This window comes from Ambystoma mexicanum, chromosome 8 (genome assembly GCF_040938575.1).
Source record: "Ambystoma mexicanum isolate Mex_15411 chromosome 8, UKY_AmexF1_1, whole genome shotgun sequence".
NCBI classification, from domain to species: Eukaryota; Metazoa; Chordata; class Amphibia; order Caudata; family Ambystomatidae; genus Ambystoma; species Ambystoma mexicanum.
The window spans coordinates 1,169,418,241-1,169,490,329 of record NC_090929.1 but is presented as its reverse complement, the minus strand read 5'-3'; positions in this window follow the sequence as shown (position 1 = coordinate 1,169,490,329).

Genomic DNA, 72,089 nt, shown 5'->3' with positions numbered 1-72,089 from the left:
TGTCTGAGCTGTTACAATTTTTGCTACTTAACGACTGCCCTTGTGGCCACACATACCTTGAATGTTAATTATGCATTTTGACATATAAGAGATATATTACTAAACATCTGACCTGGACAATAAAAGTATGACTACATGGGTCCAGGTGCCTAACCTATTCACTGAATTTTGTTGTCACATTCATCAATCATTCCTTTAGATCTCATACAACAATTATATATTGTTTGTTATCGTGAGGGGAATATATTGCCACACATGGGATCAGGGGTCTGGGGTGAGCTGGGGTGGTACATTGATGAGGGGCATGCAATCGTTACATGAAAAGGCTTTGGGGTAAGGGGCTTATTGCCCATATTTCTTTAGCCAGAGTCTGGGGGTGCAAGGCGAGATTATAGTGACATCATGTGTCAAAGGGCTGAGGAGAGGGTGGATACATGGTGCGGGCTCAGCGGAAGGGCTGAAGGGTGAGAGGTTACATTTGTAGTATCAGGGCATCAGTGAGAAAAGTGCTTTTCGCCATCAGCCCAACATGAGGGGAGAGTGGTGGGGGCTGAGTGCGTGGAGCTGCAAGGCAGGGACAGGAGGCCCTGAGGCCTGTTAGATTTGGTCCCGTTCGATTTGTGGCATTATATGTGAATCATTAGGATGAGGTAAAACCAGGTTATTGTCATTGTATGTACAACAAATAAAAAGAGAGTTCTTTTTACATTACAAGTTCTGTCATTGTAGTTATCATGCTGCAAAAATGGCTCTATTCACATTAGCCTCTGGGCTTTGCTGGTTATAATTTACACATGAGAAACTCATACACTTTCGAGCAGGGTTAAAAATACACATAGTATTGAAAATACCATTGGGCACTCCGGTCATATCCTTCACATCAGATCAAACGAGTTACTTAACACATCATACATACATGAGTGTGGGTATTTGTTACAGAACAATATATAACCAACAATATAGGTCCCAAACATATGGGGCATGACTTTGGGTTTTGTGCAATCTGGTAAATATCATTTTGTTTTGTTTCATAGAGTCAGCCCCTTAGTACCCAACCACAGAAGGGGATATACAGCCTTTACAGGGGGGTTAGCAGTGTGGGTGAAACAGGGTGGCACACAGGCATGGGGTATGTATCTGTTACTTCAAAAGAGGAGCGAGGTTGAGCGGTTATTCACAGCATATGTCATAAATGTAGAGTATGCATGGGACGGTACATATTTGTGGACATGAAGTGTTTCTTTCAGACCCAAGTTTTTGCCCGGTCATTCACAGGTCAGTGATGGATGGAGGAAAGCGAAAGATACAGTGTCTTGCTTTTAACTTATTTGCGCCTAGTCTCCAGTGAAAACGGGACTGCTGCAGGGACACAGAGGGGAGGAGGGTGAGGGAAATAATGGGCCCACTGTGTGCGATCTTAAAGGGAGAGCAGGCTGCTTTTGCTCATGAGGCCTGTTTTATCATGTACAAAATGGAGTCCGAGTGTGGTACCAAATGGTGTTTGTAATTAGCCTTCTGGTTGAGATTTGCATTCATATGGGTCCTCCTGGGTCTATCCGGCATCCCTGGCCACAGGCGCATGGGTAGCCATTGGGCGAATCATAATGTGCATGCGGGTTGGAATGGAGGGGAGGTAGCCTAAAAGACCTGTCCTCCCATACAATGTGCTGAGGGTTAAAACTAGAAAATAAAGAGACTTGAAAGGTTATACGGGGTGGGCTTAACCTAATAGCACCAGCATGAACTATACACAAAAGCCAAATACATCAAAATAGGTTGGGCTAGCTGGAGAAAGCAACAGGGTTGATAACAGGTTCTAAGATCTCAAACAAAGATGCAAGCATGGGGTAGATGCATTTAAATGAAGATTCCGCAAAGGACTATAGGACAGGATACTTAATAATGATCACAACATGTCAATCGGCCTCAGAGAAACATGCACCAATTACCTCTTAGATGATATCTCTAAACAAAGTATGGAATCATATTCAAATAAGCACCTAGAGGAGTCAGGATTGGTAAAAACAAATGGAACGGCCCATCTGTGGTCGCACGGCCGTGAACCCTTAAAATAGTTTAGCATGGAGAGTAACCCTATCTAGCCCAAGTAATTAGCCCAAACATGTATTGAGTGAATTCCAGAGTACGCCCATCGAACATTGTGTATATATATTTAAAGAATTGTGTAGCCTAGTTGGGAAGTGCTGGAGCAGCTAATGTGGTCTTAGAGTATAAAGTACCTCAATGCACATCCGACAGGTGTGTAGTTCACACACCTATAGGATGTATAGAACAAGGTCCACTGTAGAATAAGATGGCATGGAGAGGAGCTCCTCGAGGGGGCTCCCAAACAATATTCCCTCAGTAGTGTAAACAAAGGTTCTTTAATCTTTTACAGCCATAGTGGGGTGTTCCTACAAAGGAGCATCAAAGGTCTATTATTCAAAGGTCCAGTATTCGACCTAGAACTCGGTTCAGAAAGTGGATATCTAGAGCACTCGCCTATTCTTTAGATTTTGTAGCCAGTCTACCAATAGGTGGTCAAAAGTACCACAGATAGGAGTCAATCACAGGTAGGTTTCCCAACACATTAAAGGTCGAATTCATGTTTTCTTTGTCTATAAATGAAATCTGTGGTATATGAATGGAAGTTCTAATTAGAGTATGTCACGGTGGATAGAAGAGCAATCTAGACAACAAAGGTAGTATGCAGTCATGGCCGAGAAGGTAAAGGGGAACATCTTTCTACGGTTCGAAAACAGTGAGACATATAGAAGTGGATCATATCTCTAGGAAATATGGCTGTTATTAATTAAAGGGACCATTCATTTAATAGTCATCAAATATATAAGCTTACCTCTAAGGATGAATAGAGATACCGGTAACAACTATACTGAGAGGTAATGCTAAAGACATTAGAAATAGAATGGCCGGTCGAGTGAGGAGACACGTGATCCCTTATATATGATGAGTTCACACGTTACGTACTGTCAGCAACTAGAACGTTGCAAAGGTACGGTGTCCTAAATCATTAAGGTTGCAAGATCAAAGAATGGAGTCTGTGCTATGGCCATTCAAAAAGTATATTTCCAGAGCATAGAAAAATGTATCTCCAATACAGCTGGATTAGAAAAAGTATGAACTCTGTGTCTATACTACAGAGTAATTCTAAAAGGTAACCTTGATGTAGAACAAGAAATGGAGCAATTGGTACAGTTGTTGGCTTCCAAACATATCCATATGACAACAACATTCCGTTTGTCAACATCCACTTTGACAAACTTGCAGAACTTAAAAGAGTTGACCACACAATAGCAGGTGTCTTTCTTCTCAAAGACATGTATATACACAAAGAACAATTCTCTGTATCTCTTGCATATGCTGAGTTACATAGCAGGTTCACATCTGCATACACTCAATGGACTATTCCTGGTTAGGTTTGGTGCAAACAACATCAACGCTGACATTCCTTGCATCCTAGAATACAACATGCTATGTGCACTGCACACCCCCATCTAGATATGTACCTTGCACCTAAAAAAAGAAAACCTTTAAAAAGAAAACTTATACAAACAGAACCTATAACAGATCTCACAACAATACTGGTAAAGACAAAACAACCAACTGTTTCTCCATCAAATAATACGACCACGAAACTGTCTAGAACAAACTCAACAACTCGTTTATCAGAAGACCAAGAGATACATATCTGCAGGCCCATCAAATGATGCAGAGACACAACTCTCTGGTCAAATTTAAATTCAGCAACACAACTGGAGTAAATTGCTATGCAAATGTAACAGTCAATTTTCTTTTCCAATGGCCACTAATTGTTCAAAACATTTACTTAAACTGCTCGGACCAGTTGTGTTTGCAAATGCTCATCCTTCATAGAAATGCCATAAACAACCCTGACAACATTTACAGTGTCTCAGTTATAAGGCAAGAATTAAACTACTGTGCAGGAATGGTATAATTTACCATAAACACACAGGAAGATAATTTACCATAAACACACAGGAATATCCACAAGAATTCTGAATGTACTTATTACAAGTACTGGAAACCAAGAACATCCCTATAAATTAAATCTTCCAGATTTCATTCACGTGGAAACATACATCCAGTCTCTGCAACCATGTTTCACAAGAGCACATCCCTAATGAACGAGTTGTATATGTATCCATACCAAATTGTGAGTCCATTCCATTTCACCAGCTTCAGAATGCAAATCAGAGCATATTATGACCTTTTTGCAATTCAATCATTCCAGCATACAATTAAACTCACATAACCAATATGTCATAATAATTCTTCTAGGGTACCATGCGTGGTACTGTGAGAAACCAGAGGGTGTTTCACAACCTAGTCCCCAGGGATCCCATACTCAGGTGGCCAGGGAAAGGCAATAGCTTCTGTATCCCGACCCTGGGGTGGACAGGTGGGTGAGGATCACCTGGGTTTTGGGTTCCTTGGGGAGTGGGGGAGAAGCACCTAATGATGCCTTTATGCCTGCTTATTTTATGGGAAACTACAGCTGCCATAATTCCTCCCACTTCACATTGACACCACTATTGAGCCAAGGGCGAAGAGGAATGAGGCCAGAAAGATGACCTTTACTGACTTGCAATTGCTCTGTCCCTGTAATGAGGCCAGGAAGAGTCAGGCACGTAATCCTAACCGTAGACACCTGCCACTTGTCAACACTCCCTGTCAGGATAAAAGGTGGCATGCACAGGCACCTTCTGAGCGAGGGTGGGTATGAGAAGGAGCAGCTCTTTCAGGGCTGTTGCGAGCCAGGCTATGGAAGGCAAAGGGTCTGATCAGCAGTTGCGAAGGAGAGAGAGCCAAGTGAGAATTCCACCCTTTCAGTAAGCCGTAACGATTCCAAGATTGAAACCGAGTGAGCGGAAGAGAAAAACCTTCATGGTGCTTCAAAGTGGCCTGCAACCCTCCAGGGTGAAAGACAGAGTTGGGAAGGAGCAGATGAGGCGTTGCTAATGTCTTGGACTTCTGCATAAATGTGTTAATGAAAGAAGACCAATTAACACGACCAGTAAGTTTTAAAGGCAACACAAGCCCGGTTTGTGTTAAAAGCAGAATTAACTGTAACCCAAATGTTGAAGGCTATGTGTGTGCCGATAACATGCTTAATGGAAAGGAAAATTGCTGAATTGTAAAAGAAAAGTATACAAAGTAACAGAGTGCTCCTGCGAGGCGGAATCACACATTCAAAAGTCTCTGTGAAATGTTTTGAGTGGAATTGTATTAATTGGGAACCAAAGGTAAGAAAGTAACAGAAATCTCGAAAGAGAGGTGTATAAGTGAACTCAGAATATGCCAAGAGAGCAATGTATGTGAACTTTGAAAGAGGCCAAGAGGGCAAAGCAAAGAGAAAGAAATACCAAGAAGTATTAGTGTTGCATATGAACTTTGAAAGATGCCAAGAGGGCAGAGTACAGAGAATAAGAAACTAAGAATACCAAGAAGTATTGGTGTTGCATTTGCACTTGGAAGAGGTCAAGAGGGCAAAGTAAAGAGAATAAGAAACTACAGTACCAAGAGGCATTGGTGTTGCAAGATGATGAAGATTATTGCTTGTTGAATTGTTTAAAGAGAGGTTTAAGTGGCAGGCCTAAACCTTTAGTCCGCTATATCAAAATCAGGTTCAGATACGAAAGAATTCGATTTTTTTAAAAATCAATCCTGAAGAAGAAGTAGTATCCATCGTTTTCCTCTCAGTCAGTAGAAGAATCAGACATACCTTAATACCCCATATAAATATGTCTTCTGTTGAAGACTCATTAGCCCAATTAGTAGCCCATCGGTGACAAGCAGAAAACGGCCTTCAGTCAGGTTTGGTACAGTTGATTGCAATTCATGCCAAACCTCTGCTGCCTCAAGGTATTATTCAACCATACCTAGAAGGTGAGGACTTGGGAAATTTTGTTCTCAACTTTGAATGATTGGCAGTACAGTTTGGGTGGGATAATTTAAAAATCTATTACCTAGGACCATTACCTAAAGGTGAATTGCGAACATTGTATCAATTACTTAATCTCCAAGGGGACACTACTTTGTATATATTAAGGAAGGCCTCCTGCAAACAGTAGGGCAATTTAGTCATTTTTATAGACAGAAATTAAGAAACATCAGAATGAATCCCCGAGAAACTCCCTCAGAGTCAACATATCAGACAATAGTAAAATGAAAGCACTAATCCACACTAATTGCACCACATGGTGTTCAACCCATTATAAGGAACTAATGATCTTTTAGGAAACTTTGATTATGCATCATTTACCTTGCAAATCAATGCCAGGAACAAGAAGCAGCGATCACCTTTGGCCCGTGTATCAACAAAAGACCATGCAAGTATTGTTAATAAGGCTCGATCATGTGGTAGTGTGAAAGGTCGGTTTTGGAGAGGAGTACGTAGGAACCTTTCCTTTACATGCCATACTCCGAGAACAGACAGGGAAATGAATAGTCTTAATCCATGTTTGTTAGGTCTCATTGGGATAGAAGAAGGCATTTTAGGAATCCCACAGATTTGTCAGTTTCTAAATTCTCACCCTTGGCCTTATGATGTTAATCCTTGATTAAAGCCCAACTAGGACACTGCTCAATGGTTCCTAATGAATTTCAAACGCCTAACTGTGTATCTGATGGATTTTCATTCTGTTCAACCCATGTCTCTAGTTCCATTAGGAAAAATATCTGCAATAATGTTAACAGACATCTGATACAAAGATGGGTCTATACCATTTTGGAGATTCTCAACTAAGATGGGTCTATAACATTTTGGAGATTCTCAACTACCTTTTCTGAAAATTAGATTATGGATGATGTTAACATGAGTGTGGTACAATTCTATTACTTAAAGTTACGAAAAACCTACATAGAAAAGGAGCCCACAAAATAGCATTTCTTTTATAAATAACTCCAAGTAAACTATCAGGGCCCACCACCTTCAGGGACTGCAGTTGTTTGATGTATGATGTCAATATTTCCACAGTTATTTCCTATGCTAATATCGATAGGGGACCACTGATATGAATATTAGTAACACATGTTAAAGTTTAAATTACCATGAAACTTTGAAAAGTATTCATATCAGGTATCATTTGCGATGGTTATAGGTCAAAAGTTCGAATCAAAAGGTTTGAATTACAATTGGTTCGAATCAATAGGACCGAAAACAAAGGTTCGAAAAAATATATATTTTTTTTAAATATTTTTTTTGGAGGGGAGGGGAGGGGAGGGGGTCCCCCCAACCCCTGTTTTTGTGGTAAAAACCACTTTTTTTACCTATACGGAAACCACCAAAAAATATATATATTTAAAAAAAAAGTTAGAAACTTTGGTTTTCGATCCTATTGACTCTCACCATTTGCATTCAAACCTTTTGTAATCGATCCTTTAACTGGACACCATTTGCGATATTATCTTGCAAATGTTTCATTATTTATAGATCCCATGAAAGCTTTTCAGGACGTTTATTTGACCTCTGCAATGTGCTTCCTTAATCAGTACTGCATTAGACATCTGGGATCTAGTTGTATTCATTTCCTTTAGGCACTGTAATAAGTTCCCATTAGCAAACTTACATTCCTTATGAAAAAAGTGTTACCTGTACACTTATTATGCTGCAGTATATAAAGACAGGTCATCATATCTTCAACTATCTCATTGAGGGTCACAAAAACACTTATAGTTGAACTAGGAAGCACATCAAGTGAAAAGCAACAATTAATTCTGCCCTTCTCCTCAGTAATTACATGTTCTAAATATATATTTCCATTCTGTAGACCATGTCAGCATGTTTCTAGTATTGCTAGAAGATACAAACCGAGTTTGCAGAGCAACATAACTTTTATGTTTTGTTGTAACTAGTAATCAAAGAGAAGAAGGTATGAGGTGCCTTTCATCTTAATACATTACCACCTCTTAACTTTACTCTAGCCCTCCAATCACTGATCACAAAATCAAGTAGTAGTACCTTAAGTAACTCTGTCTGCTGAAAAGTGACCATTTAGAACAGACATCTTATCTCTATTTGAAATGTTTTTGCCCTTGCTTATAAACATAAGAAGATTTATTAGCACCCTTGGTGGGTGCAGGTGCGGGAGCCAATCAAGTTGCTCCAAACCCAGGCTGAATCAACTGATGCAAGCCTGGGCTCCGAGTAACCTGAGTGCTCTCCACACCCACTCTCCACAAGCACTGCAAATTTCCCTCCTTCCCTCGCCAATCCACACTATCCCCCCACCTCCATTGAACACTCCTTACCTCAGGGGCACCTCTACCCAGACCGCACGACTTCCTGTTTCTGGTCCATGGAAATGGAAGAGGGGCTCAGAGCAGAGCCCCACCTTCCGTTTCCATGGCAACCTAGCATTGGCAGCCACCTTCTCAAGTGATGCCATAGCACTGGTCCAGTCCTTTTTAGATAATAGAACAATGAGAGTTTTCTCCACACTGACATCGGCCGACCCGATCCAAACCACATGCAGCGTTCCCCAAGGCTCTTGCATTTCGCCAACCATGTATACCATATTTACCAAGCCCTTATTTGACAAATTGGACAGACTAGGTGTCACCTACACGAATTATGCGGATGATACCGAGATCATCATTCATCTTTCGGGCAATTTTGTTGCAGATACGGCCTTGGTAAATGAGATATATCTCCTCATTCAGCCATGAATGGCACCCCATGGCCTCTGCGTGAACAACGATAAAACAGAGATCCTGATCCTTGGGTCCGTGGCCAAACTAAAAAAAACGTAACCCTAACTACTCTTCATTCAACATAGATGGCAATATAATTAAAGTAGCTAATGAGGTGAAAACGCTAGGATTCTACCTCAACTCCTCCTTAACCCTAAGGAAACAGGTAAACTCCACGGCATCATCCACGGCTTACACTTGCAAGCTTATCAGGGCATGTAGACCATTTCTAACAAAAGCTAGCTGCATCATCCTTGACCATGCACTAATACTGTCAAAACTGCATTACTGCCATGCCCTATACCTAGGAGCCAATAAATCTATCACTGACAAAATTCAAATGCTACAGAACAATGCCCTCAGAACTGCCCTGAACATACTTAACAGAGAACACGTATCTAACATGAGAAGCGATCACCATTGGCTAAAGATTAGCGATAGAATTCGACTCAAAACAGTATCTCTAACATTCAAGTGCCTCAACAACGCTGCTCCCCCATATCTATCTGAGAGAATGGTTAGGAGAACTTCGACCCGCTGGCCAGAGCGGCCAACTCCCACTGCCTAGAGATACCTACATTCAAGCTTAAAATATCTGGTGGAAGTAGCTTCCCAATTAAAGCCGCCCAATCTTGGCATGCACTACCACTCAACCTTAGAACTGACCAGTCCTATTCCAGCTTCAGGCGTAATACCCTTACCTGGTTACGCTGCAATGATGCACACTACCTTAACCTATGTTACTGTGTACTTCCCCCACCCACCTGAATGTATCTTTTTGTATTTGACCTTGGTACCGGTGGAGGGTCGGAATCCCCACTAAAACTCCAACCGTGGGAGGAGATCTGTGCAACCACGATTGGCATGGAATCCATTGAAGGCGTCGGAGGGATGGAAAGGGGAGCTCCGACATCAGGCGATGAAGGTAGGTGCCTCAAACAAGACATGCCATAGTCACTGCAGTCCATTCATGTGTAGCACAAGGTTGCCCTACAGTGTAAATGCAACACATTTCAACACTGCCCATAGCCACATGCGAGCACCACCCTGTATACTCTGCTGGCACCCGCATACCTGCATCCACATTCCACACTAAAAGGAGACAACCTGCATGGCCCTGCCTGAAATCTGCCTCATCTACTGACCAGAATAATGTCAATCATTGTCATTCCAAAGTCCGCAGACCCATCAATAACGCCCTCCCTCCTTTGCTCCACCACAGGCACAGATTCACACCCCGAGGACCAGGACACCCCTGCGACGAAGAGAGCCAAGAAGGCCATCAATACCGTCCCCGCACCCTCAACCTCAGCTGCAGTGAGGCAGACCCCACAACAAGCAGGACCCACTGCGAGCATACCGGACGTCCCACCGGCAAGCACCCCTGTAGGCAGCAGGCCAGCAGCAGCTGCTCCACCTCTACCGACATTGCCTGCCACAGAAGGCACCGGGTCAGCGGCCAGCAGCAACATCGGTGAGACAGCTGCAATAGCTGCATGTTCAGACTCAGACATGGAGCACGAGGTCAGAAGCCCCACTGACCTACTACATTCCCCCTGTTTCTCAGACGCCAGCCCCCATGAGGATCACACACAGGGGCACACAGAGGTAGAGGAGTGGCCTTCCACCCCATGCCCAGTCCTCACTCCACAGGAGGGGAGCAGCCCCTCCATCACAACACCAGCACTGGCCATGGGCCAGCAGGGGCAGCAGTCCCTCCAGGACATCACAGAACGGCAGCAACAACTGTCCACGATGCTGACTGAGCATGCCGCGTAATGTGTGGGGCTAGGGCAACCATTGTACAGGCCACGGAGACCCTAAGGGCCGAAGTAGCGCAGAGCACTGCCACCCTGAGGGATGCCATGCAGGCCATGTCCAGGGACATCTGTTCTGAACTTGCCGGCTTGCGTCGTGCGCTCACTGAGCTCACCCACACCCTACAGGACGTGCATGCACGGGGGCAGGCAGGGACATCCTCCACTGCCAGTTCTGCACAGAGCAGCCCCGTGCGACGTTCCGGACGTAACCTGCGCTCCACAGCCAGGGGTGCCCCGGGGGCTGGGAGAGGGGGCTTGTAACAGCCTGTGGCCACTGTCACAGGCATCTGTTGACACCTACATGGGGTGTGTTGGGGTGTGCAGGGGGGAGGTGGGAGGGGGTGTGTTGGGGTGTGCAGGGGGGAGGTGGGAGGGGGTGTGTTGGGGTGTGCAGGGGGGAGGTGGGAGGGGGTGTGTTGGGGTGTGCAGGGGGGAGGTGGGAGGTGGTGTGTCACGACGTTTCATAGTTTGAATACACTTTTTTCTTTCCGAAAAATAAATGTGTTGACATTTTCATTGCGTATGTGTGCTTTATTGGTGTACAGTCCACAGTGTGCATGTCCCAGAGCCACACAGTGCCCCAAGTGCAGTCACCATGTGATACACACCAGCCGTGTGTGCTAGAAGCAGTGGTCGATGATACTTTGGCGCATTGCACGCCCCTCCTGTGCATCGCCTCCTCCATGGGGTGCCGCCCCATCTGCACCCTCCTCATCCTCATCGTCAGGTGGTTGCAGTTCTGCGTCAGGGGGAAGGGGCACATTCCGTCTGACGCACATATTGTGTAGCATGACACATGCCATGACGATCTTTGCCACCTTCTCATGGCCATACAGGAGTGCCCCACCAGACCTGCTGAGGCTTCGGAACCGTGCCTTCAATAGGCCGAATGTCTGCTCTATGACCACACGAGTACGTGTATGTGCATGGTTGAAGCCCTCCTCGTGCTGGTTCTGCGGGTTCCGGACTGGTGTAAGGAGCCACCTCTTCAGGGGATAGCCTGCATCACCTGTATGTAGGCGAGAATGTATGTGTCAGTCATGTTGTCTGATCAAGAACATGATGTTCCACCATGGCTTGCATCCAACTGTTACTTTGGCTCACTTCTACATGCACTAATTGATTCACACAATGCAACCAGTATATGCTCATGGCTCCCATGGCCTGTTTTGCATGCCATCACCCAATGTATGCAGAGGGGTTGTGTGCATTGTGAGTGCCCATCCTCTGGCTCCGTTCTCTGTGTTACTCACAGCCAGGTGGCGTATGCATCCCCCCCCCTTTCAGCCAGGTGGAGTATGCATCATCCCCCCCCTTTCAGCCAGGAGGAGTATGCATCATCCCCCCCTTTCAGCCAGGTGGAGTATGCATCATCCCCCCCCTTTCATCCAGGTGGAGTATGCATCACCCCCCCCCTTTAAGCCAGGTGGATTATGCATCGGTACGTCATTCACCTGCCCACTTCCATGACATTGGACTCACCGAGTAGCCAGGATCTTGGCCCTGCATGTGGCTCCATGTAGCGTGGTATTGTGGAGTTCCTCAGGACCATAGAATCATGGGTTGATCCGGGGAATCGGGCACAACAATGTGTGATGATCTTGTTGGAGTCACAGACAATTTGCACGTTGATTGAGTGGAACTGTTTCCGGTTGCGGTACGGTACCTCCATGGCACGTGGAACCACCAATTCCACATGGGTGCAGTCGATGGCACCAATGCAACCGGGTATGCCGGCTAGTGCATGGAAACCCACTTTGGTGTTTGCAATCTCCTGGCAATCTCCTGGCCAGTCCGTGGTAATGAGATGTGGTCATCTGTGTGCTTGAGGAGGGCATCGAGCACTTGGATGAGTGTTCGTGAGAATAATGGTTGTGAAATGCCATGCAGGTGCCCCACTGTGTGCTGGTAGGTGCCTGTGGCCAGGAAGTGGAGTACAGACACTACCTTCAGTAGGGGGGGGATGGCGGTTGGAGTTTCTATCATGCTGACGATGTCGTTGTGTGTCATGTCTACGATGGCGGTGATGGTGTCCCGGTCCAAACGGTACAGGGTGTGGATCTGCTCAGCAGTGAGGTTGAATGGATTGGCTCTGATGCGTGGGATTGGGGGCTGCCTGCGTGGTGGCACTGGCTGTGCTGGTGGTGCTTGCTGGGCCTGCCTTGCCCTCCTTCTCCTCCTGCGTCTCCTCTGTGCTGCCTGTTGTTGTTGTTGCTGTTGTAGCACATGCATTGCTATCAGGTCCTCCAGCCCCAACATTGCTAGTCGTATTGGTATCATTGTGGAGTGTGACTGGGTGTGGGAAGGGGTGGGGTGTGCTCTTTTTGTACTTCCTGAGTCTGTATTGCCTTCACCTGTGCTGTTTCTGTGCACCTGTGGCAGCTGCATTCACTTAACATGGCCCTTTACGGTTGGTTCGCGATGGCGTTATTAGCACCATGGCGGTAAGGTACTTAACGGGCTGGGTGATGGCGTTAGGTGCATGTCCGCTTGGGTCGGCATTTGCGTACCTTTCCGCCATGGCGCTAAGTACGGTGTGGGCGGTCGCGTGCGCGCACCCTTAGCGCAGTTAGCGGCAGCGTTAACTACGATGCCGCTAATGGCATCGTAGTTAACGGTCACGGGTCATGATCGGACCTGGCGGAAAACGATTGCGGTAACCATTTACCGCCATCGTTTTTCACTTAGCGCCAGGGTCGTAATGAGGCCCAAAGAACAGCACTCATCAAAATACATTGTCACTGGAAATGTAATCACTGGACGGCCACAGTGATGGAAAAGTCACATCTTCAAGTGGAGCAGCTGTAAATCCTGCTGTTACCTCACATTTTCCAGTGAATTGATAATTTGCACTCGTGAAAAACACTCACATTCATTAGATTCAAAGAGACTGTGACTACTGAGGAAATCTGGAAATCAGGAATTAATGGCCCTGTTGGAAAAAAAGGTGACTATATTTTGGCAGGGGGCAATGAGTGGCTCTGTCGCCCAATGTGAGTATGGGCATTGTATCTCTGTCACTTCTTTTGTGAACAACCCTAAGTAGTAGATTACCTACTTAGGGTTGTTAAAAGAAAAGTGAGTGTAATTATGGTTATCGGTCACCCAATCTACAAAACACCCGTAGCTGGATTCCCAATGAGTGGAAAGAGAAGCTTTAAGCAGCACCCATACCATCATGGCGCAATATGACTGTGGTTTCAACAACTTTACCAAATAACCCCCAAATATCAATGTTCCCTCTGAAACTGAGGTGGACAAGACCAACTCCGAAAAAAACTTGTGTTCTTGCTCATCGACCACTCTCTATTCCTTAGAGCCACATAAAGGTGCATCAAAGTGCAACCGAGTGAATGACAAATAATAGAATGAAAGATGAAGTTGAGTATTTACTTCCTGTATAAGCACCTGACTAGCAAACAATAAATAAATAAATGGGTCATTTGTTCATTCAGAGTGAGTCGTTTTATCTCATTTAAATGGACTTCAAACCAGAGTCTGTACTAGCTGTACAAATGTGTGTAGCAGAGTCTGATATGATTTTGAAAGTGAGAATCCCCCAAAATACAGTGATAACTCCCCAACGAGTCAATAATGGACACACCCCAGGAGGAAATGAGACCAAGACCAATTGTGGGTGAAGATAAAAAGTAAAGTTTATCCAAAACCAAATAGGGCAAGCAGAGAACTCTGCAAACTCTGAGAGCACTCTGCCAGACAATAGAGAAACATTCATATTTATTAAAAAATCACGTCATAGATGATGTGAACTATATGGGGCACATAAGTTGTGGGGATTGGACAGTGCAAACTAGACATTATGTATTCTTTAGGGATGCTGCTCCAGAATTGGCAGAGGTCCACGTGGTGCCAGCTCGGGGTGCACAGGTTAGCTGGGCTCTTCTGGGTGGAGCACAGGGTCAGATGTTGTCTGAGCTGTTACAATTTTTGCTACTTAACGACTGCCCTTGTGGCCACACATACCTTGAATGTTAATTATGCATTTTGACATATAAGAGATATATTACTAAACATCTGACCTGGACAATAAAAGTATGACTACATGGGTCCAGGTGCCTAACCTATTCACTGAATTTTGTTGTCACATTCATCAATCATTCCTTTAGATCTCATACAACAATTATATATTGTTTGTTATCGTGAGGGGAATATATTGCCACACATGGGATCAGGGGTCTGGGGTGAGCTGGGGTGGTACATTGATGAGGGGCATGCAATCGTTACATGAAAAGGCTTTGGGGTAAGGGGCTTATTGCCCATATTTCTTTAGCCAGAGTCTGGGGGTGCAAGGCGAGATTATAGTGACATCATGTGTCAAAGGGCTGAGGAGAGGGTGGATACATGGTGCGGGCTCAGCGGAAGGGCTGAAGGGTGAGAGGTTACATTTGTAGTATCAGGGCATCAGTGAGAAAAGTGCTTTTCGCCATCAGCCCAACATGAGGGGAGAGTGGTGGGGGCTGAGTGCGTGGAGCTGCAAGGCAGGGACAGGAGGCCCTGAGGCCTGTTAGATTTGGTCCCGTTCGATTTGTGGCATTATATGTGAATCATTAGGATGAGGTAAAACCAGGTTATTGTCATTGTATGTACAACAAATAAAAAGAGAGTTCTTTTTACATTACAAGTTCTGTCATTGTAGTTATCATGCTGCAAAAATGGCTCTATTCACATTAGCCTCTGGGCTTTGCTGGTTATAATTTACACATGAGAAACTCATACACTTTCGAGCAGGGTTAAAAATACACATAGTATTGAAAATACCATTGGGCACTCCGGTCATATCCTTCACATCAGATCAAACGAGTTACTTAACACATCATACATACATGAGTGTGGGTATTTGTTACAGAACAATATATAACCAACAATATAGGTCCCAAACATATGGGGCATGACTTTGGGTTTTGTGCAATCTGGTAAATATCATTTTGTTTTGTTTCATAGAGTCAGCCCCTTAGTACCCAACCACAGAAGGGGATATACAGCCTTTACAGGGGGGTTAGCAGTGTGGGTGAAACAGGGTGGCACACAGGCATGGGGTATGTATCTGTTACTTCAAAAGAGGAGCGAGGTTGAGCGGTTATTCACAGCATATGTCATAAATGTAGAGTATGCATGGGACGGTACATATTTGTGGACATGAAGTGTTTCTTTCAGACCCAAGTTTTTGCCCGGTCATTCACAGGTCAGTGATGGATGGAGGAAAGCGAAAGATACAGTGTCTTGCTTTTAACTTATTTGCGCCTAGTCTCCAGTGAAAACGGGACTGCTGCAGGGACACAGAGGGGAGGAGGGTGAGGGAAATAATGGGCCCACTGTGTGCGATCTTAAAGGGAGAGCAGGCTGCTTTTGCTCATGAGGCCTGTTTTATCATGTACAAAATGGAGTCCGAGTGTGGTACCAAATGGTGTTTGTAATTAGCCTTCTGGTTGAGATTTGCATTCATATGGGTCCTCCTGGGTCTATCCGGCATCCCTGGCCACAGGCGCATGGGTAGCCATTGGGCGAATCATAATGTGCATGCGGGTTGGAATGGAGGGGAGGTAGCCTAAAAGACCTGTCCTCCCATACAATGTGCTGAGGGTTAAAAATAGAAAATAAAGAGACTTGAAAGGTTATACGGGGTGGGCTTAACCTAATAGCACCAGCATGAACTATACACAAAAGCCAAATACATCAAAATAGGTTGGGCTAGCTGGAGAAAGCAACAGGGTTGATAACAGGTTCTAAGATCTCAAACAAAGATGCAAGCATGGGGTAGATGCATTTAAATGAAGATTCCGCAAAGGACTATAGGACAGGATACTTAATAATGATCACAACATGTCAATCGGCCTCAGAGAAACATGCACCAATTACCTCTTAGATGATATCTCTAAACAAAGTATGGAATCATATTCAAATAAGCACCTAGAGGAGTCAGGATTGGTAAAAACAAATGGAACGGCCCATCTGTGGTCGCACGGCCGTGAACCCTTAAAATAGTTTAGCATGGAGAGTAACCCTATCTAGCCCAAGTAATTAGCCCAAACATGTATTGAGTGAATTCCAGAGTACGCCCATCGAACATTGTGTATATATATTTAAAGAATTGTGTAGCCTAGTTGGGAAGTGCTGGAGCAGCTAATGTGGTCTTAGAGTATAAAGTACCTCAATGCACATCCGACAGGTGTGTAGTTCACACACCTATAGGATGTATAGAACAAGGTCCACTGTAGAATAAGATGGCATGGAGAGGAGCTCCTCGAGGGGGCTCCCAAACAATATTCCCTCAGTAGTGTAAACAAAGGTTCTTTAATCTTTTACAGCCATAGTGGGGTGTTCCTACAAAGGAGCATCAAAGGTCTATTATTCAAAGGTCCAGTATTCGACCTAGAACTCGGTTCAGAAAGTGGATATCTAGAGCACTCGCCTATTCTTTAGATTTTGTAGCCAGTCTACCAATAGGTGGTCAAAAGTACCACAGATAGGAGTCAATCACAGGTAGGTTTCCCAACACATTAAAGGTCGAATTCATGTTTTCTTTGTCTATAAATGAAATCTGTGGTATATGAATGGAAGTTCTAATTAGAGTATGTCACGGTGGATAGAAGAGCAATCTAGACAACAAAGGTAGTATGCAGTCATGGCCGAGAAGGTAAAGGGGAACATCTTTCTACGGTTCGAAAACAGTGAGACATATAGAAGTGGATCATATCTCTAGGAAATATGGCTGTTATTAATTAAAGGGACCATTCATTTAATAGTCATCAAATATATAAGCTTACCTCTAAGGATGAATAGAGATACCGGTAACAACTATACTGAGAGGTAATGCTAAAGACATTAGAAATAGAATGGCCGGTCGAGTGAGGAGACACGTGATCCCTTATATATGATGAGTTCACACGTTACGTACTGTCAGCAACTAGAACGTTGCAAAGGTACGGTGTCCTAAATCATTAAGGTTGCAAGATCAAAGAATGGAGTCTGTGCTATGGCCATTCAAAAAGTATATTTCCAGAGCATAGAAAAATGTATCTCCAATACAGCTGGATTAGAAAAAGTATGAACTCTGTGTCTATACTACAGAGTAATTCTAAAAGGTAACCTTGATGTAGAACAAGAAATGGAGCAATTGGTACAGTTGTTGGCTTCCAAACATATCCATATGACAACAACATTCCGTTTGTCAACATCCACTTTGACAAACTTGCAGAACTTAAAAGAGTTGACCACACAATAGCAGGTGTCTTTCTTCTCAAAGACATGTATATACACAAAGAACAATTCTCTGTATCTCTTGCATATGCTGAGTTACATAGCAGGTTCACATCTGCATACACTCAATGGACTATTCCTGGTTAGGTTTGGTGCAAACAACATCAACGCTGACATTCCTTGCATCCTAGAATACAACATGCTATGTGCACTGCACACCCCCATCTAGATATGTACCTTGCACCTAAAAAAAGAAAACCTTTAAAAAGAAAACTTATACAAACAGAACCTATAACAGATCTCACAACAATACTGGTAAAGACAAAACAACCAACTGTTTCTCCATCAAATAATACGACCACGAAACTGTCTAGAACAAACTCAACAACTCGTTTATCAGAAGACCAAGAGATACATATCTGCAGGCCCATCAAATGATGCAGAGACACAACTCTCTGGTCAAATTTAAATTCAGCAACACAACTGGAGTAAATTGCTATGCAAATGTAACAGTCAATTTTCTTTTCCAATGGCCACTAATTGTTCAAAACATTTACTTAAACTGCTCGGACCAGTTGTGTTTGCAAATGCTCATCCTTCATAGAAATGCCATAAACAACCCTGACAACATTTACAGTGTCTCAGTTATAAGGCAAGAATTAAACTACTGTGCAGGAATGGTATAATTTACCATAAACACACAGGAAGATAATTTACCATAAACACACAGGAATATCCACAAGAATTCTGAATGTACTTATTACAAGTACTGGAAACCAAGAACATCCCTATAAATTAAATCTTCCAGATTTCATTCACGTGGAAACATACATCCAGTCTCTGCAACCATGTTTCACAAGAGCACATCCCTAATGAACGAGTTGTATATGTATCCATACCAAATTGTGAGTCCATTCCATTTCACCAGCTTCAGAATGCAAATCAGAGCATATTATGACCTTTTTGCAATTCAATCATTCCAGCATACAATTAAACTCACATAACCAATATGTCATAATAATTCTTCTAGGGTACCATGCGTGGTACTGTGAGAAACCAGAGGGTGTTTCACAACCTAGTCCCCAGGGATCCCATACTCAGGTGGCCAGGGAAAGGCAATAGCTTCTGTATCCCGACCCTGGGGTGGACAGGTGGGTGAGGATCACCTGGGTTTTGGGTTCCTTGGGGAGTGGGGGAGAAGCACCTAATGATGCCTTTATGCCTGCTTATTTTATGGGAAACTACAGCTGCCATAATTCCTCCCACTTCACATTGACACCACTATTGAGCCAAGGGCGAAGAGGAATGAGGCCAGAAAGATGACCTTTACTGACTTGCAATTGCTCTGTCCCTGTAATGAGGCCAGGAAGAGTCAGGCACGTAATCCTAACCGTAGACACCTGCCACTTGTCAACACTCCCTGTCAGGATAAAAGGTGGCATGCACAGGCACCTTCTGAGCGAGGGTGGGTATGAGAAGGAGCAGCTCTTTCAGGGCTGTTGCGAGCCAGGCTATGGAAGGCAAAGGGTCTGATCAGCAGTTGCGAAGGAGAGAGAGCCAAGTGAGAATTCCACCCTTTCAGTAAGCCGTAACGATTCCAAGATTGAAACCGAGTGAGCGGAAGAGAAAAACCTTCATGGTGCTTCAAAGTGGCCTGCAACCCTCCAGGGTGAAAGACAGAGTTGGGAAGGAGCAGATGAGGCGTTGCTAATGTCTTGGACTTCTGCATAAATGTGTTAATGAAAGAAGACCAATTAACACGACCAGTAAGTTTTAAAGGCAACACAAGCCCGGTTTGTGTTAAAAGCAGAATTAACTGTAACCCAAATGTTGAAGGCTATGTGTGTGCCGATAACATGCTTAATGGAAAGGAAAATTGCTGAATTGTAAAAGAAAAGTATACAAAGTAACAGAGTGCTCCTGCGAGGCGGAATCACACATTCAAAAGTCTCTGTGAAATGTTTTGAGTGGAATTGTATTAATTGGGAACCAAAGGTAAGAAAGTAACAGAAATCTCGAAAGAGAGGTGTATAAGTGAACTCAGAATATGCCAAGAGAGCAATGTATGTGAACTTTGAAAGAGGCCAAGAGGGCAAAGCAAAGAGAAAGAAATACCAAGAAGTATTAGTGTTGCATATGAACTTTGAAAGATGCCAAGAGGGCAGAGTACAGAGAATAAGAAACTAAGAATACCAAGAAGTATTGGTGTTGCATTTGCACTTGGAAGAGGTCAAGAGGGCAAAGTAAAGAGAATAAGAAACTACAGTACCAAGAGGCATTGGTGTTGCAAGATGATGAAGATTATTGCTTGTTGAATTGTTTAAAGAGAGGTTTAAGTGGCAGGCCTAAACCTTTAGTCCGCTATATCAAAATCAGGTTCAGATACGAAAGAATTCGATTTTTTTAAAAATCAATCCTGAAGAAGTAGTATCCATCGTTTTCCTCTCAGTCAGTAGAAGAATCAGACATACCTTAATACCCCATATAAATATGTCTTCTGTTGAAGACTCATTAGCCCAATTAGTAGCCCATCGGTGACAAGCAGAAAACGGCCTTCAGTCAGGTTTGGTACAGTTGATTGCAATTCATGCCAAACCTCTGCTGCCTCAAGGTATTATTCAACCATACCTAGAAGGTGAGGACTTGGGAAATTTTGTTCTCAACTTTGAATGATTGGCAGTACAGTTTGGGTGGGATAATTTAAAAATCTATTACCTAGGACCATTACCTAAAGGTGAATTGCGAACATTGTATCAATTACTTAATCTCCAAGGGGACACTACTTTGTATATATTAAGGAAGGCCTCCTGCAAACAGTAGGGCAATTTAGTCATTTTTATAGACAGAAATTAAGAAACATCAGAATGAATCCCCGAGAAACTCCCTCAGAGTCAACATATCAGACAATAGTAAAATGAAAGCACTAATCCACACTAATTGCACCACATGGTGTTCAACCCATTATAAGGAACTAATGATCTTTTAGGAAACTTTGATTATGCATCATTTACCTTGCAAATCAATGCCAGGAACAAGAAGCAGCGATCACCTTTGGCCCGTGTATCAACAAAAGACCATGCAAGTATTGTTAATAAGGCTCGATCATGTGGTAGTGTGAAAGGTCGGTTTTGGAGAGGAGTACGTAGGAACCTTTCCTTTACATGCCATACTCCGAGAACAGACAGGGAAATGAATAGTCTTAATCCATGTTTGTTAGGTCTCATTGGGATAGAAGAAGGCATTTTAGGAATCCCACAGATTTGTCAGTTTCTAAATTCTCACCCTTGGCTTTATGATGTTAATCCTTGATTAAAGCCCAACTAGGACACTGCTCAATGGTTCCTAATGAATTTCAAACGCCTAACTGTGTATCTGATGGATTTTCATTCTGTTCAACCCATGTCTCTAGTTCCATTAGGAAAAATATCTGCAATAATGTTAACAGACATCTGATACAAAGATGGGTCTATACCATTTTGGAGATTCTCAACTAAGATGGGTCTATAACATTTTGGAGATTCTCAACTACCTTTTCTGAAAATTAGATTATGGATGATGTTAACATGAGTGTGGTACAATTCTATTACTTAAAGTTACGAAAAACCTACATAGAAAAGGAGCCCACAAAATAGCATTTCTTTTATAAATAACTCCAAGTAAACTATCAGGGCCCACCACCTTCAGGGACTGCAGTTGTTTGATGTATGATGTCAATATTTCCACAGTTATTTCCTATGCTAATATCGATAGGGGACCACTGATATGAATATTAGTAACACATGTTAAAGTTTAAATTACCATGAAACTTTGAAAAGTATTCATATCAGGTATCATTTGCGATGGTTATAGGTCAAAAGTTCGAATCAAAAGGTTTGAATTACAATTGGTTCGAATCAATAGGACCGAAAACAAAGGTTCGAAAAAATATATATTTTTTTTAAATATTTTTTTTGGAGGGGAGGGGAGGGGAGGGGGTCCCCCCAACCCCTGTTTTTGTGGTAAAAAACACTTTTTTTACCTATACGGAAACCACCAAAAAATATATATATTTAAAAAAAAAGTTAGAAACTTTGGTTTTCGATCCTATTGACTCTCACCATTTGCATTCAAACCTTTTGTAATCGATCCTTTAACTGGACACCATTTGCGATATTATCTTGCAAATGTTTCATTATTTATAGATCCCATGAAAGCTTTTCAGGACGTTTATTTGACCTCTGCAATGTGCTTCCTTAATCAGTACTGCATTAGACATCTGGGATCTAGTTGTATTCATTTCCTTTAGGCACTGTAATAAGTTCCCATTAGCAAACTTACATTCCTTATGAAAAAAGTGTTACCTGTACACTTATTATGCTGCAGTATATAAAGACAGGTCATCATATCTTCAACTATCTCATTGAGGGTCACAAAAACACTTATAGTTGAACTAGGAAGCACATCAAGTGAAAAGCAACAATTAATTCTGCCCTTCTCCTCAGTAATTACATGTTCTAAATATATATTTCCATTCTGTAGACCATGTCAGCATGTTTCTAGTATTGCTAGAAGATACAAACCGAGTTTGCAGAGCAACATAACTTTTATGTTTTGTTGTAACTAGTAATCAAAGAGAAGAAGGTATGAGGTGCCTTTCATCTTAATACATTACCACCTCTTAACTTTACTCTAGCCCTCCAATCACTGATCACAAAATCAAGTAGTAGTACCTTAAGTAACTCTGTCTGCTGAAAAGTGACCATTTAGAACAGACATCTTATCTCTATTTGAAATGTTTTTGCCCTTGCTTATAAACATAAGAAGATTTATTAGCACCCTTGGTGGGTGCAGGTGCGGGAGCCAATCAAGTTGCTCCAAACCCAGGCTGAATCAACTGATGCAAGCCTGGGCTCCGAGTAACCTGAGTGCTCTCCACACCCACTCTCCACAAGCACTGCAAATTTCCCTCCTTCCCTCGCCAATCCACACTATCCCCCCACCTCCATTGAACACTCCTTACCTCAGGGGCACCTCTACCCAGACCGCACGACTTCCTGTTTCTGGTCCATGGAAATGGAAGAGGGGCTCAGAGCAGAGCCCCACCTTCCGTTTCCATGGCAACCTAGCATTGGCAGCCACCTTCTCAAGTGATGCCATAGCACTGGTCCAGTCCTTTTTAGATAATAGAACAATGAGAGTTTTCTCCACACTGACATCGGCCGACCCGATCCAAACCACATGCAGCGTTCCCCAAGGCTCTTGCATTTCGCCAACCATGTATACCATATTTACCAAGCCCTTATTTGACAAATTGGACAGACTAGGTGTCACCTACACGAATTATGCGGATGATACCGAGATCATCATTCATCTTTCGGGCAATTTTGTTGCAGATACGGCCTTGGTAAATGAGATATATCTCCTCATTCAGGCATGAATGGCACCCCATGGCCTCTGCGTGAACAACGATAAAACAGAGATCCTGATCCTTGGGTCCGTGGCCAAACTAAAAAAAACGTAACCCTAACTACTCTTCATTCAACATAGATGGCAATATAATTAAAGTAGCTAATGAGGTGAAAACGCTAGGATTCTACCTCAACTCCTCCTTAACCCTAAGGAAACAGGTAAACTCCACGGCATCATCCACGGCTTACACTTGCAAGCTTATCAGGGCATGTAGACCATTTCTAACAAAAGCTAGCTGCATCATCCTTGACAATGCACTAATACTGTCAAAACTGCATTACTGCCATGCCCTATACCTAGGAGCCAATAAATCTATCACTGACAAAATTCAAATGCTACAGAACAATGCCCTCAGAACTGCCCTGAACATACTTAACAGAGAACACGTATCTAACATGAGAAGCGATCACCATTGGCTAAAGATTAGCGATAGAATTCGACTCAAAACAGTATCTCTAACATTCAAGTGCCTCAACAACGCTGCTCCCCCATATCTATCTGAGAGAATGGTTAGGAGAACTTCGACCCGCTGGCCAGAGCGGCCAACTCCCACTGCCTAGAGATACCTACATTCAAGCTTAAAATATCTGGTGGAAGTAGCTTCCCAATTAAAGCCGCTCAATCTTGGCATGCACTACCACTCAACCTTAGAACTGACCAGTCCTATTCCAGCTTCAGGCGTAATACCCTTACCTGGTTACGCTGCAATGATGCACACTACCTTAACCTATGTTACTGTGTACTTCCCCCACCCACCTGAATGTATCTTTTTGTATTTGACCTTGGTACCGGTGGAGGGTCGGAATCCCCACTAAAACTCCAACCGTGGGAGGAGATCTGTGCAACCACGATTGGCATGGAATCCATTGAAGGCGTCGGAGGGATGGAAAGGGGAGCTCCGACATCAGGCGATGAAGGTAGGTGCCTCAAACAAGACATGCCATAGTCACTGCAGTCCATTCATGTGTAGCACAAGGTTGCCCTACAGTGTAAATGCAACACATTTCAACACTGCCCATAGCCACATGCGAGCACCACCCTGTATACTCTGCTGGCACCCGCATACCTGCATCCACATTCCACACTAAAAGGAGACAACCTGCATGGCCCTGCCTGAAATCTGCCTCATCTACTGACCAGAATAATGTCAATCATTGTCATTCCAAAGTCCGCAGACCCATCAATAACGCCCTCCCTCCTTTGCTCCACCACAGGCACAGATTCACACCCCGAGGACCAGGACACCCCTGCGACGAAGAGAGCCAAGAAGGCCATCAATACCGTCCCCGCACCCTCAACCTCAGCTGCAGTGAGGCAGACCCCACAACAAGCAGGACCCACTGCGAGCATACCGGACGTCCCACCGGCAAGCACCCCTGTAGGCAGCAGGCCAGCAGCAGCTGCTCCACCTCTACCGACATTGCCTGCCACAGAAGGCACCGGGTCAGCGGCCAGCAGCAACATCGGTGAGACAGCTGCAATAGCTGCATGTTCAGACTCAGACATGGAGCACGAGGTCAGAAGCCCCACTGACCTACTACATTCCCCCTGTTTCTCAGACGCCAGCCCCCATGAGGATCACACACAGGGGCACACAGAGGTAGAGGAGTGGCCTTCCACCCCATGCCCAGTCCTCACTCCACAGGAGGGGAGCAGCCCCTCCATCACAACACCAGCACTGGCCATGGGCCAGCAGGGGCAGCAGTCCCTCCAGGACATCACAGAACGGCAGCAACAACTGTCCACGATGCTGACTGAGCATGCCGCGTAATGTGTGGGGCTAGGGCAACCATTGTACAGGCCACGGAGACCCTAAGGGCCGAAGTAGCGCAGAGCACTGCCACCCTGAGGGATGCCATGCAGGCCATGTCCAGGGACATCTGTTCTGAACTTGCCGGCTTGCGTCGTGCGCTCACTGAGCTCACCCACACCCTACAGGACGTGCATGCACGGGGGCAGGCAGGGACATCCTCCACTGCCAGTTCTGCACAGAGCAGCCCCGTGCGACGTTCCGGACGTAACCTGCGCTCCACAGCCAGGGGTGCCCCGGGGGCTGGGAGAGGGGGCTTGTAACAGCCTGTGGCCACTGTCACAGGCATCTGTTGACACCTACATGGGGTGTGTTGGGGTGTGCAGGGGGGAGGTGGGAGGGGGTGTGTTGGGGTGTGCAGGGGGGAGGTGGGAGGGGGTGTGTTGGGGTGTGCAGGGGGGAGGTGGGAGGGGGTGTGTTGGGGTGTGCAGGGGGGAGGTGGGAGGTGGTGTGTCACGACGTTTCATAGTTTGAATACACTTTTTTCTTTCCGAAAAATAAATGTGTTGACATTTTCATTGCGTATGTGTGCTTTATTGGTGTACAGTCCACAGTGTGCATGTCCCAGAGCCACACAGTGCCCCAAGTGCAGTCACCATGTGATACACACCAGCCGTGTGTGCTAGAAGCAGTGGTCGATGATACTTTGGCGCATTGCACGCCCCTCCTGTGCATCGCCTCCTCCATGGGGTGCCGCCCCATCTGCACCCTCCTCATCCTCATCGTCAGGTGGTTGCAGTTCTGCGTCAGGGGGAAGGGGCACATTCCGTCTGACGCACATATTGTGTAGCATGACACATGCCATGACGATCTTTGCCACCTTCTCATGGCCATACAGGAGTGCCCCACCAGACCTGCTGAGGCTTCGGAACCGTGCCTTCAATAGGCCGAATGTCTGCTCTATGACCACACGAGTACGTGTATGTGCATGGTTGAAGCCCTCCTCGTGCTGGTTCTGCGGGTTCCGGACTGGTGTAAGGAGCCACCTCTTCAGGGGATAGCCTGCATCACCTGTATGTAGGCGAGAATGTATGTGTCAGTCATGTTGTCTGATCAAGAACATGATGTTCCACCATGGCTTGCATCCAACTGTTACTTTGGCTCACTTCTACATGCACTAATTGATTCACACAATGCAACCAGTATATGCTCATGGCTCCCATGGCCTGTTTTGCATGCCATCACCCAATGTATGCAGAGGGGTTGTGTGCATTGTGAGTGCCCATCCTCTGGCTCCGTTCTCTGTGTTACTCACAGCCAGGTGGCGTATGCATCCCCCCCCCTTTCAGCCAGGTGGAGTATGCATCATCCCCCCCCCTTTCAGCCAGGAGGAGTATGCATCATCCCCCCCTTTCAGCCAGGTGGAGTATGCATCATCCCCCCCCTTTCAGCCAGGTGGAGTATGCATCACCCCCCCCCTTTAAGCCAGGTGGATTATGCATCGGTACGTCATTCACCTGCCCACTTCCATGACATTGGACTCACCGAGTAGCCAGGATCTTGGCCCTGCATGTCGCTCCATGTAGCGTGGTATTGTGGAGTTCCTCAGGACCATAGAATCATGGGTTGATCCGGGGAATCGGGCACAACAATGTGTGATGATCTTGTTGGAGTCACAGACAATTTGCACGTTGATTGAGTGGAACTGTTTCCGGTTGCGGTACGGTACCTCCATGGCACGTGGAACCACCAATTCCACATGGGTGCAGTCGATGGCACCAATGCAACCGGGTATGCCGGCTAGTGCATGGAAACCCACTTTGGTGTTTGCAATCTCCTGGCAATCTCCTGGCCAGTCCGTGGTAATGAGATGTGGTCATCTGTGTGCTTGAGGAGGGCATCGAGCACTTGGATGAGTGTTCGTGAGAATAATGGTTGTGAAATGCCATGCAGGTGCCCCACTGTGTGCTGGTAGGTGCCTGTGGCCAGGAAGTGGAGTACAGACACTACCTTCAGTAGGGGGGGGATGGCGGTTGGAGTTTCTATCATGCTGACGATGTCGTTGTGTGTCATGTCTACGATGGCGGTGATGGTGTCCCGGTCCAAACGGTACAGGGTGTGGATCTGCTCAGCAGTGAGGTTGAATGGATTGGCTCTGATGCGTGGGATTGGGGGCTGACTGCGTGGTGGCACTGGCTGTGCTGGTGGTGCTTGCTGGGCCTGCCTTGCCCTCCTTCTCCTCCTGCGTCTCCTCTGTGCTGCCTGTTGTTGTTGTTGCTGTTGTAGCACATGCATTGCTATCAGGTCCTCCAGCCCCAACATTGCTAGTCGTATTGGTATCATTGTGGAGTGTGACTGGGTGTGGGAAGGGGTGGGGTGTGCTCTTTTTGTACTTCCTGAGTCTGTATTGCCTTCACCTGTGCTGTTTCTGTGCACCTGTGGCAGCTGCATTCACTTAACATGGCCCTTTACGGTTGGTTCGCGATGGCGTTATTAGCACCATGGCGGTAAGGTACTTAACGGGCTGGGTGATGGCGTTAGGTGCATGTCCGCTTGGGTCGGCATTTGCGTACCTTTCCGCCATGGCGCTAAGTACGGTGTGGGCGGTCGCATGCGCGCACCCTTAGCGCAGTTAGCGGCAGCGTCAACTACGATGCCGCTAATGGCATCGTAGTTAACGGTCACGGGTCATGATCGGACCTGGCGGAAAACGATTGCGGTAACCATTTACCGCCATCGTTTTTCACTTAGCGCCAGGGTCGTAATGAGGCCCAAAGAACAGCACTCATCAAAATACATTGTCACTGGAAATGTAATCACTGGACGGCCACAGTGATGGAAAAGTCACATCTTCAAGTGGAGCAGCTGTAAATCCTGCTGTTACCTCACATTTTCCAGTGAATTGATAATTTGCACTCGTGAAAAACACTCACATTCATTAGATTCAAAGAGACTGTGACTACTGAGGAAATCTGGAAATCAGGAATTAATGGCCCTGTTGGAAAAAAAGGTGACTATATTTTGGCAGGGGGCAATGAGTGGCTCTGTCGCCCAATGTGAGTATGGGCATTGTATCTCTGTCACTTCTTTTGTGAACAACCCTAAGTAGTAGATTACCTACTTAGGGTTGTTAAAAGAAAAGTGAGTGTAATTATGGTTATCGGTCACCCAATCTACAAAACACCCGTAGCTGGATTCCCAATGAGTGGAAAGAGAAGCTTTAAGCAGCACCCATACCATCATGGCGCAATATGACTGTGGTTTCAACAACTTTACCAAATAACCCCCAAATATCAATGTTCCCTCTGAAACTGAGGTGGACAAGACCAACTCCGAAAAAAACTTGTGTTCTTGCTCATCGACCACTCTCTATTCCTTAGAGCCACATAAAGGTGCATCAAAGTGCAACCGAGTGAATGACAAATAATAGAATGAAAGATGAAGTTGAGTATTTACTTCCTGTATAAGCACCTGACTAGCAAACAATAAATAAATAAATGGGTCATTTGTTCATTCAGAGTGAGTCGTTTTATCTCATTTAAATGGACTTCAAACCAGAGTCTGTACTAGCTGTACAAATGTGTGTAGCAGAGTCTGATATGATTTTGAAAGTGAGAATCCCCCAAAATACAGTGATAACTCCCCAACGAGTCAATAATGGACACACCCCAGGAGGAAATGAGACCAAGACCAATTGTGGGTGAAGATAAAAAGTAAAGTTTATCCAAAACCAAATAGGGCAAGCAGAGAACTCTGCAAACTCTGAGAGCACTCTGCCAGACAATAGAGAAACATTCATATTTATTAAAAAATCACGTCATAGATGATGTGAACTATATGGGGCACATAAGTTGTGGGGATTGGACAGTGCAAACTAGACATTATGTATTCTTTAGGGATGCTGCTCCAGAATTGGCAGAGGTCCACGTGGTGCCAGCTCGGGGTGCACAGGTTAGCTGGGCTCTTCTGGGTGGAGCACAGGGTCAGATGTTGTCTGAGCTGTTACAATTTTTGCTACTTAACGACTGCCCTTGTGGCCACACATACCTTGAATGTTAATTATGCATTTTGACATATAAGAGATATATTACTAAACATCTGACCTGGACAATAAAAGTATGACTACATGGGTCCAGGTGCCTAACCTATTCACTGAATTTTGTTGTCACATTCATCAATCATTCCTTTAGATCTCATACAACAATTATATATTGTTTGTTATCGTGAGGGGAATATATTGCCACACATGGGATCAGGGGTCTGGGGTGAGCTGGGGTGGTACATTGATGAGGGGCATGCAATCGTTACATGAAAAGGCTTTGGGGTAAGGGGCTTATTGCCCATATTTCTTTAGCCAGAGTCTGGGGGTGCAAGGCGAGATTATAGTGACATCATGTGTCAAAGGGCTGAGGAGAGGGTGGATACATGGTGCGGGCTCAGCGGAAGGGCTGAAGGGTGAGAGGTTACATTTGTAGTATCAGGGCATCAGTGAGAAAAGTGCTTTTCGCCATCAGCCCAACATGAGGGGAGAGTGGTGGGGGCTGAGTGCGTGGAGCTGCAAGGCAGGGACAGGAGGCCCTGAGGCCTGTTAGATTTGGTCCCGTTCGATTTGTGGCATTATATGTGAATCATTAGGATGAGGTAAAACCAGGTTATTGTCATTGTATGTACAACAAATAAAAAGAGAGTTCTGTTTACATTACAAGTTCTGTCATTGTAGTTATCATGCTGCAAAAATGGCTCTATTCACATTAGCCTCTGGGCTTTGCTGGTTATAATTTACACATGAGAAACTCATACACTTTCGAGCAGGGTTAAAAATACACATAGTATTGAAAATACCATTGGGCACTCCGGTCATATCCTTCACATCAGATCAAACGAGTTACTTAACACATCATACATACATGAGTGTGGGTATTTGTTACAGAACAATATATAACCAACAATATAGGTCCCAAACATATGGGGCATGACTTTGGGTTTTGTGCAATCTGGTAAATATCATTTTGTTTTGTTTCATAGAGTCAGCCCCTTAGTACCCAACCACAGAAGGGGATATACAGCCTTTACAGGGGGGTTAGCAGTGTGGGTGAAACAGGGTGGCACACAGGCATGGGGTATGTATCTGTTACTTCAAAAGAGGAGCGAGGTTGAGCGGTTATTCACAGCATATGTCATAAATGTAGAGTATGCATGGGACGGTACATATTTGTGGACATGAAGTGTTTCTTTCAGACCCAAGTTTTTGCCCGGTCATTCACAGGTCAGTGATGGATGGAGGAAAGCGAAAGATACAGTGTCTTGCTTTTAACTTATTTGCGCCTAGTCTCCAGTGAAAACGGGACTGCTGCAGGGACACAGAGGGGAGGAGGGTGAGGGAAATAATGGGCCCACTGTGTGCGATCTTAAAGGGAGAGCAGGCTGCTTTTGCTCATGAGGCCTGTTTTATCATGTACAAAATGGAGTCCGAGTGTGGTACCAAATGGTGTTTGTAATTAGCCTTCTGGTTGAGATTTGCATTCATATGGGTCCTCCTGGGTCTATCCGGCATCCCTGGCCACAGGCGCATGGGTAGCCATTGGGCGAATCATAATGTGCATGCGGGTTGGAATGGAGGGGATGTAGCCTAAAAGACCTGTCCTCCCATACAATGTGCTGAGGGTTAAAACTAGAAAATAAAGAGACTTGAAAGGTTATACGGGGTGGGCTTAACCTAATAGCACCAGCATGAACTATACACAAAAGCCAAATACATCAAAATAGGTTGGGCTAGCTGGAGAAAGCAACAGGGTTGATAACAGGTTCTAAGATCTCAAACAAAGATGCAAGCATGGGGTAGATGCATTTAAATGAAGATTCCGCAAAGGACTATAGGACAGGATACTGCAGTTCTGGGTCTGCTTCTCTGGCACAGATGGTACGTTGCTGAATGGTTGCTCTAGGAGCACAGCATGGTCACTCTCAGTGTTCACTGGGAGTGGTTAGAGAACAGATTTTCCTTCTGTCTTGGACGGCTTATTCACCTCCAGCTGGCTTTTTACAGTGCATCTGACCAAGAGGAAGTCCAGGTGAAAATGTTCAGGTCTTGAAGGATCCTTGAGGAACTGAGTGAATTCTGCTGAAAGAGTGCAAGACTTCTTCTTTTAAAGGAGCAAGTCCTTAGGTGATTGGTCGAAAGCTAGCCTGCTCTAGAGGACCAATCCCTGCTCTTGGCTGGAGTGAAATGTGCCCTCTTTATCTTACACCCAAAGTGCCTTGATCCAGAGGAAGTGGAGGAGACAGGAAAGGGAATACAAGACTGTGAGAAACAGATGGTGAAAGGGTTCTTCCAGTGTCCAGTTATCCTGCCTATCCTACGCCCGCTCTCTTCCCTCCTATTGACAGCAAAGACCATTGGATATGCAGCTACTGCACCTAAATGGGTGTGCACCTTTGATACCTGGCACAAAAAGAGAATTCCCAAAGAGAATCAAAGACAGGCTGGGTCCTCTGGCTTTCTGTCCTGCCGTGTAGCAGTATCGGCCCGTCTGACCCGAATAAACATTCCCTACCACAGCAGAGCTCACTACCAAGAGCTGGGACATTCAATTGGTATGTAGCCGCCATGATCATACATATTGCCATGCACCATGCCTAAACTAAGGCAAAGCTTATACTTAGAGATTACCCTGCCACCATGGGGCACACATATATTTTATCCATATGGATAATGAAGTGAATCCGTGGGCGTGCAATCGAGGCACAGAGGAAGATGCATTGAGGGTATTTCTACAGTATATCCCAGTGACATGAGAAAGAGCCTGCAACTCCAGAATAAGATCAATTTAAAAACAAGTAAGTATAATATTGTGATGTACACATATTATTTAACTATATCTACTAATCCACACAAATATTTTTAAAACACTAATTTGCTTGCAAAATTTGTGTTTTCAAGACCTTGATAGCCCTTTCATCGAGATTGCATTGTTATACAGCATATTACAATAATTTTTTGATCCTATTTTCTTCATCAACATTTAGGTATATATTTATTTGGTTCATCAGGGTAGTTAAAAGTGGAGAATATGTGTTTATTAGACGATCTGTACAGTGTTGCAACAAGAAGAAAATTTCACTGTCAGAAGAGTTGGAGCTGGTTTTCTCATCTGCCATTAGACTAACCCATAAAAAAGAAAAAAAACAGTGTAAGTTGCTTTGCAGGAGTGTGGTACATGTTTACTTATTTGTCAGTCCAATTCTGCAGGAAACTCATGCAAAGATTGTTATAATGGTTTCTGTTCTTGTTAGCTATGGTTTTCTGAATTAAAGCCTTCCTAAATTACTCATTCAAAGTAATTAGTTTGCGTTTCTCTGTCTTATGGAGAAAAAGTAGTAATTACTGCCGAGTTATAGAGCAATGTAAGTCTTATAACTGGGTTAGCAGAAGTGAGTAATCAGCATATAGAATAAAATCAGTTAGAGCAGAACACAACATTAGCATCGACATTGCAGAACGCTGTTCACCGGGGCAGTAACTTAACATCTGAAATCCTTCATAGAAGGTGTGGATGTTAAATCGTCTGTAACTAAATTGCTACAACAATTGGCGTTCTGGATCCATTAAGCCGATGTTGCTCTGATGTCGAGAGAAGGATTTAGCTTCACCTGTAATGTAACTGCTAAACATTTCTTTCGTGTCAAGCTTGACAAAGATATCTCTGCGCAGACAGTGGGGCGGGAGTAGATAACCCCGGTTTCAGAGCGCAAGGTCACCCCGATGTGCTGAGCCGAGACAGTGAACTCTCATCCTCTCAACTAGATACCGCACTTAATCCGTGTTTAACAGTGCGGATCCATATTCTCAAGGTTGAGCTCAGTGAAGAGTTCAGGGGTACGCAAAAGAAGGGAACGATATGGACAGTCGTATGCAAAAACACATTGGGCCCAGTTCATGGCATTTTTTGCACGGTTCAAAGTGACCTTGCAGTGCTGAAAAGTGACTTTGCATCAAAGTCAGTACACACTCATCTGGGCAATACACAATGGGCCTCATTACACGGACGGCGGTAAGGGTTAACGGTCACCGTTAATGGCAACGGTGACCGTTAACCCTTACCATCGTACTACGAGGTCCCTTTGCGGGTTGGAGGATTTAACGCCTGCTTCTTGCAGGCGTTAAAATCCAACCCGCTAAGGGACCTCGGAGCTAATTACGGCACCGCAAAATTGCGGTGGCGTAATTAGCGCCTTCCCCAGTCCCATAGAGCCCTATGGGGCAGAAATGGGAATGGGGAAGGGCAATGGCGGAAAGGGGATTTACCGCCCCTCCAACCTTGGAATGGGGCGGTAAATCCCCTTTCCGCCAAGGCGGTGCCGGTATTTTACCGGCATGAGCCATGGCGCTAATAGCGCCATGGCTCACCGCCTACCGTGTAATGAGGCCCAATGACTTTGCACTGACTTTGCATTGCAAAAATACATTTTGCACTATTCCATGAGAGTTTGTGTCTGCAGAGCAAAGTCACTTTTCAGCAGTGCAAAGTCACTTTGAACTGTGCAATAATTCCATGAAACGGGACAATGGAGTCTATGGAAAGATGATGATGCATCAGAAGAACTTGGGTGTTATCTTTGCTGAGAGCGATTGCACCAAAAAAACATTAAACTCTGTGGAACATTGTTTCACATAAATAGGTAATACAGAAACTTTGCACTGGTGCAAATGCAATAAGCAATAGTGCAAACATTTCTGAAAATGATAAAAAAAACAATTCTTTCAATTCATTTTTGCAACATAGACATATTTGCCCTAGTTCTAGAACGAATCTGAAATGCAAAAATGCATTGCACAGGAGGCTTTTCCACTTGGGCAATTTTAAAATGGCCCACATATTTGCTGTCTACACTGTAGGCTGGATACAATGAAAAAACGCTGTACCTTATTTAATTATAAAAGTCTAGCTGTGTCCTACCTCACAACCTTAGTTTCAAACAATGCCAGGTTAAGCCTCCTTACCCAGACACTTTTAAAGATTTCTCCTTAACTCACAAATCACCTGGCTGGGCAGATAAGAGTAGTGTTTTGTTCTGTGCCTTAGACACAGACAGGATGCCCGGCAGCAGTGAAGTGAGCAGGCACAGACAGAAATACTGGGCTAGAGCCATGCCTGTACCAGGCCTGGGCAGTACCACAAATCATAATGGTGGAGAAACTCAATGCTACAATCCCAGGTTGCCAGACGTCAGCTAAGGGGTTGTACACAACATTGCCTGTTGTAGGTCTGTGGTACAGATAGTCTGTCAGATGAGCATCACAAGGCTGGCATGACCAAGAGGTGACACAGAAAAAGGAAATAGCTAAGTGGTGAGTTGTCTCTTTAATTAAACAGATTTGTTATGAGAATGTGCTGCTGCAGGACTCATGGGGGAATGTAGTCTAAGAGAATGTGCTTAATAGCTTCCTAACCTTTCGCCCAAATGCAGGCATGTGACTCCCCCTACATTCACTGGTTGAGCTGAAGGGGCATGGTGGAAACCATTCCAGCAAAAGATGAGAGCTTTAGGCTATTCGAAACCTAGAAGTGATGTTCTGAATGGCCCAGCTCTACACTGCTGGTTATGCTAGCACCAGCTTGGGGTAGGTACCCTTGATTTCCTTGTACAGATATCCAGAGAGAAGTGAAATAGCCTGTTTTGAGCAGGTAAAGTATGCAATCGGTTTCTTTAACCAAGTATAGGAAAGAGCAAAAGCTACACGTGTTTTTCCTTAAATTCCTCCCCAAACGTTCGCCTGTGTGTGGGGAATTATGTGAGCAAGAGCAAGTAGACTCCTTTGTTTCCAACTTGGTGGGGAACACATGTATGGTGCAAGTGGACATGGCTCTCAAGGATCCAAATGGCTGTAGTGTTTACTCGACACTAAAAGATCTGGCACTGTTTCTGGAGACATATTTCTTAGAATAGGTTTTCCTGATGTCTGAGCTGGATATGGAGGGGCTCATCAAGACTGAAATAACTGGGAGTGCTACAATCACAGTCCCAAGTAACATATACATCAGGGATTAGAGAGCGTAGGCTAGCCATCAACGTTTTTTGCTTGTTGTGCAGCTTCTGTGACACCCCCTGGTAAATATTGGCAAAGGATTTTTGACAATGCTGTTCCTGCTTCCCAAAAAATAACAAGGGTTTCCGGCTGGTGTTGAAATTCAGGAATTGAAACAAATGTATCATGTTGCTCCATTTCAAAATCTGACAAAATGTAATATCAGTGATGTCCACCCAATGGCTTAAAACAAAATGTGGGGGCCCCCCTGCAAGCCATAATAACACCCTACCCTGAAGCTCCTCAACAAAGCACGGGACATACAACATACCGGACCGGCATTGACAACCATTCATGTGCAATGTACATGATGGTCATGCTGCTGCAGCACCACGCGTGCACTGTACTAGGTGAAAGCTGCATGTTTTTTAAATCAAAGCTCAAATCTTTCACCTGGTGGAGAAACGAGGGGGATGTGCCTGGCCTCTGGCACTCAAATGTACTAGCTAGCCACCAGCGGTGACTGGTGCCTTTTTTTATTGCAGCTGCATACATATTTGCTACAATTATGCAAGAGCGACCGAGTGTAGCCAGGGAGTCCAATCCAAAGAAAGGAGGTTCTCAGCACAAGACACTTTTTTGAATAATGGATGAAAATTGATCATTATACAGCACAGTTTTTGTGAAAAATTGGGTAAGATTGCAGGCAGTTTGCAACTGGTTTTGTTGGGTAACTAATGAAAAAATCAAATAGATGCAAGTCACCAACAGTACACAGGAACATTTCCTAATACATTTTGATGACTTTTTCCACAATATATGCCAGTATAAAAAACATGTTCATGCTCATTGTGGCCATACATTTCCATGCCGGACTGTACCAATATATGTCAGTATTCCCATATAAGAACACACTCAAGATTACTTTGTCCATAAGGCCAGTAATTATACTATAAAAACACATGCCCGAGCTGGCCCTGCCAATATACGCCAGTACCGCCATGTAAGTACATACTCCTATTGTCATTACCATTAAAAATGCCATACCAAAATAAGAAAACATGTCTAAACTGGGTTCAATGTAGGCCAGTCTAGACATGCAAGTACCCTTATGCTTGTGTGATCATAGATGCTTAGTAAACACACAAAATGCCACAATAGGAAACAGCTAGGCTAGCTGCACCAAAATGCCAGTCTAGCCATGTAATAACATACATCATGCTTGCTAGCTTCATCATAGATGACGGGTACACAATGTCAAGCCATGGATTGAAATGGTTAGACTGGCTTCACCAAAATGACAATCTATCCAAATTATAACACATATCATGGTTGTCTTATAGAGCCTAGAGCAAAATGTTGTTCACAGTATGTAATACCTAGATTGGCTGCACCAAAATTCCAATCTAGACACATAATAACACAAATGTGTTGACTTTAGACAAAAATGCCAGTAAAACATGGCATGCAACTTAAGAAAATGTCAACATTGCTCCTGTGCTTCCCGATTTGTAAAGGTGAGTGAGGCTCTCTAGCAGTCTCCCCAATTTTCATCAGAAAACACTTGGGCCCATCAAAAAACGCACTGCCACAAGAACGAAAGACTCAGCCAAGGGGCTAAGTTACTGGACCTCATTACAACCTTGCTAGCTCAGAAACAATTTACAAGCCTGACGGGCAGGTGCCCTCCCGCCCGGCAGGTCTGACCTGCCAGGCAGACAGCAACTGCCCACAGAGTTTCACAGAAGCACCGGCACTGTTATTACCGGTGCCGGTGCCAGTGTTTCCATGGTCCCCATTCCCATAGAGTCCTATGTGATTCTATAGGAATGGGAAACTACATTTTATCTGTGCCTGACTTTCCGGCTGCCAGGGTAGTAATCCCCCAGTGTTACCGGCAAGTCAGATGCCGGCCACTGTTTACTGGTCCGGCGGAACCGTAATGAGGCCCAGTGTCTTTTATTAACAAACACAATGACAGGGATCACACCAGAAAAACAAATATCCTCCGGAGCTCTCATCTTCTAAGCATGTGTCATCCGCTTTTATCACAAGCTCAGGTTCCAACCCAAAAAACCTATCAGCTGATTACATTGGTCAATTTGGGCAAGCTGTATATAGAGAATATATAGGTTAGTTATACTATTAGATAGCCATGTTTAGGAGCCTGTCCTACGACCATCCCTGCTAGTATCAATCTACAATGTTGCAGAGTCACAGAAAGACCATTGGCCCTTGCAACAAATTATCCCCACATGAAAAGTGAATCTGGATTGGTCAGAGGGTATCCTCTTATCCCTGTGACCCTGGACTGTTACCAGGCTGAGTGTACCTTTTTAAGGCAATGGGAATGAACATTGAGGTGCAAAGCGTTCCCTAATGTTGCCATTCTCTGATCACCTAAACCCATGAGAGCGCATTCAGTTGATCGTCCAGATGTAACACTTGTAGCTTCTTCTCCCGTGGTTCGATGGGAACGCCTCTCTTTGTCTACCTTAGTTGAATGGGAATTGTCCTGTTCAGCTGTGTCACATGTGCCGAGACCACAAAATGAAGCCCTCTCACTTGTAATTATGAGAATTTCAACCTTACTTTCTGCAAATGGTGCATTATCTTGCTAACTGGAATGTTTGTCTTCACTTGTCCTTGGCTGAGTGCATTGTTTCTGCTCAACCTCTAGCTGTGGCGATCATGTCAGCTTTTCCATGTGCTCGAAGCCTGTCTCTCCTTTGGCATGAATTTGAGAGTCCTATAGCTTCTATATCACTCCCTATGGCTTCTTCATGTTAATAGAAGTCAAGCATGTGCAAGCTAAATATATGAACTCCTTGCATCTTGCGATTTCAGCTTTGGTGAAATATATGAACACAACTAGATGTATGTGCATCTGTCCTCAACCTACATGAGTCATACACATGTGCTTCGTACTTATATGCAAAACACGACTGCAGGTTGGTGTAACTTCATGAATGTGTACGTCATGTATAATGTGGCTACGTCGTGATGTCAGTGATATTGTCATTGATTTCTGGCTTTGCAGACAGTCGACTTGCTCGATCAATGTCATTTCCATTTCATCCAAGTCATCTATTGGGTATGGTCTGAATGGTTGTTTGAGCGAATAGCACTTCTCATACCTGAGATACATTGAAGTTTGTGGCGATGGGCCTAGAAGTTATAGACACATCTGTTGTTTCTCTGTGTTTGTGCTGAGGGTCGTGTGGGGGGGGGCATGAGGGTTAGATGTGGCAGCCCATCTACAGATTCATACCCATTGACCCACCAGTGACTCATCCATAAACTTCCTCACACCTTAATAAATGTGCACCCAGGACATTCACACTGCATTCCCCAACAATGTACTCATTATCACATTCATACCCACTCTCCCACCAGTCACTTCCCCATAGACCTTCCACATTCACTCACATTGCATTCTACACACACACACACACACACACACACACACACACACACACACACACACACACACACACACACACACACACACACACACACACACACACACACACACACACACACACACACACACACACACACACACACACACACACACACACACACACACACACACACACACACACACACACACACACACACACACACACACACACACACCCATTCACTCACCCATATACCATCTCTCACATCAACTCACACTGAATTCTCCACACATGCACCCACCCACAACATTCATACCTCTGCCTCTTACCCATACACCTTCTATCATAGTCACTCAAACTGCATTCTACACACAGGCTTGGAAACCCACACAGAACATTCAGTCACCTTGATACCCATTCATACACCTGTCACTCATCCATACACCTTTCACATTCACTAACACTGCATTCCACACACAGGCACCCCCCCCATAATATTCATAAACACACATTGATATCCATACCTATTCACCCACTAGTCATTCACCCATACACATCCCACATTCACTCACACTGCATTCTCCAAATGATCGCCCAGAAAATCAATCACATGGCAGGCACACTCAGCACCCATACAGACATGCACAATTCACATGCACACACATAAACGTACATACATAACATACGTACATACACAATCACAACTGACACACACTAACATACTCACACATACACATTTCAACAAACCCCCAAAACATGGTGTCCTTACCTGTTCCGCGTGAGTGATGCTACTTCCTCTCTTCAGGCCTCTGGCTAAAGCAAAACACGCAGACAGGAAGCAGGAACCCTGCATCCCTCTACTAAAATATATGCACCCCTGTAACAAATACGATGAGCATAAGTAACCCATGATGTTGGCAGGATAATCTCTCAAATAAAGTTATGCTTAAGTTTAGGCTTAGTGCATGGCACTACTTATGATTGTGACCGCCACATCCCAATTGATATCGCAAATGTGGCAGCGCCTATGAGTCAGCTTGCTTGTTTGTTTTATTATTTATAATGCACGCCAGACCCGAGGGTATCGGGTTGCAAAGAGCAGCAAGAAAATGTTCAGCTTCGGTTGCATTGCTGGCTGTACAGTAATATACAGATACAGATATATATACAGATTATGACAAAAGTGATACAGGCAGAAAGGGAGATGGACCAGGAATCGTGGGGTCGGTATGGGGCTGTATTAGCAGTCATTTTCCTTGATCCAGTGAATGAGGTTGTGCCTAAAGTGTGGGTATGAATGGAGTTCCAGAGTTGGGCAGCTTTCACCGGGAAGCTACTTCCTCCGGTTTTGGAGCATTTGAATCTGGGCACCATCAGGAGGTTAGAGTTGGCAGTTTTAGTAGGGTGGTTAGAAGTGTGTCTCTTGAATCTGTCTATGAGGTATCGTGGGGCAGCGTTGTTAAGGCATTTGTGAGTGAGTGAGGCTACTTTTAGTGAGATTTTATCCTTTGTGGTAAGCCAGTTGTTCGATCTCCTTATGTCAGAGATATGGACTTTTTAGTGATACTCAATGCTTTATTTTGTAGAATCTGGATATTTTTGGTTGTATATTTGTTAGAACATAGATTTAGGGTGTTGCAATAATCCAGTTTAGACAAAATTAGGGCTTTTGCCAGGGGAATGCAGCTGTTGGTGGAGAGGTGGACGTTCTGATTAGTTTACATGCTTAGGCAGTAGATGAGGCCATGGAGATAACCTGTCTATTAAAGGTCAGGGTGGTGTCTAGATAGAAGCCTAAGGTTTTGACTTCTTTGACTACATTGATGATGTTACCATCTATGATAAAGTTGGTGTAGTTTTAGCCAAGTTTGTTGATATTAGAGGAGGTGTCGAGGATTATAAGCTCTGTCTCGTCATCATTCAGGCATAGACCATGAGAGCCATCCATGCCTGGATGATGAGGCATACTCTATTCACCAAGGCCAAATCCTTGTCATAATCTCCCGTCAACGATATGCGGATCTGGGTATCATCGTCATAGTTGGTGTAGTTGATACCAAGACCATCGAGATCATCAAAAAAGGACTTTGTGAATATATTGTACAGGGTTTAGAGACAAATGATCCCTGGGGCATTCCACAGGTAATAGGGATGGGGTCAGCGGATGCTGAGGTTGAGAAGACGCGCATGGTCCTATTGTTTAGGAATGATTGTATCCAGCCTATTGCTTCTTGAGAAGAGTGAACAGCCGAGTCTGTGTGGTTTCAGAGGATTTTATGGTCAAACGCTGCTGATAGGTCAAGGAGTAATGGTAGTGCGGCTTTACCATTGTCTCTAAGTGTGTCAATTTGTGCCTTAAGATCAGTTAGCACTTCTCAGTCCCATGTTGAGGTCTGAAACTGGATTGGCGGACTCCTAGGAGGTGATTTTGTTCTAGGTATTGCTGTATTTGGAGGTATGCTACCTTGTCTAAAATTTTAAGCAAGAAGGGGACTGTGGTGATGGGTCTGTAATTGGTGGGTATAGAAGGGTCCAGAAATTGTTTTTTGAGTAAAGGGAGGACCCAAGACTCTTTGAGGTTACTGGGGATGGTATCAGTGGAGAAGGAGGAGTTGATAAGCTTTGAGATAAATGGTTATAAGTCTCTTGCTGCATCCTTTATGGTATGGGGTGGGCATGGATCGCCTTGGCAGTTTGAGGGTTTAAGGGTAAGTATGACTTTTTCGACCTCTAAAATGGTTACTTTAGAAAAACTAAAGCGGTGTGAAGGTATTTGTGAAAGTTTTGGTGTGGGCCGTGATGTACTAACTGTGGAGGTTGATTGGTGAAGGATTTCTGTTTTGTTGGCAATCTTGACTTGGAGGGCTGCTACTTTATTGGAAAGGGCATTTTGGATACCGATGCACCAGTTTTTATCTTTCACACAGGTGTCTGGGACTGGGATAGGGGTTTTCAGTTCTTTAAGGATTGTGAACAGTTCTTTTATACTTGAGTTTGCTTGAGAGATTCTCTGGTTATAGGAGTCGTGCTTAGTAGGTAGAATGTAATTCTTATAAAGGGAAGTTGTCTTGCTAAGGTTGTTCTTGTTGTCATCTGAGGGTGATTGTCTCCATATCTGTTCACTCTTTCGTTTTTCAAGTCTAAGTGATTTCAGGTATGGTGAGAAGCAGGTGTTCAAGTACCTTTTGGGTTTACTCTTGCTAAATTTGAGTGGAGTGATCGAGTCTAGTGCAGAGGTCATTATTTTGTTATATTCATTGAAAAGGGTGTGGGGATCAGTGGATTCTGTTAGTAGGTTCAGGGCCGGTAGATTAAGAGGGACATGTTTTTCAGCTGTAATATTTCTTTTGTTCCTGGTGGGAATGACAGGGGCCAGCGGGTTGTTCGGTAGGGTCGGTGTTATGGCCTCAAATGACAAGGTTATGATGTGGTGGTCAGACCATGGCTGAGGAGAGATAGAGGTAATAGAGGCATCACAGTTGAAGTCAGCTATCCAATCGAGAGTTCTCCCTTTGTTATGGGTGGGTAAAGTCACTTTTTGATTGAAGTCAAGTTCTGCCAGGGATCCTAGCGATTAGTGTGGCATGCCAGTATTTGGGGTCATTGAGCCCCAGGTTGAGATCGCCTAAGAGAAGGCTTTGGGATGCATTTTTTAAATTATCAGAGAGGATGGTAGTTAGGTCCTCCTCAAATGACCCCAGGGGAACTGGGGGTCTGTAAAGAAGATGGATAGTAAGAGTTTGGCTATCAGCAATTGGTAATTTGGCTGTGAGGGATTCGCAGGATTCAGTGTTGTGTGGCAGGGCGTGTCTCATGGCTAGACTAGTTTTAGCAATTATAGCGAGGCTCCCACCTCGGGTCTTAGTTCTATCAACTCTAAGTATTGTGTAGTCCTCTGGGATTGCTAGCATGAAGGCTGGACCAGCTGCAGTGTGGAGCCAAGATTCAGTGATGGCTAGGAAGTCCACTTTTTCTTGCTGTGTCGAGGTCAGCTATTTCTGTTGTGTGTGCTACTATTGAACAGGCATTTATTAGGGCACCTCTGATATTTGGGATGTTAGTCTCAGTAGGTGGTTTTAGTGGTGCTTGATTATTAAGATTATGCTTAGGAGGAGCATTGGCTTGTTTATTCTGACAAAGGTTCTTTGGTAGTAGTGGTTGAGAGAGGTAGGTGGTGTTGGTGGGAGAATTGGTGTGTTTGGCTTGAAGGCATGGTTTCCTGATGTTTCCTGTTTTAGTAGGGAGCGTGGACCTGGCGAGAGGTTCAAATAGTTTGGGTAATTTAGCGCAGAGTCTGAGGTTCCTGGTGGTGAAACTACATGGACTGGCCGTAATAGAAGTTCTGGCTGTGGGCGTTGGGTATATATGGGTGAGCAGTAGTCATGTTATTGTAGAGTGCTACTACGTTGGGAGCTGGTGGGATGTGTTGGCTTGTACAACTGGACATGCAAATCAGATCAAAAATGGTCCTTAATAGGACTGTGTAAATGCCTGGCACATACATAGTACAGTAGAGTCAAGAAAGTGTGCAGGTAGGCTGGTAGTTGCAAATTTAGAGGTATAGCAGTTGCTATGCAGACCTGGCAGGGAAGTATGGCAGGTTATGAGGACAATTCGGTTGGGACGGTGGTATAGTATGGTTGTTGTGAGGGGCAAGTTCAAGGTACGCTAGGGTGATTATAGTTCAGTACTAGTTCATGCAGATACTGTGATAGGTGGGCACAAAGGTACTAGTGTGCGTACTAGTGTGAGTACAGTTAGTTACTGGCAAGAACAGTTCTTGTGGTGGGCAGGTTCAGATTGCCCTGAGGCATATACAGCTAGTTCAGAGTCTACTGGGGTAGGTACATCCATACAGTTGCTGTGATAGGCTAGTTCAACAGTACACTAGGTTAGGAGCATACATGCAATTGTTGTGGTAGGCTAGTTTGAGAATACACTAGGGTAGGTACATATATGCAATTGTGGTGGGCTAGTTCGAGAGTACTAGAGTAGATTCATGCATACAGTTGCTGTGATAGGCTAGTTCGAGAGTACACTAAAGTAGATACATGCAAACAGTTGCTATGATAGGCTAGTTCGAGAGTACACTAGGGTAGGTGCATCCATGCAGTTGCTGAGATAGGCTAGGTGAATAGTACACTAGGGTAGGTACATATAGTAGTTGAGAAAGACTGGTTCGAAGTACAGTAGGGGGAATGCAATTCAGTTCTAGCTAAAGTTTTGGTAGGCTGGTTCACAATGCCTTGAGTCAAAAACAGAACAAGTTACATAAAGAGCATTTGAGAGGTAGGCTAGTTCACAAGAGTGTTAAGAGCCGTAGTAGTTTAGTGGAGTTACTATATTGGTCTGGAACAAAATGCTTCAGTTTGCACAAGCTGGGGAGAATATAGGACCGAATAGCCTCTGGTACATATGTTAGGCAGTAATCATTTGTGGGTGTAAATGGAGCCTAAATTCAATACTAAGTGGCAGTGCAGGGCAGCTAGGATTAGCAGGCTGAATGTGTGATTGCAGCTTAGATGTGAGAGCATACAATTGGCTTGGCAATAGACTTAGCATGCAGGGTAGTATATAGATTATCAATACAGATAGGCGAGTGTCAGCACAAGTTTATCAGATAGGTCAGTCAAGGTTGCATGAGTGACAACAGTGGGCAAGAAAGAACAAACCATATCTTTATGGTTGCAAGGTGGCTGGTATGAACACTGTGTGGAAGGTGATGTGTATTATGGTCAGCTCGGTGTACACTGCCAAATGACAGGACAGGAACCTGGAGGACCGGCCCTCCTCTTTGATATCTTTGTGAGGCCAAGTAACACCCTCCCCCCCGAACTAGCCACACAGGCGGAAACCATACTGGGCCCAGGCATAAAATGAGCATACCAATTCAAAAGTAGTAGCCTCACACCTGGGTGCAGCATCACTCAAGGCCTTTGTTCTTAGCATGATGGGAAGGGGGCAGGATAATGATAGGCAGGAGTGCTCTGATCAAGTGAAGTTGACTTCCACCATTTTGTTTCTCTGTCTCTTTCTCTCCTTCCTGTCCCCTCCACTCCCTACGGAGCAAAGCATTTTGGGTGTGACATCAGAAGGGCAAAGTCCACACTGTTCAAGAGGAGGCATTGGACCACTAAGGAAAGCTAGCTTTAGTCCAATCATCTGGGGACTTGTGGCTTCAACAAATTCCCTCAGATCCTTTAAGGACGAAGATTCACTCTGAAGAACTCGCTGGACTTCCTTTGGGAAAGTTGCCCTACCCAAAGCCCTCAGCCTGAGGCAAAGAAGAAGTTGTTCAAGACAGTAGGAAGATCTGTCTTCTACCCACTCCCAGAGTACTTTGAGAGTGACCTCTGCAGTGAGTCAGGCCAACCACTCTGTCCGGGATGCCTGACGATCCGTACTGCTGAAGCATCACTCATTGATCCCTCCCAGTGGCTAAAGCCAGGCTTGGCCTAGCCAATGTGAAGTGATCCTTGGATTGCCATGACCTGCATTTTTGATAGCCAGCTTTTGACCGCACTGAGTGACTGCATTCGCCTCTACTCAAAACCCACTTTCTGCTTGGGCCCACATGATCCAACATGCCTGAACTGACCTTTATCCGTTTGCATCTAGATTTTGCACCAGGTCTGACTACATCGGCCCACCAAGAACTGAATCCAGGTACTGTTGACTTTGAACTACCCCGTTGGCCCACTTGGGGCCTAGAGACTGGTCATTTCATGATCCTCATGTTCTCACCAAAAACCTATGCTTTTTGTGGCTTGTGATTTCCCTACCACCTGTGGAACTATTCTCAGAGTGCTATTTTCCTCAGTCCGTCACAACTTGTCTGTTCTTCCTCTGGGGAGGGTTTTTGTACAGAGTTTTCTATTTGTTCTATTACAAATGGTGTGCTTGATTAAAGTATTTCTATATATATATATATTTTTTATAGAACCTTTATTGAACATTACCTTATTTTGCACTGTGATACTGTGTTGTTTCGGTCACTACTGGTTCATCTTTATACCCTTCTTAAGAGCATTGCCTTCCCTGGGTGAAGGAGGTATATCTCTTAACTGGCTCTGTTTTACCTTTATGATTGTGCTATGTTTTGGTTTGTAGAAGTGTGAGGGTTGACTGGGCCATTTTACCCCTACTCATCCTTGTACTCCTGCAGAGTAGAATCCAATTGTCACAACTATCTGCAAATTTAGAGGCAGGAAGCTGTCAGTGCAGTTAATGGAGTGGTAGCAATTTAAAATAGAATTCTATTGGATTAGGACATTAAGATAGGCTTTAGTTAAGGTAGAGATAGGATATTCATTTATGATACATCTTTTTGCAATTTCTTACACACACCGACAGGATACGCACAGGTCAGACACTTTGGTAGTATGATTAAACACAGGATTATCAAGGATAGTTAGCACAGTGGGTTGAATAAGTAAATGGAAATATAAAGATTTCAAAACAGAAATACATAGTTTGACAGATGCACAGAAATAGGGTGGCTTCTTCAACTTAATGGAAGAGCATGTGGTAAGCCAAACTACCCTGTTTGGATTCCCATCCAAGAGAGGTTTGTCAGCTAACAGTAACTTGTACTCCTGTGAATTGTGAAGTGTCCCCCACTTCTTTCTTGTCTACTCATGTTCTAGGTTCTATTCATTTTGTTCTCACCCACATTATAATAGGTTCCAGTCATCAGCTTCTCATATTCAATGATGTGAGTGGCCCTTGCCTTGGGTCGATGGAACTTGTGTGTGCCAGTAAAATAATTGGGGCAGGATTAATGTAATGATGGTCAAATCCCTAAGAAATCCCTCCTGTGGTTTGTATATGTACTCTTTCTACAAGCCTGGTATTAGTGCAGCCTCCCTGAACTAGGGCCAGGGATATTTTCCTGCTCATCCCTTTCTCACCCTATGCCTTGATGGGTCAGAAGGATCATGTCACAACCTGTACCCTTTTCTCTGCACTCTCCTTCTGCACCTCCTCAGTGCTTTGCCACAAGCTCATACATCCACCCTAGTTAGACTTACTCAGGCCAGGTTTGTGCTTGCATATTCTGTGTCTTTCTCTGCCTCTGCCTCATCTTGCTGATGTTCTCCTTCTCACTCTCCTTCCCATTGGTCACGTAAGTATGGCCTCTCACTGCCTTCCCTATGCGCATGCTTCCTGCTCTCTTGGTTGAAGATGTTCCCTGTTTTCTTGTATGGTTTTCCTTGTGTCCTTGATTGTGAGTGGCAGGATCTCCCCATCCTTTATTATGGGGTGGTGGAGCCACAGGGGGCTGATATGATATGTTATGATATGGCATTTATAACGCGCCTATACACAAGTGTTTCAAGGGGCGACGAGGCAAGGGAGGGGGAACAATGGGAAGACAGACAGCGATTTTACTAGGCCAGGTGTCATTCAGATCGTGCAAGTGCATGGGAAGGGGAAAGGGAAAAGTGCGAGGGGGAAGGGAGAGGGGAAAGTGCAGTACAAGGGGTAGTAGAAAAAATAAGATAATAACAGCCGGAGGTGGCAAGTGCAATGTAAGTGCAGACATAAGTGCTGGTACGGGGACTGAAGGGATGCAGAAAACAGTCCCCAGGTGCAGGGGTTGCCTCAGAGGCAGTGCAGGTGTGCAGCTGTCGGTGCCTGGGCCCGAGATCAGGCAGGGTGGCCAGGTAACCAGTGCAGTTTCAGCCAGGAAATCAGCAGGGGAGAGGGGGAGAGAAAGCAGAAGCAAAGATGAAGGTTTTGAGGTGCTTCCGGAACCGGAGATGGCTCTCTTCCAGTTCCAGGGAGGTAGGAAGGCTGTTCGAGAGGGAGGCCCCTGTCGAAGAGAGAGATCTACCACCAACTTGTTGCTTGGAGATGCGACTGACCCTGAGGAAGTTGGAAGCGGATGAACGAAGGGCTCGGGAAGGAAGGTATTTAAGAAGAGAGAGTTGAAGGTATTGCGGCCCCAGGCCCGAGAAGGCCTTGTGGACAATGCAGAGGGTTTTGAATTTATGGGCTGACCACTACTCGAATCGCTGTCCCGAAGATGGATGGAGTGGAATTACCTAGCCTCATCACTCCTTCTGAGATAGGGTACTCAGATAATGGACCCATTAAAAGTTACCAGCACCTGACTTCCCAGTGCCACCGGCTCATTACGAGTCCGGCAGCTGGGAAGTCAGGCGCCAATAAATGTGTTAATCCCCATTCCCATAGAGCGCCATAATACTCTATGGAAGTGGGGACATGGAAGCACCGGCACCGTCGGGTGCTTCTGTGGCGGGTTTGCTTACCATGACCACTGCGCCCCGGCAGGGTCAGACCTGTCAGCACAGCAGCTCTGCAGGCAAAAAGGTAGTTTCCCGGTCCGGACACAAGGGTGCCAGTGAGCTTACTGGTACTATTATTTCCAGACCGGCAAACTTGTCATTGAGGATACCATTACCGTAAATGATGATGGGGGACTACTAATCCCAGCAGACCCTGGGATTAATTGAGTGAAGCCACTGAGAAGAATTAGACTACACATGTTCAGCAAACTCAAACCAGGCAGTAGAAGTAAACCACAAGTTTTAAGGAAATGGCTCACTGGAGAGGCGCAGACACCGTTGAGTTAAAATTAGTTTCAAAATGTCACTCATGGCCTGACACATATCTAAAGGTGCCCTCTATATCGGATCAATTAACTTGTGCATAATTCCAGAAGGGTATTTGTGATGGGGCAACCCTTCAATTAAAGCTTGTGACTAACCAAATCAAAACACATGAAATGTACCACTTAGGGTAAGTGACAATCCTGGGCAAGCTTACAAAGAAATCCTTGACCCTGGTATAGTAAAGGGAAATGATAAAACAATGAAGGGCAAAAGCTAGGAGTAAAAGCAATTGTGCTACTCGCAGTTCCCTAAAAACACTGAGGCTGCTACTTAGAGTTAGATGGTTTACCTGCTGTAATCTCTGCAGCAGATGCTGTGGCAGATACATGACCAAGAGCCAGGTTCTACATCCAAGGATGGAAACCAGAAGAAAGGACTGGGCACTTCCTATGAAGGTTTAATGGTGAAAGAAAACTGTGGAAAGAATGATACAATAGTGTCTGCATAAAAGGTACTAGTTACCACTAATAGAGTTGTGCCGAGCATAGAGAGAGCAAAGGGTGTTGTGCTGAGACCCAGACATCAAGTAGAGACTTATTTAAACTGATTTCTAAAAATAAGAGGTTATGGAAACATCTTACACTAACAATATGAATGAGAAGAAGAGGGCTTTAAGAGCCCTAAAGAAAGCTGTGTTGACAAGGATTCCTGAGGGCTAAGGAAGCTGGAGAGGCATAACAAAGTTGTGCTGGCAAGCAACTGTAAGGAGATCAGAACTATGAGCAGTTCCTAGAGGGAACTGAATAGTGAAGCACCTGGGAGATACTTATTTATAAAGTAGGGCTGGACACTGAAAGCATACTTTTATTTGCCATTATGTTGTAGGCATAGGCTTAGACTGAAGTGTAAAGTATTTATAAGGGTTAGGTTTGAACATTTCTGTTGCCCATCGGCTTTGGAATGTATTAGACTTGGACACCCATGGATGGATGAAACAAGGCTTATAAGCAAGGGTTAAGTCTTTTATGATGAAAGAAGCTTGTAGCACATGGAGGACACCAGTTTGTATTGTCCCATCCTTGCAGATTGATTTTGAATTATTTATACAGTATTGCTGGAATTTGTCTAAACCCATACTTTGCACCATGCAAAATTAATTTGGCAACATAAGCTCAATATTTGCAATCGCATTGTGTCATTGCTTGGCCTTTTGTAAACCGCTTTGTAACCCCTTCCTACTTCCTTTAGCATATTCCTTCCAACCTCCAGTACACTTCCTCCTGCACTTTTCTTCATTCATTTTCTTTCACCATCCAATGTCTCTGCCACTTTCCTCCCTCTTCTTTACTATTCCTTCCAGCCACCTCTCCTCAATCTTCTTCTTCCTCTGCTTTACTCTTACTCTATTCAGCAGTTTCCTTACTCTCATCTCTCCTTACTCCTTCCTCATGTTTCCATGCCTCTTCCACCTTCTCTCCTTTTTCTTCTTCTATGTCCTCTTCCATTATCCCTTCTAACTCCTTTCCTTTCTCTCATTCTACCTTATCTCTCCATCCATCCTACGTGTCTCTCTTCACGTCTGCCTCCTTCTACTCACCCCTTCTTCCCCCTTTTTCTCACACCATCCACCTCTTCTGCTGTCTATGCCCTTCCCAAGCTTGATCAATGACTCATTTTCCCACCTGATGCCCACTCCAAGGCTAGAATGGTTGATATTCTAAGAGAGATTGGGCTCTTTGGCAGGGCCACCCTAATTTGAAGCTGAGACGTGTGTGCAGCTATTAGTCTCACAACTGGATTGGAGCACCCATTCCCATTGTTTGCAGAAAGCTGTGTATCCTGATGACATGCCACTGTATGATGTGACACAGAGCATGCCTAATTTAACCTTAGCGTCAGTCTTGCAAGGAAGTTATCTGCACGTCACTAGGTGGACAGAATTGAATGTCCACTCAGATGTTGGGAGCACCAGCTCCTGTTCCCAATACAAAGCTGCCTGCATGCTGGAAATTCTACTGTCAGATTAACTAATACTATCCTGCTTCTCCCTTTAATGGGCTGCTCCACAGGCGGCCCTAAAGCAAGACTTTACTACATATTTGAGTGATCCCTGCAGTGAGAGTACTCCTTAAAGAGATAGGGGATATATAAATGAGGCGAAGGACAACCAATTCCTGGGTGTGAGGTAAAGAGGTCAAGTAAATCATGCCCAGCATCATACCATGAGATGTGGCACCCACCCCAATAATCACCACTATCCCATGGTAAATTCATACAAACTAAACACAGACTGTAGGTGAAGAAAATATTTCCATTGACCACCTCACATGAGATACTCCATCATGACATATCTTGCCAGTGACTATGCAGAAAGGACAGCATCCAGGAATTGTTTGGCAGCAGGAAGGAGAACACATTCAGTGGATGTAACCATATGTTTGTTTCTAGGCAATAGGCTAGTTGTGAAGATAAATACTAAATGTTGCTTTGAGGCAGAAGTTTACATTCAGGGGTACTAGCCATTTTTTCTGAAAGACGTGGAAGAAACTAGCTTCAAAGATTTGTGACAAGATCAATAACTATTTGTGAAGAGAAAGTCCTAACATTTTTGGGTGCCATAACATTATGTTTTTTAGCTGTAAATAAGTGTGCCCCCTTTTTATAATGAGGAGAATTATTATTTGTAGAGATAGTTACTTACAATTGCTTTTAGGTGTGACAATATTATCTGTAGTTGTACCGACTATACACACTTTTAGTGATGGATGAGAGAAAATACTAGTTGTACAGATTTATGTTGAGCCAAAATACTTTTGGAGAATAATTTTGAGGCAGTAGTTTATAATCAGTGGCTATAACTGTATGCCCGCGTTTAAGGTATATGAGCCAAAATACTTTTTGTAAAGGCAAATTCGTAGAATTATTTGGAGGCAGGAGATTATATTGAGTGACTTTAATTGAGTGTGCAACCAATTTGAGACACATAAAATAAAGTACTGCTTGAAATTATTTGTGACAAGACAAAATAGAAGTTGCGAATAAAATATTTTTTAAAATCTTTTGAGTCAGAAGATACATTCACTAATCAAAAGTAAGTATGGCAACATTTTGTGATAGATAAGACAACATTCTGGTTGTGAAAGTTTGTGATGTGGTGAAATACCTATATACATTGTTCTAGTATATGCGTAAAGTAAACTGGAGTGTGACAATCTTCATTTCATTGTTCATAAATTTGATATAATTGAGTTATAATTGATTGTTATTAAATATGTCATTTACGTCTGAAAATATATACAATGTAAATATAATATGAATGCTTACATAATAGTATTAATTATGTTCAACCTTGTCGGTTAGAAGATTCCCATGAACATAAGGCCCTTTTTATTTTTATTTTTTGTTTTTTTCACTTTGTGTTATTATGGTTAAACCTTTTAAAACATAAGAGCATAACAACATAATTTAAAAACATGCAATGTTAAATAAATACAATCTCAAATACATGTTAAAACATTATAGAAATATTTGAAAAAAAGAGTACATATTTTCAGGTAATACAATTAATTCCTCCAGTCACAAACTAGGTTCATAAAATATCCCTATTTGATACACTCTAATATGTTAAGCCACTTATCATATATTGTGAAATTTAAAATCGAGCATTCACCTGAATACAATAAACTCCAGATTTGATCACTTTCAAGGTTTTCTAATTTATACTTCAAATGCATCTCTCTCATTTCCATACATTTTGTCAATAGATTCCTGGAAGTTTCAATCTCACAGTTACAGAACCTGCAAGTACTGTGGGCATAGGATATTTGTTTCCATGCCCTGGTTCGAGAGAATGTAGGGAGTAATTATATTCTAAGCGTCATTATAAATCATATTACCTTAATATGATAAAGATTAACCAAGTATTTACAAGGTTCTTCAACTGGAAAGGCCTGTGTTACATAATCACAATATTTTTTGTAGGTTCCAAGATGGGTAACATTAGCATTTCTATCCCGTATTTTCACCTTGCTTTTAATTTCCATCTCCATTAATGTAATATGCATATCTTCTTTAATTTTGTAGGCAATGTCAACAAAGAATACATAAACATCATTCAACCACTCCTTCAAATTTGCCACACACCGGCTCATTATTAACTTATTTCTAAAAGCAGAGAATAGACAGTTCTGTTCAATTTTTTGAACATAGCGATATAATCTTTTTTGGGTAGTTAAGGATAACAACCCCAACTCACAATCAATACCTTCAATTGGGGTACCAGTGGGCATGCCCAAAACTCGTCTCCACATTTTCCCTTCAATTTCTTTCAACCAACTATTTTCCCTAACTGTGAACAACTACAAACCATAATACAAGCAAAGGATAATGCATGATTCATAAAGTTCGACTTGACCTTCTATGGAGTAACCACTATGAGTTCAAACAAAGTTGTACACTGCCAACAATCTTTTTTCGGATTTCTGGCAAGTGTATTCTTTCAAAAGGGCCACTTTTCTAGCATTGGATATAAATATCCCTAAATATATATAGGAGTGTACAATTTCTATTCTTTTACATGTTCATTGTCCAAATAAATTGTTTACTCCTATAATTGCTAGGCCCAATACTCATAATTGTTGTTTCTGATAGTTAATATTAAGGTTATTTTTCTTAGAGTACTCCACAAGACTGTCTATATTACATTGTAATCCTATCAGAGTTTTATCCAACAGCAGTGCCATCAGCAAATGGCAACAATGCTCGATGTTCTTTATCTAACTTAGGTGGATAGTTTCTGAAAGTTTGCAGTGCTTTCGCCATATCAGATGCATACACATTATATAGAGTCAGGGCCAAAGAACAACCTTGTTTTAACCCCATGTTTACCTTAATTATTCCACTCAAGTCCCCCTCCTGATTCAAGCTTATTTGTGCCATAGTGTCAATATAAAATGGTTGTATAATATATAAAATAATAGCATCTAATGTCCACAATTGTAGCTAAGTCCATAACAGTTGTCTGTCGACCATATCAAATGTTTTTTTTAAATCAATAAAACAGATAAATAGGGATCCTTCATTTTTGTGGTTTTCCCTTATCAAGCTGACCACAAAAGTGATGGGTGGAAGGTTTCGAATGAATCTAAACCACTGGCAATTGCTCTGGGCAACCTTCCACACCACCATTTTTTAGCCCGTCTGCGCCATTGCAAAAGGGGACCAGCCATGCGCAAATCAGTCAGCAGCTGCCGCCACCAAAGGAAGCAGCCCAGCCCGAACTGCTAGGCCAGGTCCCCTCTGCACAGAAAACCAAGCAACCCCAGACATGTTTCGGCCTTGTTGGACGTCCTCAGTGAGGTGCAGCTTGGTTCCCTGTGGCGCAGCGAGCAAGGGACCCACGTCTGGGCATACCCTCTCTCACAAGGAGAAACAAACTGACCACAAAAGTGATGGGTGGAAGGTTTCGAATGAATCTAAACCACTGGCAATTGCTCTGGGCAACCTTCCCCACCACCGTTTTTTAGCCCGTCTGTGCCATTGCAAAAGGGGACCAGCCATGTGCAAATCAGTCAGCAGCTCCCGCCACCGAAGGTAGCAGCCCAGCCTGAATTGCTAGGCCAGGTCCCCTCTGCACAGAAAACCAAGCAACCCCAGACATGTTTCTTCCTTGTTGGACCTCCTCAGTGAGGTGCAGCCTGGTTCCCTGTGGCGCAGCGAGCAAGTGACCCACGTCTGGGCATACCCTCTCTCACAAGGAGAAACAAACTGACCACAAAAGTGATGGGTGAAAGGTTTTGAATTAATCTAAACCACTGGCAATTGCTCTGGGCAACCTTCCACACCACCGTTTTTTAGCCCGTCTGTGCCATTGCAAAAGGGGACCAGCCATGTGCAAATCAGTCAGCAGCTGCTGCCACCGAAGGTAGCAGCCCAGCCTGAACTGCTAGGCCCGGTCAGCTCTGCACAGAAAACCAAGCAACCCCAGACATGTTTCGGCCTTGTTGGACCTCCTCAGTGAGGTGCAGCCTGGTTCCCTGTTGCGCAGCGAGCAAGAGACCCACGTCTGGGCATACCCTCTCTCACAAGGAGAAACAAACTGACCACAAAAGTGATGGGTGAAAGGTTTTGAATTAATCTAAACCACTGGCAATTGCTCTGGGCAACCTTCCACACCACCGTTTTTTAGCCCGTCTGCACCATTGCAAAAGGGGACCAGCCATGCGTAAATCAGTGAGCAGCAGCCGCCACCAAAGGAAGCAGCCCAGCCCGAACTGCTAGGCCAGGTCCCCTCTGCACAGAAAACCAAGCAACCCTAGACATGTTTCGGCCTTGTTGGACGTCCTCAGTGAGGTGCAGCTTGGTTCCCTGTGGCGCAGCGAGCAAGGGACCCACGTCTGGGCATACCCTCTCTCACAAGGAGAAACAACTGACCACAAAAGTGATGGGTGGAAGGTTTCAAATGAATCTAAACCACTGGAAATTGCTCTGGGCAACCTTCCACACCAACGTTTTTTAGCCCGTCTGCGCCATTGCAAAAGGGGACCAGCCATGTGCAACTCAGTCAGCAGCTGCTGCCACCGAAGGTAGCAGCCCAGCCTGAACTGCGAGGCCAGGTCCCCTCTGCACAGAAAACCAAGCAACCCCAGACATGTTTCGGCCTTGTTGGACCTCCTCAGTGAGGTGCAGCCTGGTTCCCTGTGGCGCAGCGAGCAAGGGACCCACGTCTGGGCATACCCTCTCTCACAAGGAGAAACAAACTGACCAAAAAAGTGATGGGTGGAAGGTTTTGAATGAATCTAAACCACTGGCAATTGCTCTGGGCAACCTTCCACACCACTGTTTTTTAGCCCGTCTGCGCAATTGCAAAAGGGGACCAGCCATGTGCAAATCAGTCAGCAGCTGCCGCCACCGAAGGTAGCAGCCCAGCCCGAACTGCTAGGCCAGGTCCCCTCTGCACAGAAAACCAAGCAACCCCAGACATGTTTCGGCCTTGTTGGACCTCCTCAGTGAGGTGCAGCCTGGTTTCCCTTATCAAGTACATCATGGTCCACGCATTTTGCAGTGGACTCATGCCTCTACGAAAACCAGATTGCTGTTTGGGCAGTATATATATATATTTTTAATCCATATATTCACCTCCTTTAGTAGAATCTGTGAAAGGATCTTAGTACAAGCGTCGGTCATGGCCAATAATCTATAATTATGTGGTTTATCATGTGACCCCTTCTTAAATATAGGTATCAGGATTGAGGCCTTCCAACTGGTAGAGAGGAAGCCAGAATATCTGATTGTATAAAATAATCTAGCAAAGACATTCACCCAATACTCAGGTTTTTTTTAAATATATTAAGTTAGGGATCCCATCAGGTCCGGGAGCCCTAGATGCTTTCATACTTTTGATTATTTTAACTATATCATCAAAGTCAATTGTCCAACCCTTGCTTAAATCAATGCTCCAGAACTTTTTTTTATATTTGTATCCATAGTTTCTTTAGGTATATTACAATAATATAGTTCCTGGACATATTGGGCCTCATTACACGGACGGCGGTAAGGGTTAACGGTCACCGTTAATGGAAACGGTGACCGTTAACCCTTACCGCCGTACTACGAGGTCCCTTTGCGGGTTGGAGGAACTAACGCCTGCTTCTTGCAGGCGTTAAGTACCAACCCGCTAAGGGACCTCGGAGCTAATTACGGCACCGCAAAATTGCGGTGCCGTAATTAGCGCCTTCCCCATTCCCATAGAGCCCTATGGGGCTGAAATGGGAATGGGGAAGGGCAATGGCGGAAAGGGGATTTACCGCCCCTCCAACCTTGGAATGGGGCGGTAAATCCCCTTTCCGCCAAGGCGGTGCCGGTAATTTACCGGCATGGTCCAGGGTGCTAATAGCACCCTGGATTACCGCCTTCCGTGTAATGAGGCCCATTGTATCCATTCCCCCTCATTTATGCCATTAACTTCTTTCTTGTCAATATTAGTGCAAGTGGACAATTTGTACATACTCCAGAATTTCCGTCCATCAGAGTATCTAAGCAAATTATGTATCAAAACCCATTTCTTTGAGTGTTCAGAAGCTTTGTGTCTACGGATAAAGTACTTATAGCTGGTTTTGTTACTTTGAAAATTCATCAATTGTGTTGCTCTTCACTTTTCTAATCTCTGCATAGAGTTCACATTTCTCCTTGGAGATCACAATATCAAAGGTTTTACTTTTGTAGCATATTTTATCATTGATATTTCTTACATGTTTCTGCACATATTGTTTAGATTGCATCACAATCATTTCATAGTTTTCCACATTAATGTTACTATCAGTGCCCAGATCTTGTATGATATCATCAAAGAAAGATACATAGTTTTCAGTGTTATACAAGGACCAATATATTCTATTCCCAGCAGAGTTAACATGGCAATGTTCCAACATAGTCTTCTTATTTGTATTAAATCCACTGATCTCAAATTTCTGAACAACAGGGCCACTTAGTGTAGTTGGTACAATAATATGTTGACCCATTCTTTCCACCATATTGTCGGGAAATAAAATATAATCAATCTATGAATACTTTGTTCCCACTGACCATGTATATGGAATATCTGTATTGTTCCAATTCATCATCAATTGGAAAGGCTCATTGGTGTTGATAAAGGATAGCCAAGAATCAATTTTTATCAAATCTTCTTCATTAGGTGATAATAACACTGCACCAAGATTATTGGTCGAGTACTGTTCGTCCATATAGACACTTAATCGGTCCCCCATAATAAAGAATGCAGAAGAGGGATGGGTAGTTTTCCATGTATCTATCAACTTCTGTTATTCACCTATAATGATGATCGTATAATTATCATTAGGAGGATTGTGCACATTAACTAACAGCATTCCATCATTTTCTGCTCCATTTACCCAAGCCATTTCACCGGCTAATATATAAGGGCATGTCCTAATAGGGCAGTATTCAGTCAGAACTATGTGGTTTCAGGCCGCAATCAATAATCCTCCAGAAGGCTGACCACATTGTTTTTTTATTGCCTTCCTTTTGCGGACAACAAAGCCATCAATCATGAAATCATTTAACAAACATGCTTCTTGTATCACAAATACATGTCTCTAATAAAATTGTTCAAACTCCTTCATTGGATACAAATGAGTGAAAGCCTCTAGAATTCCAGGACAGTATTCTTAAATTTGCATTGCTGGCCTCATGTCCATCCACTTCAGATATTGGAGGAATCCTGGTCAACACTATACAAACACAAGTTTGGAGTGTAAACTCTATCTAGGCCCGGGTGGGTAGACAATGTTTATAAATGAGATATGATGACTTCTGTAATCCAGCAGGGAGTTCTTATCGGTAGGTTTGTGGTAAGGTTTCACTTTCAGTGTGCCCTTTCGATAAAAGATGGTAAGGTCGAGGAAATTGGTGGTTAATTTATTGGCAGTCAGCGTAAATTGAAGATGGGGATTCAACGTGTTGAGCAAGCAAAGAAACTGTTGGCAGTATCGATGGATCCATCCAAGATGAAGAGAATGTCATCAATATAGCAAGTCCATTTTTTATGCTTTCAATGAATGGATTATTCTCACTATAAATATGTGTTTTTTCAAATTTCTCAACATAGAGTTTCACCAGGCTGGGGGCCATGTGCTACCTAACTCTTAAGGTACAGTTCTTTGTATATTACTTACTGTTCCTATCGAGTAGAGTCTGTTTAGTAGTACAATATTCATGTTACACACAGACATGTTATTTACCTAAACAGGCCTAGTCTTCACGTCTATGTAACTCACCTTCCAACGACCTGAACACTCGTAGTGACATTTGCAGTTCCCCAGTGTTCTCGAAAGTTATAGGTAATCTTCATTATAATACAACTCGCTGATATCCTAGTAAGCATTGCTAAAAGTCCAGGCGTTGGCTTCCTATTCTAACACTGGGCACTATACTTTTGATATCTGCAGGTTGCCTTTACATTCCATATTATTTGATTCAGCATTTCATCGGAATCTCCGGAACACTCGATAAGTTCCAGGAAGAAACTCCTACCTCCAGTGCGACTCGAACTCTTGATGCAGCCACCAACTCATCAGTTGTCGGTGCGCCTTTTCTAAACTTTCTAGCCGGACAACTCACCAAACAGGCGAGTGCCGTGCTACCGATAGCCATCCTCCTTATTATCATATACTAGATAGAATTTGATAGCATTGCTTTAGCAATACAGAAGGGCTAAGTTGTCACTTTTCTCTGCAGCTTTGGCAACAAAGGGCCTATTAAGAGGTCCCATCATCTTACCTATGAAGTTGCTTGCCCCCACAAGAACCATCAAAGGTAGTTTTACCTTTGTTGTGTAGGTTCTAAGTTCTACTTTGTGAACTACTAAGGAATCTCAGCTATTATTTAGCTTACTCTTTATTTTCTTGTAACCCTACAGGTTTCACTAGTCGTATCCACTTTTTTCCACTTGGATTCACTGAATAGGATTCTGCTCAAAAAGTATCCTCCTGATAAATGTTCAATATTGATTTCCTTTGGAACAGAAACATATTGAAACCCCATTGCTCTGGACTGTAACAGAATTAACAACAACCATATTTGTTAATGACCTGATAAATGTATACAATGACCTAATGCTTTGATACTTATACAATTGTTTTTCTGTAACAAAAATCATTCATTGGTTTTGATTAATTCCTATGATAAATGTTTTTAGAAAAGTGTTTTTGTCAACAGCCTTAGTGCTACAATGTGTTTAGTGATTTAATTATTTTTGAACCATTGTTTACACTCAATTAAAATATTGCTGATTTCTATGGATGTCTGCTATTAATTGCTACTTTGTTCAGTGCAACCTGTTACCCTGAACTCTATCTCATTTATAAACATTATCAATGCACTTCCTCACAACCTTCCTGTATCTGTTTATGATGAGAGTTTTTCAGACATTGCACAATTTGTGTTACTTAGCTATCAATGTTGATGGTCAATTCCTTATTCTTTGTACTGCAACACTTCCCTTAGTAACCATCATGGGTCTGCATAGTTTATCTTCAACGCTCAAGAGCTCATACCCTAGTTCAAATAAGACATAATATATGAGCATAAGTTCAGCAATTATGGGTGAAATAAATTCAATTGTTGTCCAATTTGGTTCAAATAGGGTTTGGGGTATGGCAACAAGTTTAATATCATTAGTGGATATTACTCCCAGATCAGACACTTGATGTAGCAGTTCAAGTACATTGTTTCTGTTGAGGAATGGACTAGATGACATTGCATATCTATCAATTATCTTAATTTTGTCAGATTTGACATTTGACCATAGGATAGCAAATTATGTCCTTTGTATCCAACATTTTAGAGTACATTTTGGTGGTTTCTATTACCATCAAACCCTCATAATCCCCAGCTAAAGGCGTCATAATATCTTCAAAAGAAATATTATGAATATCGAAGATCTCATCGCCTCTATCTGGGGATCCAGACTTTGCAGAGCAAAGCTTATCAGCAGATTTCTCAACCAGCCATTTTTTAATGGTTCCATGATAATTATTTTTTTCTTTTCTTGGGGCTCATTTCTTTTTATCAATGTTTTTAAAATAATTTTGGTTCCTCAGAAAAACAATAATGGTCATCTGGTTCAATACAAACCATGTTATCTGCTGATGTTTCTGCAAGAGCCAGTGTTCCTCTAGAACTGTTCTTTTTTCTAGTGGTCATTTTCCTCTTTGCTCTTGTCCTACACTTGTCCTGCCTATCCTTCACCAAAACTATCTCATTATTCCTATTTGCGGGAAGAGATTCTTTTCGTCATCCACATTATTACACAGCATAGGATTGGTCATAATCGATGCTACATACTGTGGCCAGTGGATTTCATGATGGGCCTCGACAGATAGGTTCCACACAGTCAATCTATCTTCCCCTGTATTATTACCACTAATTAATTGTAAGAGCACATCAGTTATTTTCCCCACACCGTCTTAAATAACTGATCCCTATGCAAAGAAGTACAGAGTGTGAATAGGTATTTTAAAATTCTTATATGCTCTTATATATCTCATATATCGGGAAGAGGAATGCACATTAGCCACTATTTTCACTAAATCAGGTGTTTTTTCTAAGTTAGTAGATCGAGGATGTATCTCCATATGACTCTCTGTCATAACGCTGGGTTTTCATTACAACCATCTGATGTCCTTTTTAAATGAAGGACTACATTAAATAACGAGTTGTTATCATTTGGTTCCGAGTCCAATGCTATAGATGTTTCTCCATTTCCATCATTATGAATCTCATCATTAGATAGAGCTGGAGCGGATGTTGAGGGGTTGAGGGGACAGCATTAATAGGTTTAAGATAAGTAGTAATCTAATCACAAGCTAAATGGTGCTTGCCCCGTTGTTCCCAAACAGCCTTTATCATGCCTGCTGCTGCACCAACCGTCTGTAGGTTGGAGCCAGGCTTTTTTAGATGTTTTTGTTTGGACATAGCCTTCGTTCCCTCACTCCTTATCTTAGTTCGCTCACAAGCCTTTTTTATGGAGCTACGTAATCTATATTTTTTATTAACCGCAAGCATTTTAAAGTGTAAGCAATAGCAATATCGATCCTGGACTAACATCATCTGATGTATTTTACTCTTATAGAATTACAGATACTCACTGGACACTAGTGGAAATGATCAGCTATTCAAAATCTTAAAATTCGAATTTGGCCATGCCCCCTTTTTTCCGAAATGCTACTTAAACACCATCCTGCATGCGGGCACCTGTGGAGTGTCCTGCAGAGTGCTGTTGGGCTGTTGTAGGCTGTGGTTGTTAACAATATTTGTATTCTAATTATTGCATACTTCCTTTTGTGATCGACATCTCATGGTAGATTACCTTGATGATTGAAGATCCAGACATCATGAGACTTCAGAAGTGTCCATAGAACACCCAGTGGACTGACTGTCCCTACAGTGGGCTACATAGCTAGAACCATCACTGTTCGCATTTGCAGTCTGCCCTTTAATTTTTACCATCCTGTCATGAAAGTCGCCTTGCTACCAAATGTCAGCCTTCCAGCTTCAAGTGATCCTACTGTGGAAGGTCTTCTTTAACCAAGACTGGAAAGAGGCCTGACATTGCTTGTGTTTGGTGGCTGTCCCTGGAACTTGCCTTCCCCTATCCTTGATGTTTCCTGGAGAGGTCTGCATCAGTGATTTCTGCATTTCCCCATTATCAAGGGTTGAACTCTGCTCCTGGACCCAACCACAAGAATTCAGTCACCCACAGCTCCAGGGCACCACTGACGGCAACCAATGGTGGGAAGACTAGCCTCCAGTGACCCCCAGTGGCCCCCAGTCAACCCATCCAATCCTATGGGAAAATCGAAATCTGGGGGTGAGTAAACGCAAAGCATTTTATCTCCTGCTGTCCTTCATAGGATAACATTGAGCTGAAGTCTCTCTGTATACTTCCATTCCACTGTTTTGTGGCTGTGACACCAGAACATTAAAACCTGAAAGATGAAACCACATTTTTACTTACCAGTAACTTTGGTGCAGATCTACTATTGAACAATCACCAGCACAAATACTTTACCTGCATCAGGTACATGCCAGAGGGAGCATTTTGACTTTAGGGCCCAAGTTCCCACTCTTCAGAGGCATTGGAATTCTGAAGTTAGGACATATTTGTTGTGATTTGGGTCTATCTTACTATATTATTTGCTTACTTTATTTTATTGATTTAAGTCATTAGAAGCATTTTAAGAACCTAGTTTACTGTTTATCTGTTTAATATGGAGTGTTGTGCAATATTATCACTTTCTTTTTTTTATTTTTTAGCATGTGTTTTTTGTCTAGAATAAACATAGTATATTTGCACATTCCTGTCTAAATTGAACTATTTTGTGCTTCACTGTGTGGACTCATTGTGGACCCCTGACCCCACTCACACTCCCATGAGAGTAGTGTAGGGGAGGACAGGTCGATAGGACCCCCCTCTAGCCTACATCTCCTACCCAGGTGGAGACTCATGACTCCTCGGCAGCCCCCGCGCCCCGGGCCCGGGAGGCGAGGTGGCTGCGGATCGACACGTGAGGCTGCACAACCTCATATATGGCACAACACAGGCACCATTTTGTACTAGATAACTCCATTTTGTCAAAGGCGCTAAAACTAACACAGGCAGAACAACTTGCACACATAGAAAGCTACAGCCTGACCCCTGCTTGACCGCGTTCACAGAGGCCTGCACTTCCCCCCCCGGCCTCCACCTCATGGTAGATCCGCTGAGAGATGGTTCTCACAAGCAACCAGACACGAACAAACAACAAAATAAACACTGTATCGTTTTACCTTCCGCAGTACATCATTGTCCCAGTCGTGACCAAGCTCATTAGGAAGCAACCGAAACCAGCCCAATCCTGCATGCCCTGACCCTGTACCAAGCCCTCTAAGTTGGAATGTGTGGCGCACCTCACCCCCACCCACCCCCGAGGCACCTTGTATTGTGTGGTAACCATTTTTGTGATATTTGTCGCTTTGACTAACGTTTGCTGCTATTGTGTAAAAGAGTGGCCATATGATATGTGATAGCGTTTTGACAGCCCCTGTACATAGTGTAATAAAGAACCACTGAAATGTACGTAGGCCCACCAAGGGACTGAAGCCAGACTGAATCATGGTATAATATGTGTTGCCCTCTTTTGCTCACCAACCAATCTAACACTACCTCATGTTCATAAGTCAACTGTTGTTATGAAATTGTGCCAAATGACAAAGTCACCCAGCTTATATTCTCACTAATCTAAATATATGTGCACAACCCAGAAGCCACCAAGTGTTGCAACCTACCCCTTGCCAATGGTACGATACACTGCCCCGTGCAGGGAGACAGGCTCAGATCTGCAAGGTCGTCTCCGCCCTCCCCCCTCCCAGGCTCGCCGGGGATAGCTGGTGTTCGAACAGCACAGCCTTGCCTCCCCTCCCAATCTTGCTGGACCCGCTTCAAGCATCCACCTCCCCCATGTCAAGAGGCCGCCACAGCCTGACTCTATGAATTACGAGCTACCTGGTCCTAAATCCCACCATCTCCCGGGCACCGGTTACATGCCCCCCACGGCCCATTGGTATCCCCGTTCACCCCAAGTTAATGGCCCTCGAAGGGGGCGCCCACCCCTGTACCAACAGATCATAATACCATCCCTCACTGACAGGACAATCAAGTAACCCCATCCTGTGCCCCTGACCCCACACATGGACTCATGGGATTAACATGTTTGAACCTAAGGTGTCCTTACAACAGATGTATTGGGGCACTTCTTACTATATATCAATGTCCCTGTCTCATTCTCGATCTGAGGTCAATTTATTGCAAGAGTTACAAGACAACTGAAATTGTATAGCATGATGAATGAATTTGAATGTTTGGCCACAAGGGCAAAGTGTCAGAATCGCCACTTATCATCACTACAAGTCATGTCCGGCCCAGCACTCCACTCCAATGAGCCCAGCTGACCCATCCACCCCGCGTGGCGCCGCACGGACGTCAGCCAATCCTGGAGAAGCAACTGTATACAATGTATACCACCTAGCCATCACCACCCAATACCTAAGACTATGTGCCCCCTATAGCTTGTGTCATGCGTGACGTAGTTCTGTAATAAGTAGGACTGTCTTTGCTATTGTCAGAAAGAGCGCTCTCGGAGTCTGCAGAGTTCTTTGCTTGCCCTATATTGGTTTAGATAAAAACCCTTTTGATCTCACCCACACTTGGTCTTGGTTTCATTCCCTCCTGGGGTGTGTCCGTCATTGCCTCTCACTAAGGGGGGTGCGTTTTTGGGGGACGCTTACATTCAGTAGCATTGACTGCTCGCCATTGCTACCTTGATTGAGCTTTGGCTAACCTCTCAGAGCTCCCTGTTCATTATAACTAGGGTGGCCGCCTAAATTCTGTCCACCAGGCTATATTCTAGAAATCCATCCTAACTGCACAGGCCCCCACAACATTGGTGTCATTGCCAGCAAAATTCCAGGTACTCATGACATTGCTAGTTATTAGTATCTGCTGGTAGGAGCAGCCAGACTCACCCAACCCTCTATCCTTTCTTAATGAGCAGGATTGTGACTTGGCAATCCCCTAACCCTTCCTTCTCCATTGTTGAGAGGAACATATTAGCACCACTTGTTGGTGGGCAAAAATGCTGCATGCCTTTTCAGATCCATGTAAAGCAACAAACCCCATTGTGTTCCCTTTTCGCTGGTTCCAGCACAAGCAACTAGGCCCAATAAAAGCAATAATCTAAAACGTAAATGAGAGAAAGTGAATAAATCTAATGGAAGGGGATCTATACGTAACCCTATAGCAGAAATACAGACCATGAAGCGACACAAACCAAACCCCAGACTGATATGTGAGCCTTTATAAAAGACATATAAAAAGAGCGTCCTTCTCCCAGTGTGCATTTAGGCCCGTTTGCAAACTGGCTTCCAAAATCTCTAAAGATACATTTGTAATGACTAATTTTGGTGACCTTTATTTTGTCATTTTGATGTCATGCCTTCCAGTAAATAAACATTAAACAAAAAAAAATAAACAACTTAATTTCTAACTTATGTAAATTGGCCCATCATTTTCATATCATGTAAATGAAGCTTCAGGCAGTCATTTACATATAAACAGAAACAACAAGGAGGACATAGAGTCCTGCATTTAATCAGTAAATTAAAATGAACAGATGTGAAACATTAGGACAACAATATTCATGTTGGCAAGAGAAAACACTTTAAAACAGCATGCACTGATCCTTTCAGATTGTTTTTTTTTTGTAACAGCGTTCACTTGTGGCGGATATCATCAATCAACAACAACACAACAGAACAGGGCACTAAACTGACTGGATCAGATACACTTTTATTATTATAACAATGATGCTTTCTATGTTTTTTCCGATTTATGTTGACAACCCATGACCAAACGTGTGCTGTTTATGTCATAATAAAAATGCCCATGTGGCTGGCTGCAAAAAGCAAGAGCTCCATATCGCTCTTCCTCGTCACAGTCCATACTTTTGTGCGCATTAGAAACAGGTGCCTCTGGCCAGATTTTCGAACATTTGCACTATAGTCAGCCTCAGTTTTGGTGCTTCCGGCAAACAGGTTTTGCTCCAGCTCAAAATACCGAAACATGTTTGCAATGGAATTACAATATGTTTCTCTTTTTAATGTCAGCATTGTACGGAATAGAGCAACAAGAGCTTACTCGGAATTTAGCTAGGAAGCCGTTACATATATTTTTTGTCAAAGCGAGTCAACTGAGGATACACATTTTCATTTTCTTCACTTTTTACATTTTATGCACTAATATAACCAAAACATGTTTCTCCACTTTTCCAAAGTGACTGATTAAACACTTCTGTTCATGTAACGTAGCAAACACAGTTCACGCATCAGATGGTTTTATTTTTGGCCCAAATGACAAAAAGACATATTTTGATAATATGGAATGAGGCAATATTTGTTTGATCCAATCCATATCACACATTAACAAAGCAAAACTAGTGCTAAGGCCATTTGCTAACTAGTGCTAAAACTAGTTAGCAAATGGCAAAACAAAGTTAGCAAAACTAGTGCTAAGGCCAAGGCTAAATGCGTAGCTTTTATCACAGGGTCCGATGCTCATCCTTGTATACTAGAAAGAGTATACGTCCATCTTGTATACCCAAACCTTTCTGATTACCTATAAGAAGGATCACCACACCTAACCCTCCTGCCTCACTGCTATAGTCATAACTGGGGCATAGAGCACGGGTCTAAGAATCGTGACAAGGAAAAGACAAATTAGAAAATTAAACATGAATGCTAAACAGGTTTTTGAATAAGCACTAAAGCAGTGAAGTCATGAGGCATTCGTCATGAAGAGTATTATAATGGGTAAAATGTTTCAATTTGCTTTTTTATAAAAAAAAAAAAAAAAGATCCCAGTACAATCAACCCAACACCACCTTTATTACCGTGGTTTAAGTGAAGATGTCTCCAGAAGAGGGACCGTCTTGGTCCAAGGCCCTCAGGCCAACCTTCACCTCTTTGATAGACGCTTCCCATGCCTCATCAACTTCCTCTCCGCTCCCGCTGTCCCCCCTCCTCTGTCCTCGGCTACCTTGCCTCTCCCCTCCCTCCCTGCCCCTTCTCTTGCTCCCTCTTCAACTCCTTCTCTAACACCTCCGCAGGGCGTACCTCTGATCTGTACCCCTCCCCGGAAGTTTTTCAAGGGTGGCAACCTTCTCCACATTGCCACTCTAAATTCTCGCTCTGCCATCAAGCACTCCTCTGATATCTGTCGCCTTCTTGAGGAACTGGACCTCGACGTCCTCGGTCTCACTGAGACTTGGTTCACTGCCAGCTCTGCCACCAGCTTCGACACACTCCTACCTGACGGCTACAAGATCCTCTCCGTGCCCAGGCCCAACCGTTCAGGGGGTGGTGTTGCCCTTATCTTCCCTGAGTGGATTCCTGCCACTGTCACTCCTACGCAGACCTACTCCTCTTTTGAATGTCTTGTCTGCCGACTCTCTCTCTCCTAGCCATTCCCTTACCGTGGCTACTATCTATCGGCCACCTGGTCAAATTTCCTCCTTCCTCTCTGAGTGGGCTGACCTCTCCTCCTCACTCCTGTCCTCAACCACCCAACTCCTCTTTCTCGGTGACTTCAACATCCACCTCGATGCCTCCTGTCCCCCCACTGGTCTCTTTCGCGAACTCTGCAACTCTCTCTCACTCTCTATTCTCCCGTCTGGGCCTACTCACTCTGCAGGGCACACTCTTGATGCTCTGATCTCTTCTGACCTTCCCCTCTCCCTCCCTCTCTCCACTCCTCTCTCCTGGAGCGATCTCTTTCTCCTATCCTCCCACCTCTCCCTCCCTACCCCACAGGCAAAGCCACCCTCTTCACTGCCACCCACCTTCTCGGTCATCCGGCCCATGAAGCGCGTGTCAGTTGAGGCTTTCGCTGCTACCTTCTCGCCCCCTCCTCCCCCCCCCGGCTGACTCCCACCCTGACACAGCCCTCTCCATGCTCTATTCCTCTATATCTGATACTCTCGATATCCTTGCCCCCGTCATGAGAATCCGCCTGAAGCCCAAAGCCAAATGTAACTCCTGGTATGACTCGGATCTCGTCACCCTAAAACGCAAGTGCAGGGTGGCAGAGAGGAAATGGCGTGCTTCATGTTCATCCTCTGACAAACTGGCCTGCCGCCTGCTCCAAAGGCAATACCGGCTCTCCGTTCTCACCAAGAAGAGAGCCCTTATCCAAGCCCGCATCTCTGAGGCATCTAACAACTCGGCCGAACTCTTTAAAATCTGCAAGGAGTTGGCCAACCCTGCTGCAGTCTCTACCTCTCCTGTCCCCTCCCAGGCCCTCTGCACTGCACTGGCCTCGCACTTCATCTCAAAAACTCAGGACATCCTGTCCTCGCTCTCCTCCGCTCTCCTCCCTCCCTTTCTTCCCGGCTCTTCCTCTTGCTCTCTTGCAGCCGCCCCTCTGCCCTCCTTCTCTGCTTTTCCACCTTTTTCTGCTGATGAGGTTTCCAGACAAGTCCGATCTATGAAAGCCTCGTCTAAACAGGTTCACCCCTGTTCCTCCAAAACCATCAAGGACCACATCGACTCCCTGGCTCCTGCCCTGGCTGACTTTTGCAACCACTCATTCGCCTCTGGCGTCTTCCCATCCCCCCTCAAGCACTCCCTTGTGCACCCCCTCCTCAAGAAACCCTCTTCCGACCCCTCCTGCCCGGCCAACTATCGCCCAATCTCCATTACTCCCTTCCTGGGCAAACTCCTGGAGAAACTGGCCATCTCCCAGCTTAACCTCCATGCTGAATCTGTTGGTAATCTTCATGACCATCAATCCGGCTTCAGAGCGGCCAGAAGCACGGAAACTGCTCTCCTGAACATCCGTGAGGACCTGCTTCTTAACCTCAATTCCAACACTCCCTGTGTTCTCATTCTGCTCGATCTCTCCTCTGCCTTTGACACTGTCAACCATGCCATCCTGCTCAACCGTCTCCGTGATAACCTGGGTATCACTGGTCAGGCTCTGGCATGGCTGACCTCTTTCCTTTCCGGTCGACCCTCCCAGGTCCAAATGGGCTCCTTCCTCTCTGACATCTTTTTCTCCACCTGTGGTGTCCCCCAGGGATCCAACCTCTCTCCCTGGCTTTTCAACCAGTATCTGGCACTCCTTGCCCACCGCATCGCCGCTCTCTGCCCCCACTTCCAGTGCTATGCGGACGATACCCAGCTCATTTTCAGGCTACCCTCGGCCTCCTCCTCTCCTTCCCTCATCTCCGACTGTCTGTCTGCTATCCAGGAATGGTGTGCTGCCAATGACCTCTGCCTTAACGCCAGTAAGACTGAGATTCTACTCATCGGCCCCCTTCCCGCCCCTACCTGCAAGGCTAAAAACCTCGGGGTCATCTTCGACTCCACACTCTCCTTCTCTCCTCATATATCTGACGTCTCTAAGAAGTTACACTACCAGCTGCACCTCCTCAGAGGTATTCTTCCCTTCCTCTCCTTCCCCCAGAAGCTCACTGTCTCCCGAGCCCTGGTTCTCTCAAGGCTGGACTACTGTAACAGCCTCTATCTTAATCTGCCTGCCTCCACTCTCCGCCCTCTGCAACTTATCCAGAACAGAACTGCGAGACTTGTCCTTGGCCTCAAGCCCAGGGACCGTATCTCTCCAGGACTGAAATCTCTTCACTGGCTCCCAGTGGCTGCGAGGATTAAGTTCAAAACCCTCTGCATTGTCCACAAGGCCTTCTGGGGCCTGGGGCCTAAATACCTTCTACTCTCTCTTCCTAAATATCTTCCTTCACGAGCCCTTCGCTCATCCGTCTCCAACTCCCTCATGGTCAGCCGCTTCTCGAAGCAACGAGCTGGGGGTAGATCTCTCTCCGCAGCAGGGGCCTCCCTCTGGAACAGCCTTCCTGCCTCCCTGAAACTTGAGGAGAACCATCTCCGGTTCCGGAAGTACCTCAAAACCTTCCTCTTCGCTTCTGCCTTCTCTCTCCCTCTCCCCTGCTAAACCTGCTTAACTCCCCACTGAATTCTGCACTAAACCTGCATCTGGGCCACTCTCAGCGACCTCGGTCCAGGGCCCAGCCACTCTCCACTTGCACTGCCTCCCTGGCTCCCCCTGCACTGTGGGACTGTCACTGTATCCCTACAGCCCCCCTTCCCAGCACTTCTCAGCACTTGCTCTGCATTTACCTCGCACTTGCCACCAGCTGGCACTTTTTATTTATTATTTATTATTTATTATTTTATTACGCTACTTACCTTGTACTGCACTTCCCCCCCACCTCCTCCCCCTGCACTTTCTCCTTTTCCCCTTACCTCTGCACTTGCGCGATCTGAATGACACCTGGCCTAGTAGGATCGTTTGTCTGTCTTCCCCTTGTTTCCCTCCCTCCCTGCCTCGTCGTGCCTTGAAACACTTGTGTATAGGCGCGTTACAAATACCATATCATATCATATCATAAGTTCAAATGACAGCCCAAAAATGTAAATAGAAAACATATGTGTACCTCTGCAGTATGAAATGCCCTTAATGGTGGGAGTAAAAATGATTTTTCGGGAGTGCAAAAGTAATTCCGATTTCTAACCGGGTTTCAGTTTTAGGCACCTTATAATTCATGCAAAATAAAATATATTTTTACATCACATTCCCTCTCCCGATGATACAGTAATAACATTGGAGTTCCTTCCTGTGGCACGGCTCTGCTGGTATGACCGATCTGAACAAAATGGATATTCCTGAACTTGGTTCACTTTTTTGTAAGTCTATTTAGCTGCAGACCCCTGTTCTTCTATGACAGAGTACCCTTGTCTCCCAAAGTCTACATTCCCTGTGTACATTCCCTCTGTGTCTCGGGACAGGAGTGGGTTGTGTTTGTGTTTGTAATAGGGTCTCTGTTCTTTTACATTTAAAAAAAAATCTTAAGGACATTTCTTTTATTTTAGCACTTTAAACTATTGTTGTATAAATGTTTCTAGGATGGCTCACATACTACTTAAGAATATAGCCTGACGCGTAAAGAGGCGAAGGAGGTCTGTCAATCATGCTGTGCCTGCTTCACCTTTATGATTCAGATCACTGCTGTTCTAGTGGGGGGGGGGCAGAGTAAGTGCCTGGCAGCCCTGCTTAGGCATGAACTCCTGCAGGGAGTAAAGGGCATTGTTCTAGTCCAAAGTCAGTGATGGTTAAAAAGTTGCTTCCCCATTCTGCTCGGTTTCCCTTTTCACACTGTTCTTTGTAAAGTGGCCAAATTATAAGACATTAGTCATGTTCTACTCAGACAGCTTATGTCATAAGTGCCTACAACGTCTTTTCCTCTATCATGCTAATGGTTTAGTAACTGCTACTTCCACGAGACTTGTGACAGAGTCTGTGGGTGCATCTCCCAACTCGGACATGAGTTGGTATCGTATGGGGTATTGACACCATTGTGTACTTAGAAAGTGCAATGATAAGTTGTCGGGATGGGCCTTTAAGGAGAAAACAGATATGTACGCACTTTTCTGATTGCTTGCTGGAATCGCTAAGAACAATTAGGACTTAAAGTGGAAACTCGATTGACTTTAATGCTGCATTACTGTAGACATAAATGTGTTACTCATCTTTGAATGTAGTTTCCATCTTTTCCTCCAACCTAGTTTATCTACAGTGGAAACTTGAGAAGATGTATTATCTTCCAGCCCCATACTAATTGATTATATTTTGTTCACTTCAGATATAGAAACTCCATAAAACAGACCCATAAATATTTTAATACCTGAGTATTGTTAAATTGTGCTCCATAGTGCATTTATTTTATTTAACGTAAATATCAGTTTATCAAAACCTTTATACATATTCATATACATACAATAGTTAATCAAAAACGCATACAATAATTCATAAAAACAGCCTTCCCTTAAAATGGACAAGCATAACATTATGTATAGATACAAAAACCATTAATAATGAACTAACCTCATAAAATTAGGTATATGAACCACCCTAATAAATAATCAGATGATATAGAAAACCTAACCGAGACATTGCTAATAAGAAACAAAAGTTAAAAGACAGATGCTGGCCCATTTGGTGGTATCCCATAAGCAATAGCGATGGGATACCACCAAATGGAAATAGCATTCCCCCTGCCTCATATCCCAGTATTTCTGGGATATTACAGGCGGCGAGAATGCCGGTAATACCCCATCCCATGGAGTCCCATAGAACTCCATGGGGGGAATTACCTGAACTACCGGCACTGGTATTACTGGTGTTGGGATTCCGGTAGTTTTTTGCCTGTGGGGCCTGATTTACCTTCAGCTCTTGGCTGGATGTAAATCAGTCACCCCACCGGCAAACTAGGAGTTTCGTGGTGCGGGAAAAGTGCAGGTGGCAGTATTATCACCACTTTTACCAGCATTTCTCCTGCACCGGGTATCTTATAATGACCCCCTTGAGAGTCCTAGAACCTACTTTATAGGGTCACTTTATACTCCATAGTTTATAGTGCATTTACATAGCTAGAAACAGAACAAAAAACTGTCCCTATTTATGTTCCTATACTAATCGACATCGTCCTGTTCACATGCCCTGTACATATCTCTAACTTGCAATACACAAGAAATGGCAAAAGCCATCTTTTTTGAGTATTCGGTAGCACATATACTAATCTGATCTAACGTGCAAAACAACCTGAAATGATGCACTGTTTTTAAGTTCATGTTATTACCTTGGCCCTCATTACGACCCTTGCGGAAAGCGACTGACCGGAGCGCCACAGCGTAAATAGCGTTTCCGCCATTGTACGAAGGAGCAAAGTGCGGCCCATTCCGACCCATCGGGCACGAGCACCACGCCACGGCGGAAGTGCAAAGTCCGCGATGGCGGAAATGACCCCAAAACGGCCCACACCGCCGCCGTACGGCGCCCTAGGTGCAATACCGCCACCCCACTTAGCGGTCACCGCAGTGTGCGCCTACCGGAAAGTACGGTGCCCGGAAATATACGGAAACGGAAGTTAAAACATGGGCCCGGAACGGGAAACATCCCGGCGTACACCT